At 37.4% G+C, this 72,089-nt stretch overlaps 1 protein-coding gene across 1 annotated transcript; it reads right to left on the bottom strand.

Annotated features, from left to right (window-relative positions):
• Positions 1–23,506: 23,506 nt before the first annotated feature.
• Positions 23,507–65,868, bottom strand: CHIC2 (cysteine rich hydrophobic domain 2). Its single transcript, XM_053578068.1, has 6 exons — positions 65,380–65,868; positions 47,262–47,316; positions 46,967–47,122; positions 28,106–28,162; positions 27,880–27,939; positions 23,507–23,867 (listed from the first exon to the last, which is right to left on the bottom strand). Exons 1-6 carry the CDS (start codon positions 65,496–65,498, stop codon positions 23,817–23,819), a joined length of 498 nt encoding a protein of 165 aa, XP_053434043.1. The 5' UTR covers positions 65,499–65,868; the 3' UTR covers positions 23,507–23,816.
• Positions 65,869–72,089: the final 6,221 nt, after the last annotated feature.

Here is a 72,089-nt window from a genome sequence, read left to right as displayed (position 1 = left end):
GTACCTGTTAGATTTTATATTATTCTTACTTTTTATATATAAAGAAGCTGAACCGGAAGATGTTTTAAAAATGGGCCCATGGTGAAGTCCCAAGACAGGAAGACCGGCAGGTACCCCATCTTCTTAAGCCCACGGTCTGCTTGCTCAGCGGCTACACCGCGCCACCTCCCTGCCATGTGCCCGCCTCAGGGTCTGGAGTAAACATATTGAACTACATCCCCCCATTAACAAGCCACCATCCAGTGCACTCCAGCTTGTTAGGTTCCCTTGGTATACGCGTCAAACTTTGTCATATTGATCTACAATCAAATGTTACTCAGTTTAAATCCCCATTCCAGAAGACAACAAGCACAATAACCAGTCTATTCCCAACCAAAGGGGCTGATTTTCACTCATTTGTCCATTTATTCATTCATTTCCTGAACGCCAACATTCTGAGGCTATATTGTGGATTATTGATTTGCTGGCAGCCAATAAGCCAAATTTCTCTTCTTCTTTGAAGGGAAAAGACCCCACAGTATTCTTGGAACTAAGTCCACAGATGAAAGATGATCTTTTCTTTAACTGCGTCAGAACTAATGCCACCCCGCCCCCACTCTTCCCAGCTTAATTAGAGCCTCTTGCTGCAGCCTGATCCTAGGGCCTCCATCCCATAAAAGTGTGTGAGTTACGTGGATGAGAGCTTGCTAGTTCTGAATAGCCTAGTGCTGGAATTTGGAAGGAATGTGTGTAGTGCTTAATATGAAGATCAATTTGGCTTCAGGGACCATTTTAATTAAATTAATTATCTCTACAAGAAACACTGAGACCTGTTTAAGCCTGAACAATAGGTACTTGTTCTCATCTCTAATAGGAGTCACATTCCTCACAGAGTCTTCTTGGTGAGCAGAGGGCAATATCACCCCAGATCTTTAAGGAGGACTCCCACACCAGCTCCCTCCTTCTCTTTTGTTCTCTCCTCACACAGGGAGAGGGCCCGGCGGGAAATGCACCAAACCCACAAACACCCTCCACCGCGTCCCTGCTTCCCCAGCATGCATGTCCGGCATCTCCACTTAGGGACCTTACCCAGACTGCCTGCCTCACTCTGCGGGCTGCATCTCCAGGGAAAGGATCCTGTCCTAAGTGGCCCTTATTGTTCCCCTGAAGAAACAGGAAATGCCACTTTTACATTACAATTTCCTCCCCTCCACTCTTTCCTCCTAGTGTGTCCTTGTTTTCAAGAACTCTAGCCTTATTTGTTGTTGTTGTTTAATATTGCATACCCTGCTTCATGGCAAAAAGGATTTGATCTGGCTCCTGTGTTCCATCTGTTCTTTTCATAGCTGCAGTGCAAGGCAGTCGTCAGTCAACCCCTGCACCACCTCATCCCACCCCCTGCTCCTCACAGCCAGACATGCCCCTGCAAACTTGTCACCAGGAAAAGGAGTACAGGAGTGTTCTCTTTACCCACGGTGGGTACCTGTGTGGTACTTTAAGGGGGCAATATCCTTTTGCAGAAAATCCTTAATCCCTGGATGGTGAGGCATAATTCCAATTGAAGGTGAGGATGTTTAACTCCTTTGCGAACTGTGCCAAGCCCTCCTTCACGAGCCTTCACTTTTAGACATAGTCTGATCAGTCTAACTCCACTGATTTCTTACCAGAGCTCCAAGTGGCCAGGCTGACCAGAGGGTGTTGGCTTCTGTTCTTTGCTGTGTCTCCCAGTGAGTGACCAGAACAAGGCACATGGCAGAGAGCCCTGAAGGCATCAATACATACATTTACTGGTGAGAGAGGGCTTGGGGTTACTGGAATTAGTGTAAAAGAAGCACCAGAGCTTGTCAAATTAGCTTTAAGAGCTAATACTATGCAACTGGTATCCAAAGGATGGTTAAAGCCCAGGCTACAGGCTAAACAGGTCCCGTCCAGCTTTGACTACCTAAAAATTATTATTTAGCAAGTAGGATCTGAACTACTAGCAGAGATGTCAAATCTTTTTTTCCTCTGCCACACATCAGAAGAATAAGTGTTGTCTTGAGCCACATATTAAATGCTATCAGACACCACAGATAAAGAAAAAAAAACAGTCTTCTCAAAATTAGCATGTACCCGGGCTGCACGCTGTTTACAGCACAGTGGTAATTTCACTATTCGCTGACTATATTGATAAGTAATAATGACATTTTTTTTGGTATATTCTAATTCATTAATAATGGACAAATAACTAAAAAAAAAGAAGATAGGTTTATTTTTACCTTCCATCTTAAAGTTTTCTTATAATTAAAATCTCATGACTAATTGTTAATACCTTTATTTTTGTTTTTTTTCTGAAATGACTCAGCTCCCAACCCATTTGACAAAAACATTTTTGAGTGCATAGCCAAATTCTGAATCATTTCAACATCATTTGCTTATAGATAACACCCAAGTGGGTAGACCAAGTGCAAATGACCAATTTTTCAAGTTTTTCTAATCTTTCTGAAAACGCTATTTTTGTGTGTGTGTGTTTTGGTTTTTCTGTTTTTGGTTTTTTGGGACAGAGTCACACTATGTTACCCTCAATCTAATCTGTTACCACACTCACTTTTGCTGTTGATTTTACTAGGTCTTTGCATCCTTACCTATGGAAGGAGATAGTGGTTGAGTCAGTATTGTTAGGGTACAAAACAAAGGGTTTCTGGCTTGGCGTCCATAGCTCAGTGGTTAGGGCGTTGGCCATATACACTGGGGCTGGTGGGTTCCAACCCGGCCTGGGCCTCCTAAAACAATGACAACTACAACCAAAAAATAGCTGGGCGTTGTGACGGGTGCCTCCTATACTTGGGAGGCTGAGGCAAGAGAATTGCTTAAGCCCAAGAGTTTGAGGTTGCTGTGAGCTGTGACACCATGGCACTCTACCAATGGTGACAAAGTGAGACTCTGTCTCAAAAAAAACAAAACAAAAAAAAAGCATAGGGTTTCCAGAAAGATTAGAAAAACTTGAAAAATTGGCCATTTGCTCTTGGTCTACCCACTTGGGTGTTATCTATAAGCAAATGATGTTGAAATGATTCAGAATTTGGCTATGCACTCAAAAATGTTTTTGCCAAATGGGTTGGGAGCTGGTCATTTCAGAAAAAGAAAACAGAAATAGTCATATAAACTTTTTACTTGGCATACACACATTCATCCATTAGGAAATACATTTGAGGGCGGCACCCATGGCTCAGGGAGTAGGGCGCCGGTCCCATATGCCATAGGTGGCGGGTTCAAACCCAGCCCCGGCCAAAAACCACAAAAAAAAAAAAAAAAAAAAGGAAATACATTTGAAAAATTTAAATCTGCCTTGTACAATTTGGAAAAAGAAAAAGATTATCCTGTGGCTGGAGAGTACTGCACTCTTAGGGGGTATCCTCTACACTCTACTTTGAACACACACAGAAAGGACAGAAATGTTGGTGTTGCTTTCCTTTCCTGTGTCCCTCCCCGTGGGGCAGTCTCTGAGTGGTCTAAAACCATCAACTACCAGAGACTTATGTATTTTCACAGTAGCCTTTGTTTCATCTCTCTTCATATAACATAATACTGTATTACCTTTACCAGCCCCAATAGGGAAGTATATTTGTTCATTTAAGTCAACAGTCAGCAAATACTCAAACGCGTGAGGGATTTTTGTAAGATGACCGTGTCTCTGGTTTTGATTTGGTCCATGTTAACCTGCTGATGAGCTTCCTTGCTGATGTTCATTCAGAGCCCTTATTGTTCCCCTTTTCATTCCCAGAGTTCGGAGACTATGATTTTTAGCAGTGGTTGGTACAGCTGAGAATGACAAAGCTTATCAAAGTGAGGGACAAGGCAGAGAAGCTACGGACACACAGAGTCATGGGAGAAACAAGGCTTACTTCCCAAGGGCCAAAGCTGAGATATAAAACAGTTTTATATTATTTATTCAACAAATATGTAGTGAGCACTTCTCATGTGTCAGGCAATATGCTTGGTGCTGGGAATATAGTGCTGGCCTTGAAGATGGCCAGAGAAGGTCCCCAATTTCCTGGAGCTGATATTCTAGTAGAAGAAATACCAAATGATAAAAAAAAAAAAAAAAAAAAAAAAAAAAGAATTCAGGTAGTGAAAAGCACAATGACAAAAATAAATGGTGTGACAGTGCCAAGGTAGAAGGGCTAATTCAGACTGGGTTGTTGGGAAAGTCTCACTAAGGAAGGGACATTTGTGCTGAGAGCTGAAGCACAGGGGAGCCAGGCATTCTAGATAGAGACAACAATGAACAAAACTCCCAGGGAAGACTGACTTTGCCTTTTTGAGTAACCAAAAACACAATGAGCTGGACCCGGGGTGGGTGAGACACTGGACAGTGGGAAATTATGTCAAAGGTTAGGCAACAGCCAGACTGTCTAGGATGCTTGAAGAACAGTTAAGAGGCTATTGCAATAATTCAGGTAAGAACTGACAGAAGATAATGGAAACTTAAGACAAAAAGTCATAGCAATGGATCTGGAGGGGAAACAATGCATTGAAGGCGGCTACATTTGTAGGTAGAGCATGAGGGTGCGGGCCCTGGAGGAGAAATAACAACTCCTGGATTTTTGTCCTGGATAGGTGAGTGACAGGACAGGTGCTATCTACCCAGATGAGGAGGAATGAAGAAAGAACAGCTTGCATGGGGAGGATGTTAAGAGTGCTATTTTGGCCACTATTTTTTATTCAAGTAGAGAGGAGTCAAGTTGGCATTTGGGTATCTCAATTTATAGCTCAGTGGAAAGGTCAGAGTGGGCAACAGAAATCTGCAGATAGATGGCATCAGTAAAAGAGAAACGCAGAGTCCCGGCCCTGAGCCTGGGAGCTCCTCAAAGAAGAAAGAGCGAGCAGCGGTGTTGCAGCAAGAAGCAGGAGGCTGGGAGGGCAGGCTGCAGAGAAGCGAGGAGACAGGGCGCCTGGAGAGGACGCAACGGCCACAGCATAAAGACTGTGCAGCACCAGAGACGAGAACACTCGTGTGTCGAAGTGAAGGTTTGGTAACGCTGACAAGAGCAGTTTCATGGGATTGGGGTGGGGGGAAGTGTCCCAAAACCCAGTGAGGATCAGTAAAGGTGAGCAGGAAATGTGAGGAAGCTTTTAAGAAACTTTCTGTCCTGGTGTGAGAGAAGTGGCAGAAGGGGATGTGAGGTCAAGGTGGGCTTTATTTTGTTTAAAAATGGAAGGCAAAAGAATGGAAGTAGTAAGAGAAGGCTGGTGCTGGAAAGTTGGAAAGGCAAGTGAAGTTATGACAAAGCAACTGGAGAAATGAGAGAAGTTTCTTGGTGAGGCACTGTGAGATCTGTAGTAATGAAATTAAGTTCATCAACAGCACAGGTTTTAATGTTTTTCTCCACCTGTATTCAGCTGTTAGGTAAGCTGCATTTAAAAGAAATTGGGACTCCCAAATGGCCAGGACCCAGGGAAAGCTGATGAAGGAGTCAATATGATTACAAAGAAGCAATTGCTAACGACAGCCCATGGTAACTTCAATGCCCACTACACGGTTATTAAAGGTTTAAAGAATGACACAGACCTTGAATCAAGCTTTCCCACTTCGGGAACAGCAAGTTACTGAATTTCATATAAGGCAAATGTTTCTTTGCAGAACAGGGATATTATCTCTTAAGTACCAGGAATCCTGTGATGATTTTTTTTTTTTTTTTTTTTGAGACAAGAGTTTTGTTTTGTCACCCAGGCCAGAATATAGTGGTGTCTTCACAGCTCACTGCAACCTCCAACTGCCGGGCTCAAGAGATCCACCTGCTTCAGCCTCCCAAGAACCTGGGACTATAGGTACCTGCCATCATACCCAGCTACTGTTTCTATTTTTAGCAGAGATGGGGGGGTTTCTCTTGCTCAGGCTGGTCTCCCAACTCCTGATCTCAAATGACCCTCTTGCCTCAGCCTCCTAGAGGCCTCCCAGAATGCTAAGACTATATGCATGAGCCACCTTGCCCAGCCTCTTGTGAGGATTTAATTATAACTTTTATATAGTGCCTAAAATATTATCTGGCATTGGATAGCCACTTAAAATAGATTAGTTTCAACTCTCCTTCCCAAGCACAATTTCTTTTCTTTTCCTCATACAGTCACTTCTTTAACACTTAGTGTCAGGCACTGAACTGCGTGCCAGAGATAAACTAACAAGGCTGTTAGGAACAGACTTTTTTTTTTTTTTTTAACAGAGTCTCAGTCACACCCTGGGGCCACGGTGCCCAGCTATTTTTAGAGATGGTATCTCAGTCTTGCTCAAGCTGGTCTTGAACTCCTGAGCTCAAGCAGTCCACCCATTTCGGCCTCCCACAGTGCTGGGATTACAGGTGTGAGCCACTGCACCTAGCCAGGAAACCGACAGTTTACAAATAACTACACTTAATAAATATTTAAATTCAGTTTGATAAACACTAAGAAGGTTGACTAGTGTTAATACTTACATAAAATGAAAATATTGGAAATAGATTTTTTTAACTTTTGTAAAAATGCTCAAAAAATCTGTTGTTAGATGTTTAACATTCTGATGTATCTTTTTAAAGTATGAAAAATAGCAACTCCTGGTAAAAAATGAAAATAAGACAAATCTATTTGCAAAAAAAAGGAGTAAGAAGGAGCTGACCAATAAAGTTGAAACAAATTGTTAGATCAACCTCAAAAATGGACAGAACCGACCATTTATGTTAGGGTCAGAATGCACATAAGAGTTGGACTCAATGCCTAAGGAATATTCCATAGGCTTGAACTTTATGCTAGGAATTGTGTTAAATGATGGGAAAAAGAAAAGCAGCCCTTGACATTTAGGAGTTGGCTTGTTATTGTCAGTGAGGCCTTGGTGTTCTGCTGAATGCCAACAACGTCACAGAGCACCAACGTCAGGCAAGGTCACTCTGTGGACCTGACAGAAAAGACCTCTTCATATCTTGTACAGACAAAAATACAAAGTCACAACACAAAGCACAGGACACCAAACACAGCCGTCTAGCACCTGATACAAGTGACTGCTGCTTCTTCACCAACTGCAGCGTTAGCTTCGCTTTGTTTCCCCCATTTCCTAAATGGAGATCCATCCAAACACCCAAGGATAAAACTATCTACCCCACTTCCTGAGAGAATCCAAACCCAGTGAACACTCTTGCTTTAACCCTTCCCAAATCACCTAACAATCCCTGTGGTGCATGTTATGTAAGGTAATCCTCACAGCTATTTCTTGAAACAGGTGCTATTAAGAAATCCATTATACAACGAGGAAATAGAGGCACAGATCTGTTAAGTAACATTTCCAAGGTCACCCAGCTAGAAAGTAGCAGAACCGAAATTAGAGTCCAGGTTTGACCCAAAAGAGATTTCCTGATAACACTCCTGACAATGATCCAGAACTGCTGGCCTTTCAGTTTAATGAAGAGCTGAAGTTTTCCTGTATCTCCATCCTTCCATCTTACCCACTGCTCGGCCTTACTGCTAAATGGTAAGTTCTTTAATTAAGAAATTTTTACTTCTCTGGGAGGTTGAGGCAGTGGATTGTTTGAGCTCAGGAGTTCAAGATCAGCCTGAGCAAAAGCAGGATCCTGTCTCTAAAACTAGCTGAGTGTTGTGGCACACACCTGTAGTCCCAGCTGCTTGGGAAGCTGAGGCAAGAGGATTGATTAAGCCCAGGAGTTTGCTGTGAGCTGTGACACCAAGACACTCTACACAGGGTGGCAGAGTGAGACTGTCTTTTAAAAAAAAAAAGGAAAGAAAAGAAAGAAATTTTTACTTGTTAGCTTTCAAATTAAAACACGTTAATATTTGACTTGTTAATTTTGGCTTATTTCAAGGCCAGAATGAACCCTGATCAGATCCACTTATACTCAGTATCTGTCAATAGCTTCAGGTTAAAGTTAAAATTTCAGCATGATACACATGTTCCTTCTCCCTTTCTGGTCTTACCTCTTGATGCTTCCCCACAAAGCATTCATTTAACAGATGATTATGTACCAGACCATCTCTTCCCTATTTTCCAGTCATGCAGAACCCCTCAGTTTTTTAACACAACATATTTATATCTGCCTTTGAACATGTGTTAAGCTTGAACTGATGACCTTTGCGACCAAAATTTGTTGCTTTATATCACCTGAACACGCTCATTCCTTGACTACACGTATCATACCATGTTAGTCAATCCTTCCAGCCTTAACTCTGCAGACAGAAGCAGACAGGTATTATTCCCTTTGATACCCTTCACACTTGGCACAACGCCTGAGAGCAGGTCAAGCTTAACACATATTCACTAAACCCTTTCTTCACCAAACAAACTTAGTGTAAGACTTTGCAGAGGAGGCAATTCAAATGTCTCCAATTTCTTTAGTAACAGGTTTCTAGCTGTTACCTGGCACTCAAGATATCTAAGTTGATCATTCAATAAACTCTACATTAGCCATGATGGAGGATAAATTCAGATTGTTTTCCTAAAATCGATTGTGGATCAGAAGATAATAACTAGCATCTTAAAAAATTTCTCACTCAGGAACATAAATTCAATAGGTCTTAAGATAACAGCAGAGTCAAGTCTTAAGCTTTCGTGTGTGTGTAAAGTCTTAATCCGCTATTACAGACCACAGGCTTATACGTGATTTGGAGATATAGCTTCATAATGAATCTTCTTGATAACTAGTAATTACAAACGCTTACAACAAAACTAAACAACGCTAATAACAAAACACTAATACTAAAACAAAACGCCTCGCAATAGAATGATTACTTTGGGGACCAAAATGAAGAGAATAGAAAGTACCTATTACTCTCTTTTGCATCTTCTGAATTTGGAAATGATGCCCCCCCAAAAAATCAATAAAAATATTCTTTAAAGCTAAAGATGTAGCTGGGGAGTAACAATAGCTAGTGTGAGATAATTAAGAGGCAACTTATTGATTTAAATACAATGAACAATCCTATGAAGAAAAATATGTTAAAAGAGCAGCTTTTAAAAGTAGATTTTTAAAACTGAGCTGGATTCCTTTTCTGTTTCAGAAAAAAGGATTAGCTAATCATGTATTTTAAAACTGTTTAAAATAAAATTGGGGACAAAGAAAACACACTTAAAGTGGCATTAAAATGTCAGTAAGTTTTAAAAATGTTCCCTTTTTTTGTTTTTGAGACAAATGTACCTTTGAAAAGCAATTTTATGAGTAAATATACTTGCTGTAATAGTAAATCTTATTTGAATTATATTCGACATTCTCTTATTTCTATAGAATTTGTTCTAAAAAAATTTAACAATTATATCAAGTAGTTTCAAAAATTTCAAAGCCTTAAACCATTTTCTCAAAAAAACATAAAAATAAAACGCAATCTAAATGTTGTTCCCTGGCAGGTTTGTTACTGACTTGCTGTCTCTGGCCAAAGCTTGTGATTATTTAAACACAAAAATTTGCCAAGTGGCTCATGCCTGTAATCCCAGCACTCTGGGAGGCAAAGGTGGGTGGATTGCTTGAGCTCAGAAGTTCGAGATCAGCCTGAGCAAAAGTGAGAACTCATCTCTACTAAAAATAGTAAAACCAGCCCTGCATTTGGTGGATGCCTGCAGTCTCCACTATTTGGGAGGCTGACCAAGAGGATCAGTCGAGCCAAAGAATTTGAGGTTGCTGTGAGCTGTGACGATGCCACAGCACTCTACCCAGGGTAAGAAGGTGAGACTCTTTCTCAAAAAAATAAAAGTTAAAACTAAAAAAAAATAAAATAAAAATCTAGGCTCAGCACCTGTGGCTCAATTGGCTAAGGTGTCAGCCACATACACCTGAACTGGTGGGTTAGAATCCAGCCTGGGCCCGCCAAACAACAATGATGGCTGCAACCAAAAAATAGCCAGGCGTTGTGGCAGGCACCTATAGTCTCAGCTACTTGGGAGGCTGAGGCAGGAGAATCACTTGAGCCCAGGAGTTGGAGGTTGCTGTGAGCTGTGATGCCACGGCATTCTACCCAGGGCGACAGCCTGGCCAAAACTGCAAAAAATAATAAATAAATAAATAATAAAATAAAAACGTGGCTTCTTAAAGTCCTTGTTTTAGGCTATTTAAATATTATGCCAATTGATTTTACACACATAACAGCATACTTTAAACACATTTTAACGTATTATTCCAATATCTGTTTCAATATGGTGAGCTCCTTTACTTCATCTTACTATTTAAATAAAACCATCCTCCAGATGATTTTGAATGATTTATGAATTTCCCTTGTGATCTTGATAAAAATTCATTGCAAAAATGCTATTTTGCTGAGCAAGTCAGAATTTTAACATGGACTTTCTGAAAAGGGAAATAACCAAAATATTATTTGTATTTACCTATTCACATTTGAAAATGTGACATTCAAGAATGATAGCATTTATCAGGAAGATACTGTCAAGAGTGCAGTCATCATTGGTGACTGGAGAAATGAGCTCCCAAGCTTTGTAAGTTTCTAAGAGTGGTCCAGGCATTTAATGAAAGAAAAAGCATGCTCATTAAAAGTGTTTAACAAACATTGTAATAATTCTTTGTACTCAATCTGAAAAATATATATTTTAAAAAGTGTTTAAAACTGTGATTTTTAAAGTATACATTTCATAGTTTATCAAAATATATTAAATGTAAGATTTTTTTTTTAATTGCTAGATTTTCAAAATGCTCAAGGACAGGTCTTAAATGGGGGCCTCTCATCAAAAGCCACTGCCAATAAAAATTTTAGACATTGCAACTTGCTGGCATTGAATAGTTACCACATTTCAAATTTATGTGATGCACAATTTCACTCTCAAAGTATCTTCCTCAATCACGGTCTAAAGCCATAATGTCATTATTACTGATGTGAATAACTTAAAGCATCACCTTCCCTGTCATTTCTCAGGCACGTGTTTGCCAAGTGGACTCCACTGGCAGGCTGGCTAGACATCCTTCAACAGACTTCCTGGTTCCAACGTTTCATTTCATTATGTTTGTCAACTACTAATTTCCTCTACTATACTTTCAAATTGTAACTTTGCAGAATTTCCCAAAATATAAACTGTGTGAAAGAATGGCAACTTGGAGGTGAATGATTCTATCTTAATTTTTAGTGAATTTTCTTTCCAGTGAATTGTTTTTCAGTGAATGTTAATCATCGAATCTTACATTTTTATATTGCCACTCATTTCCAAGGTTAATTTCTGTCCATGTGGAAGCAAAACCAGAATGGCAAGTCTGTGGTTTGCTACACAGCTGAGCAAATGACGGCCAATGTGCCCTTCATTATTCCAAGGCACTTACTACGTTTCTGTGCATAGGTCTATAGATAATACATGTAAACTTCATCGAAATGAATGTCTCTACATACTACACTTAGCTTAGACTTTAAAGTAAAGAGAAATCAATGGTAAAGAAATACAGTATATATTCAGCACTACATTATTCACTTGTTTGCTTGGACAATGCAATGAGAACACACAAGCACAAATTGGTATTTGTGGACCTGCCTCTGTAATTTAAAATGTTAATGAAATGTAAATTTTTTCAGTACAAAATTCATGAATGTCCATTCCTAGGCTGTACTGTATCCAACCTTGTAGGAGTCCTTTTAAAAATTTTATTAGACCCAAAAGTCTTTCATTGTTCCTTTCCCTTCCATCTCATCACCACTAAAGAAAATACATTTGATAACCACTATCGAAATGGTGGCAATAAAACATAAAATAATTTTAATTTAGAAAACAAGCCATGCCATGTATTTTTTGTAATGAAATCAAGTTTTCAAGTTCCAAGCTATTCATCCTGAAGAGAATGTGTTTAATCTGATGTGAAGTTGGCTATCCAGCAGTCTGGTCAGGCTGCAGAATGTTTAACTCAGGGGCTGGTAGGATGCCAGCCATTCAAAATGTTTTCACACGGATGAGCAATAAATAATTAAATGTCTAAGTCACAGTGCTCAGATTGGGCAGTAGACAGAATTAAAACTTCTTCATTTGTGGATACACACACACAGTTTCTGTTGGGTTGGCCCAACAAACTGTCTTTGGTGCTCCAGGCGTAGGTGACAACAGTCTTACCATTACAGAAAGTCAGTCATGATTTTTCTTCTTACGTGGATTTCAAATGATCACTATTAGTTTTTTAAATTGCTAAGCTTGCCAAAAATGAGCATTCTATTTATAGTATTTACTGCAGAAAAGGCCGCACATTTGAAAAGGAGAGGTCACATGTCTGGCGTTTTAGTCCTGGTGCTGTCGGTAACAACCTGTGACCTTAGATAAAAGAATTCCCAGGATTCCTAGGAATGACATTTCATAATGTCATTATAAAATTAGGTTGGCATGGGAAGAAGTCTTATCATAATTGAGAAAAATATTCAAACTACACAGGATCTCTTTCCTTTTCCTCCCAATTCTAGTGCAGGGAAGGAAGAGCCTTCATTAAACAAAACAAAAAACTAAAATCAGAAAACTTCCCAGTGAATTCTAATGCACATTCATTCCCACCAGACACCTCTAGAGTTTCTTCTAGTTCTGAGACTTCATTTATTTTTTGAGAGACTGGGTGGAGGTAGGGATGTCTCACTATGTTGCCAAGGCTGGATGCAAATACATAGGCTCAAGCAAGCAACCCTGCCAAGGAGCTGGCCCTGGAGGGGCATAGCACTGCACCCACCTTCCACCTGCTTTTAGCCCATGGCTAAAAGGCAAGACTGAAAGCTGACAAGACTTTGTTCAAGGCTCTCTTTCCCCACACAATGTAATTGTTTATGATTTTTATAGATTTAAAAACATGTAGCACATTTATTTATAAATGACCTAACTCATCTTTGCTCTAAGCAATATTAGAACACCGGTCAATCAGGACAGAGTGGTTGGTTTTTTACTTTTATGAAATTGCCACACAGCAGGTAGTAAGCATGTTACACACAGAAGATTAAGAACTTGTTTTGCAGAGACCATAAATCTTTGAATACTTCCGGTAAATTTTACATACCTTCAGGAAATAGTAAGAGTTTCTGTAACATGTTTGATATTCAGAGCAATTTAAACTTCAGTTTTAATATGTTAATTCTAACTTAAAAAAATACAAAATTATCAATATGTACTATAGAAATAATTGTTCTCACTACCTTTTACCTATGTTCAAGTCATAGCTTTTTCTCATCCTTAGCCTTTTTTTTTTTTTTTTTTTCCAGTTTTTGGCAGGGGCTGGGTTTGAACCCTCCACCTCCAGTATATGGGGCCGGTGCCCTACTCCTTTGAGCCACAGGCACGGCCATCCTTAGAATTCTTAACTTTAGATTTAGACAACGGAGGACTGGTAACATTAATATAGAAACCACTGGCAAAAAAGAAAAAGAAAATATAAGTTTGCCCCTATATTTTAAGTCTTAAGCTAGAGTTAATTTTTTTTTGCAGACAGTCTAACTTTGTTGCCCTCGGTAGAATGCTGTGGCATCACAGCTCACAGCAACCTCAAACTCTTGGGCTTAAATGATTCTCTTGTCTCAGCCTCCTAAGTAGTTGGGACTACAGGCATCCACCACAACGCCTGGCTATTTTTTAGAGACAGGGTCTCACTCTGGCTCAGGGTGGTCTCAAACCTATGAGCTTAGGCAATCTACCTGTGTCGGCCTCCCAAGTGCTGGGATTATAGGCATAAGCTAAGTTACTTTTAAAAGCTTTAAAAAAATATTACAAGGGGAAAAAAATTGTAAGTATACGTAAATCAAGCTTTGTGATACAAAAAAGATTATTACCACATATGGCTTGGAAATTGGGATTTTATCCATCTAAAGGACAGTGATTGACAAGCACCTTTTGGGGTGAATCTATTAATAAGACACTGTAAATATAGGAATTGAGAATTCCATTTTTCAGATTTTTTATAGAGTTCATATTTCTCAGTGACAGCAGAATGTCTCCACAATTTATGTGTCTTGCCCAGATCATCCAACGTTCAAGGATGGTTTAGACTTCTATTTTGCTAAAGCAATTAACAAATTGTTTGGATAGAAAGTCATTTTTCATCTCCAAACAATGCAGTAAAAATGTGAGATGCTTCTCTTATGATCAATTTTTAATTTTCTCAAATTTTTGTAGCAATTTTTCTTCATGGTTTCTGTATTATTTTTGACATTTCTAATTTAACATAGCTAAAAAATTTTCAGGTTACATAGCTTCAGCATTTTTTGCTTAAGATTTTTTTAAAACATGTTAACACCATGCTGTTTTAACAATGCAGGCCACAAAGGGGGTATGACTGTCCTGTTACGGTATTCTTTAGCACCTGTGTATACTGCAACCTAAGCAAACCAGTGCACGGGTTAAAGACATGACTACTTGGTCTGTCCTTCCACTCATAAACAAGAGTATTTCTGTAAGGAGTCTAGACTATGACACAAAGTAAGGCGCATGTAACTAAAACGAACTTCATTGCACTAGCATCCTTCTCATCTACACAGATAATAGTTGCGCTGGTTCATTCCACAGGACTTCCTTTAAAAAACTTAAGGTCATAAAGCATAGAAGTCTGGCCTCAGTCCTGCTCCAGGAAGAACTCACAAAGAGATCAAGAAGTGACAGACAACCATCTCTTGCCACCTCAGAAGTTTCTCACTTTTTTAATGGTTTTACATTAATCAATGAGGTAATCTACGGTGTACCAGTCCGGGCTTCAAAAGTGGGTGGTCTTTGCAGAGGAAGGCGCGCTCACTCTACCTCTGGCCGGACCAAGTTCCTGCAGCTGGACCCAGGACAGCCAAAGACTGCACTCAGCACATTTCTGCATTTCTCACTTGAGTGCCCTTCTTTAGTTCCCTTTCAACTGCCCACTTTATATTGGCTTCATTACACCACCGCTCCATTTGTAATGTAAATTGGGAAACTCGGGGAAGTTTTTCTTTTGGCCTTGTCCAGGGAAGAATACGGAGAGGTATTCAAAACGTATTAACACAAATCAATGGCACCAATAAAAGCAAAATCTCCTTAGCAACATAATCTTGATTGCAAAAGGAGAACTGAGAGCATTTAGCAGAACAGTGGCCCACATGGAATACGCATTTGTCTGGAAGAATCCAGCACAAAGCCTAAAAGAGAGATTTTGAAAAAATCCAAAATTAACTCACAGGGAACAGTTACTCTTTTTTTTTTCAAAAGTACACAATTGGCTACATTAAATCTATCGTGTGCTTTTGGCTCAGCAACATTGTATCACACCGCTTTGCAAACTGAAATTACAACACCCTGCATGCTTCACATGAGTCACAGGGTGTTTTTTGTTTGTTTTGTTTTGGGGTTTTTTTTTTTCCCTTGGTTGATTTCTTTAGTAAAGCAAACAAAAAAGTCTCAAGAAATATTCATCTCACACACAATGCAAGGAAAATTGAATGGCTATCTAACAATATCTAAAAGTGGCGGTACAAAAGGTTGGGCTATCTTTAAGGCTTTCTGTGATAGATTATAAGACAGCAACTACTGCAAGCAGTAATGACATTTTTGCTTAGGACTCCCATTTGTGAAAAAAGAAACTTAATACACTTCAGAGAACACTCACAGAGTCTTTTTGCAGGGGTATCAGGATAAAAAAATAAAGAGTGAAATTCCAAAAGTTAGTAATTCTTGACAAATTATAATATTGAGATAATTCAAGGAAACAAAAGCAATCCACAAACGCAATTTCAGTTTTTAAATATTTCAGGTAGAAGCAACTGTTGTTTTGTATTTTATTAATAACAAAAACAATCCTGGTGATGGAGGGTCCTTACCGCCTACTGTCAAGAGACATCTAAAGTGAACTGAATTATGGTCAATTTATGATTATATAATCTCTATGTATGTGGAGATAGGTATCTATGTGTGTGTACATGTATGTCAGTATTTTTCCACTTATATGGGTCTATTTTTATAAAGATTTACCCTGAAATCTAGGTTGGCTGAGAAAAATTAAAAAAATAAAAGTCTTTGACAGAATGCAACAGATAAGCTTCAGTTAAACACTGTCAAATGTGTTTCACAGAAATGGTGATTAGAATTATTTCTGCCTTTTGCATCCTGAAAGCTTAAAAACTTAAAATAGGATGATTATTTAAAAGCTGCACTGATTTCAAAATTTAGGGACAACATAAGATTGTTGGAGGAGAAAAGGAAATACAATAAAATGCATTTTCTAAAAATTTTTTCAACTATAACTCCATGATCATATAAAATTTTCTTTATAAAGTCATTGTACACTCCTCTACTTACTCATAGAATGAGCGTTTCTACACTAATATTCATAGTGCCAATTTATTTATTTTATTCGTAGACATCTGTACAGGTCCTATCTACAGATGTGTATGTGTGTGCATAGATACTCATTCATTCGGATGGTCCTTGCAAAAGATATTTGGTCAATTTCCTTTACAGTGATTTAATCTCTAAGTCCAAGACTCTCTTTAACATTCCATCTACATTGACTTAAGAGCTCATTTAATACATCCTTTAGAGATCAAATACTATGAATTATATATTAAAATCGTATGTTGCAATAGGTTCACTTAAAAGCAACAAAGTAAGCAAACGAAAAATTAAAAAAAAAATTCCCTAATTCAAATTAGGTCTCCACTTGTTCAGTAGAAAAACATAGTCAACGAAGACTTTAGTTTTCAAAACGAAATACAGTATAATCAATATGGGACCAAAACCAAGCCACTTTAAATATAATCCACCTACATATTTCTTTATGAAAGCCAAGAAATTTTTATCTAACCAAAAAAAAAAAAAAAAATCTTAAGAAAAACAAACCATGTTTGTTTGGTAATGGCTTTAATTTCTTAATAATGAAAACAAAATTATGTATTTTTTTATTTTTTTGAGACAGAGTCTCACTTTGTCACCCTTGGTAGAGTGCCATGGTGTCATAGCTGACAGCAACATCAAACTCCTGGGCTCAAGCAATTCCTCTCAGCCTCCAGAGTAGCTGGGACTATGGCATCTGCCACAATGCCTGGCTATTTTTTGAGACAAGGTCTTGCTCTTCCTCAGGCTGGTCTCAAACCTGTGAGCTCAGGCAATCCACCCACCTCAGCCTCCCAGTGCTAGGATTACAGGTGTGAGCCACCGTACCCAGCCCCAAAATATGTACTTTTAAAATTCAACTTTATATTGGCTCAGCACCTATAGCTCAAGCAGCTAGGGTGCCAGCCACATACACCAGAGCTGGCAGGTTCGAATCTAGCCCGGGCCTCCCAAACAACAATGACGACTACAACCAAAAAGTAGCTGGGCATTGTGGTGGGTGCCTATAGTCCCAGCTACTTGGGAGGCTGAGGCAAGATAATCGTTTGAGCCCAAGAGTTGGAGGCTGCTGTGAGCTGTGATATTACAGCACTCTACCAAGGGCAACTTGAGACTCTTGTCTAAAAAAAAAAAAAAAAAAAATCAACTTTGTATTTTACCAAAGTATCTTCATTTTTTTTTTTTTTTTAATGAACTAGACTTACTTGAATGTTACTATAATTACTTGAAAGCATAGTTATAGGAAGTCTGCTCTATGGTCTACATAAATGCTCACCAATCACAAAGTTATGATTATTTTACTTGAAACCTATTCAATGTTCATTTAAGGATAGAGGAACAAATACCTAGAATTCTTTATTAATCCTTTATTTGTGGGGTGTTTAAAAATGCTATGCTTAAACTATAAAAGATTAATGGAAGTATGTTTTTTTCAAAGTCGCCTCCCTTCAGGCTATCTTCTCAAAGGATCTGATAGTAGAGAAAACTCCTATCCAGAATATTTTTCCTGTTTTGAAAATAATTTTCCTTCTAATAGGTAAAGAATGTATAGAAGAAAGCATAAAGCTGTGTACAATTCCTGCCCATTATATAACTTCATCCTTGTGAACAAAAAGTGTAGGATCATAATGCAGTCCTTTCTTTCAGCAACCTGCCTTCTTTCACGGCTACCTTGCTTCTGCTGCCACTACTAATTTCACAACACTGGGCTCTTCTGAGAAGGCATAAAGCTCATGGTTTCGACAAATACAAAACTAATTTTAAAAGGCTTTGATATTTGAGTTATAACAAACTCCTGTTCATAAAGACTTCATGGCAATAGAATGAAATTGCTGTAATTACCTAATAAACTCTTACTAGAGGAGGAGGTCTTTGATTTGTTGTAGGAGAGTTTTAATGGGAATAAAAGACATTTCCCCTCTAGAATATTTTAAATCTATATAGTATTTATGCCATGGGAAAGGACTGAAACTAGTTTCATTAATTTAAGAACCAGCAGGAAATACAGTAGGATAGAAACTCTGCAGTTGAGGGACACATTATGTCTCAAAAAAGGAGAACAGACAAAACAGTGATCCACCACTTGTCTTTTCTTTCTTTTTTTTTTTTTTTTTTGAGACAGAGTCTCATGCTGTCACCCTGGGTAGAGTGTCGTGGCGTCATAGCTCACAGCAACAAACTCTTGGGTTCAAGTGGTTTTCTTGCCTCAGCTCCCAAGTAGCTGGGACTACAGGCGCCCGCCACAATGTTGCAGGTGTTGTTGTTGTTTTAGCTGGCCCAGGCGCCTACGTGTATGTGGCCGGCGCCCTGCCCACTGAGCACGGGTGCTGCCCACTTGTCTTCTCTTGAGGGCTGGCTGACACTGTTTTTTTAGATAAAAATCTGACAATAAAGTAATAGATAACTTATGTGTCAAAATTTAAAATGCTGGTGTAGTCAATTCATTGAAGTATTTTTGAGATAAAGAGTTAGGGAAGCAATATACTATTTTTTCATAAAGAGAAAAAAGCAGTCAACTCTCCAATTTGGAGCACCACATTCATGAAGCATATGTAAAGAAAAAAAAAAAACAAGCCCAATTTTGTTTAAGTATTTTCAGATGTAACTATGTTTTTAAAAATCTTATTAGAAACTTTTCTCAAGTATATTTAATGTTTCCCTGATTTCTAAACAAAGCATTATCGTAAGAGTTATACACATATGGAACACACACTCTCTTTTAATTGTAAAACTTGATAACTCTTTTGTGCTGATATTGCAAATAAATTAAAAAAGCCACGCAGTCATTGCTATTAAGTCTCTAGCTACTTACTTTTACATAGGGCTTAACAATATGAAAATACATGATTAAAAAATGGAGTTTCACAACATTATGAAGTCGTCATTGTATCTTCCTGTTTTGAAAATAAAAATGAAATCACAGACTGAGTAACCTGATGATCATGTAAGTAGAACTTTAGAAAGATCAAAATCAAGATTAGTATCCAAAATTTCTGTTTGGATACCAACACCCTGTGTTACTTCAATTTGCCACTGGGAGTGGGGAGCATATTGATCTCTATTATAGAAACAAATAAACAGAATTATGTATGACTAATAATATAAACCATGTTTAGGCTTCTCTTAATTATTACCTAAAGATCTTTGTAAAGTGCAGACAAGATAACTCAAGATTTAAAGACATACCTCAAATTTCAAATTATATAAAAGGTATGTTTCTAAAAACAACATATAGTTAGCTATTCTACTAAGGAAATACTAAGAGCGACTTTATTTCCTTTTAAAAGTAACCATGTAAACACAAACCATTGTGGGATAATAATTTGGTTTAGGATTGGCCTATTCTTTCCTCCCTAAAACTATAATTATAGTTATTAATTATAAATCAGCTTCTTTCAAAAACAATGGTAGAAGAAAGCAGACCCATATCTAATCATTCTTTCATTCCCTTCCCTCTAGAAAATCTGGACCAATAGGGGGTCTAGAGAAGGAAAATCTCAATTGCATCAATGAACCAACTAAGAAATTCCTTTTTAAAACGCAAGTACCACCTTAGCAGAATTAAGGGTGTCAGCCACTCATTGCTACTTAATGTGACTTCACTCTACTTGGTCTTCTAAACACCTAAGAATCCAAAAGAATTAACATTCTTAGTGGGAGCTTTGAGAAAAATAAAAGGCAGTTCTGAACTATGTCCAGGCCTGGGTGAAGAGAACAGAAAAATAGGGAAGAGGGTCCAGAACTAGATGCTAGAGTTCCAATCAAAGATAATTTTAAGCACATTGCCCATCTGATTTTGTAACTATTGACCAACAGCAAATCAAATATTTATAGTGAAACATCATGCAGCTAAAGATTATAATTGTAAAGTGAAATACTTTAAAAACTGCAACAGCATGACTACATACATAATGTTATACTATAAAACTAGCGTAGTTTGAACTTATACAACTGCGGGTCCAACTGCACATACTACTATTTAACACCATTCTTTACAACCTAAGATTGAAATGGAATGTTGTCTATGTTTTTACATAGTTGGCCTGTGTCTACTAATACAAGAAAAAAAACAATTAGAAGCTCTCTATAAATAACATTGAAGAATCACAACATGGGAAAAGTTGTGATTCTTCCTGATTTGAAATTGTTCAGGTATAAAACTAGTTTTTCTAATATGAAAAGGAAAGCGTTGTTTACTATTATTCAATGATTTTACCAAAATTATATGTTTGTATTTTCAATAAATGAAACCCAATTATTAGAGTCTTAATAAAGTGTCTGATGATTGTTTTTATTTTTTCTTTTCTTTTTTTTTTTTATTAAATCATAGCTGTGTATTTTATTATTTTTTTGAGACAGAGTCTCAATCTGTCGCCCTGGCTAGAGTGCTGTGGCGACACAGCTCACAGCAACCTCAAACTCCTGGGCTCAAGCAATCCTCCTGCCTCAACTTCCCCAATAGCTAGACTTACTGGTGGACTACCTGACATGATGCCTGGCTAGTTTTTCTATTTTTGGTAGATATGGGGTCTCACTCTTGCTTAGGCTGGTCTCAAACTCCTGAGCTCAAGTTATTCACTTGCCTGGGCTTCCCAGAATGCTAGGATCACAGGTGTGAGACTCTGTGCCCAGCCTGATGATCATTTTAGATAAGGTGACTCCTTGTGAGGGAGAAGCAATTTACCTTAGAAGCTAAATGTGTCACATCAGTTTTACTATTGTCATTAACTTTTGGAGTATCTATTTTAACCCAGATAGCCAAAGCTATGCAGTAAAATATAATAAGGTTTGCAAAATATATTATTTGAGAAAAGAATGTTTCTGCACAGAAATGGTGACTCATTATAAAATGCCAGCAATGTATAAAAAAGATCGTTAAGTTATTCACTTAGCCCATGCAAAATCTATACAGTAAATTTTCTACCAAGTAATATTTTCCCTTGGTCAGTTTAAAAAGCCGTATGGCTCATGTCCCATAAACTTTAAGTTAGAAAACAGAAGTTTAACAGCAATCATCATTTTAAATATTTCCTGAACTGATGTTCACATAACAGAGGCATCTGTAACATTTCTTTTTTTCTTTTTTTGAGACAGAACCTCAAGCTGTCACCCTGGGTAGAGTGTTGTGGCATCATAGCAACCTCTAACTCCTGGGCTCAAGTGATTCTCTTGCCTCAGCCTTCCAAGTAGCTGGGACTACAGGTGTCCATCACAACACCCAGCTATTTTTTGGTTATAGTTGTCATTGTTGTTTGGGAGGCCCCGGCTGGGTTCGAACCTGCCAGCTCTGGTGTATGTGGCTAGCGCCTTAGCCGCTTGAGCTACAGGCGCCAAGCCAACATTTCTGATTTCTAGTAACATGGGCACTTAAATTCATGAATTAAGGAAAGATAAGCTACTAGAATTATACTGTAGGATACTAATGAAAATCTAACTGTTCAAGGCATAACTGGCTTATGGTAATGCCATATGTTAAGCATTCACGGTTCTTTTCTATATATACACTGGAAATGCACATTTCTAGGGAATCTTTAGGGAACTGACATACCTCCCGATAAAATCAGAAAAACTTTTAAAATCCTATACTTAGTATCATCAGTTGTGAAAATTATCTTACTTTAAAACATTCTTATAGAAATATAGTTTAAAAACTACAATTGACAGAAGACCAATAACAGGATAAAAATTATGCCTAAATAGATAAGTTCTTCTTATAAAGCTGATCAACATGGTACTCTACGGATTTACACACTGTACCAAGAGAACACTGTGTTGTGTAGTGTACACAGTCATTACATTTTTCTGCTCTTTCTGAATCCTGAGGCAGATTGAGTATTGTATTGTATTAAGAATACAATTATTTTTCATACTGAAACCACAGAGGAATACTGGAGTTTTTGGACAGCATTGCTTTTAATTAATTGCACTACTTTAAGTTGGTAGGACATACCCCAGACCACAAGTTAAATAAAGTGAGAAGTATTTGAATTCTTTGTACTTTGAGCTCTTCACAGGTAAAATGATCTTTAATAAACTCAAGTTGTTATTTGGGGGCAACGGAAACAAACCTCAAACAAAAACAAAACAAACAAAAAAACCCAAACATTTTTAAAAGATAGTTCCTAATATCCAATTTAGGATATAGGACATTTAACTATTCAAATTTATATAGAATTATAGTCCTTTGAAGTACAAAGAAATACTTTTAAAAAATACATGTATATGAATTAATGAAACTAGTATTTAAAGATTTAATATAAGGAAAAGAAAGTATTATGTAGTGGTACCAATTCTTAATACAAATTATTAAGCATAGTTTCTATAATTTCAAGTTATTCACATTATTGCTCGATACCACAGTTGTATGTAACAAGTTCTTGACACACATTAAAACCTGTATAATTGCAGTTTTATAAAAACAAAAATTTACATATATGTCATTCACAAATCTAAACAGTTTTAAAATGGAGATTATGTACAACCAAAAGCAGGGGGAAAAAAATCTATGTGTTTATGTGTATATTTAAAAGAAACAAGCTAATCTGATTTAGACTTATATGTCATACTCTTAGTCAACAAAAGGTATACATACATAACTGGACCAAAAGCAAACTAGTGGATAAAAACAGTACTAAATATATCCTCCATTTCTTAGTAACAATCTGCTCTAAATATAATGGGGTATTAAACACCAGTTACTTTTAATTCTAGAACTTTTACTTTCTTTCAAAAACTTTTCAGAAACAGTGGGAGAAATACTTTCTTAGAAATTTTTAAAAGGAATACTTTCATTCTTTTGTATATAAGATCTGATAAACAATAAAAATAACCCAAGTAAGGCCATTATTAATATGATCTAGATCAAAAATACCGATTGTGATGTTAATCTATTTTCTGATCCTGAGCTCTAATAACCATTAGATGCATGCATATCATTCATCAATTTATCTATTCTAATAAAAATAATTTATTCCTGTCTTAGAAATGCTGTCAAAACTTTTTGATAGATCATAAATTTACAGATGTATCTGCTGTAAACAACATAAGGAATTGTATCATAAAAGTTATGTTAGGTTCCAAAAGGCTATAAAGAAAACTTACTATTTTAAAATAATGACTATTTGATGTTTAAAAAGGAAGAAAAAAATAACAAAGAGTGTGCTTGCTATAACAGAATGGATAAGGAAAGCCCTACAAAGGTGTTTTTCTATGTTAAGGAATTTATAGGTAGAGAACTGTGAGTACCTTGGTGATAAAATAAAAAAGGCTGGCCACTTTTTATGCTAAGTTCAAATGTATTTTTTTGATAATACAAAAAAGTAATCTTTGAAAATCAGAATACATAACAGAAAAGAGCACAATAACTTAAGTATTAAACATCTGTATGAAATAACTGTTGCAAAGTTTGACAAAAATGCACACTTAGAACATGCGGTTATTTAAAAAAACAAACAAACAAACAAACAAACAAAAAAACACCACACGATTCTGTAGAACCAATGTTATGTCACCACCAGGAGAGCACCAAGCAAGGCACCATTGGAAAGACAACATACTTGGAAAGTCTCTATAAATAAAGTAAATGCTAATCTGGTCGAAAAATCGGTGTCTTTGGTAAAAATTCTATGAGGATGACCTGTAAAAGGAGAAGAAAAAGTTTTAAAAAGATTTAAACAGATCTTTATCTTAGAACTTGTTATATTCTCTTACTTAAAAAATTTTTGAAAGTTCATTCAACATTTTAAAATTACAATTTTGCATTATATAAAATATTCGTTTATTCATCAATTGAGAATTTTTCTTTTGATTTCTGGACCTTTATCAAATAAACAAAATACCTCAGCTCTATGAAAAGGAAGATAAAAAAGTAATAACCAAAGTCTGAGAAGGCAAGTGGAGGTGGGTGATACAAAGAGTGCCCCTGACACACTGGAGAAGTGAGCATTTGTTAGAACAGGGGACTGACATTTACTGAGAAGTGGCTGCATTTCAGGGGTTTCACGTTACATAGGTTTTCTAAATCCCAATAACTTTTCTATTCAGCAAATTATTATCATCTCCATTTTACAGATAAGGAAATGGATGATCCAAGATATTATATCACCACTCTGGAGTCAGCATTTGAGCAAAAAGCTATTTTAACTCCAAAGCGTTGCCCTTTCTATTAATAATTGCACTATGTAAAAGCAGCTGACCCAGTTATTTTTCTTCAGGCTTCTTCTCTTTTATCAACCCAATTCCATGGTTCTTCTTTAATTTCTAGAGTTCTCACTTTACTGTGACCAGGATATGTAATTTCTAGATAAAGGATATTGGTCCTTTATCTCATAATTTTTTAAAGCTCTTTTCTTCTTAGGTTAGCAAAATTGAAGGTTAAATTTGTCCCAAAGATCTTTTAAGAGAAAATTAGAGGAAAATCAACAAAAACAAAATATAATAACATGGAAATACCTAAGTTGGCCAGAGTTAATTTTTATTGAAAACTTGAACTGTCTTAAATCACAATCAACTCTTTCCCTTGCTCTAATTCTGCATGGCATAGATGTTTACTAAAAAATAATATGATCTGAACAGTTTCCAAGTCTGGTAACCTCCTCATTCTTTTTCAGAAACTGCACCTTTGTATGACCACCCTATAAGCTGTCTGGACCAGACTTTTGATCTGCCTCAGTAAAGAAGGTACTTCTGTCTGTGGCTCAAACACATTCCTGTCCTGCTCTAGTTATTCTGCACTAAACCGTAGGTGCCACATTTGTCACTCTCCTAACCGGTTATTAGCCTATAAAATATTTACTAGCTCCCTGTTAAAATACTTTCTCCCATATAGCTTCTTCAACTGAGCTAGATTTTCCGGTTTCTCAGGTTCCTCATCTATAAAATAAAGGGATTAGACTAGCAGACAAGATTCTTGGCAGCTCTAAAATTTGATGATCAAATGTTTAAAACTACTTAAGGGTCAGCATTCAATGAATACTTCTGTATGTCAAACATGTCCTCATCAAGTGGTCTTTACAATTTCAGTGCCCAGGCATGGGCATCACATTCGCAGTGATGGGCTATCTTTGACTATAAGGGTAGACTTAAGGGCTACCTTTGACTATCCATGTATTTGAGGTTTGTTTTTTTTTAATACAAAGAAATTTTTATTTGTGTTATCTAAGACTCTAAGAAATGATGACATAATAAGGTTAACACAGTTGATGGCAAGACACAAATAGGTTCTTCTAAAAGTTACAGATATTGAGTTGGTTTTTAAAGAACATATACTACAATCTGTTTTCCTTCAGAAGCCACACATAGAAAAGTGGCTATTTTTTCTATCATATCTCATAATATTCAAATTATAATCAAGGAGTATTTTCCTTTAACAAATAAAATTTCTGTAAGTTACAGAAAAGTTGAGGGCAAAAGAGGGATATATGTTAAAAAGACCCAAATTCATTAAATTTTTTTACTAGATTTTTTAGTAGATTTGCTACTTTAACTTCTTGCAATTGGGAATTTCTGACTATTACTCCCACATTCAATAATCTCAAATACAAACGCCTGAAAAAAGTCCAGAAAAACATTTTTCCAAGCAAAAACTATTTTTTTAGGAGACAAGGTCTCACTTACTCTTGAAGTTCCAAGGTCAAGCGATCCTCCCCTCCCACCTTAGCCTCCCAAGGAGCTGGGACTACAGGCATGTCTCATTGCCTAGCAGCTTTTCCCCAGCAATTTAAAACATTTTTGTGTTTACTACTCTTCTGGATATCTTTTATGATGATGTGGAAAATAATATAATGGCTTTAAAGAAATGCTTAATTGACTTTACCTAACAATTGCAATCAGTGTAACTGGCTTATTGTACCCTCAATGAATCCCCAACAATAAAAAAAAAAAGAAAAAGAAAAAAAAGAAATCTTAAAACTTTCAGTATTATGAAAAAAAAAAGAAATGCTTAATTATCGAAAAATTCAAGAAAATTATTTTACAAATCAAGCACATAGTTCAGAATGTTTTAGAAGGTTACTGAATTATTTCGGTTGACAAAAGAATACCATAAAATAAAAATGAATATAAGAAGTACCATTTACACAGGAATGATATTCCTATCGCTCTATCTGTAAAACACAGCATTGGGAATAACTTTTATATTTTCTTCTTCAAAGTAAATCTAGAAACACACACACAAAATTACTGCTTCAACTTTAGGTCTAATGTTTGGGTTTATGAATGTAGCAAATAATTATTTCACAAAATCCCTTAAATCTCCTAAATATCCATCCCTCTCACCAAAATATATTAACTCTTCATAAAAATACAAACTAGTATTTTCATAGGTGAACCCAAAAAACAGGTTACTTGAACACGCTTTCTTTATGATTATAAAGAAGTATCAAGTGTCTTTCTCACCATCATAAATTAACATGTTTGATATAATGGAGAAAGGTAAAATCTACCTTATTCAGTTCATTAAATAGAGCTAGTCTGAGAAAAAAAGACATTTTAAAAGTATCTTTTATGTTCAAGGCTAAAAATGGGATTTGACTATATGATAATTAAAGAACAGGAAAATGCTGACAGAAAAAATTTTTTTTTTTTTTTATTGTTGGGGATTCATTGAGGGTACAATAAGCCAGGTTACACTGATTGCAATTGTTAGGTAAAGTCCTTCTTGCAATCATGTCTTGCCCCCATAAAGTGTGACACACACCACAGAAAAAAAATTTTATGATAATTTCCAAGTATTTAAACACTATTTTAATCAATCTTTTATACACATGCACACAATCTATGATGGCTATATTGTTTCAAAGAATAGACAAGAGTTATACCAGGTACTTCACAAAAGCTCTCACTTTAATCTTCAACAATTAACTCTTCCTTAGATCATTTTTTAAATGTAATAACCTTTCCATATTTAAAATAAAGCACCCAAGGACAAGGGAGAGTAAGTAAAAAATTCATAATTTTCTATAGTACATATTCTGAAATTTTCAAAAGGAGAAAAATTGTTAAAATAAATCAGGAAGTCAGCAAATTAATTCTTACACCGAAAAAAAAACAAACCCTAAAATTCCTTGTATATACATGCCAAATTAGATATCTTTGAAGGAATAAACGGAGGATAATGAACATCTCATCTCCAGCCTACTTTTAAGATAATTTTTATGAAGCAATAATCTAATAACACTTTTAAAAGATTCTTTAAAGGCCATTGGAAGTATGGGCAGTCAAAATCTATAAAGGCTAAAGGTTTCTTAAGCTCCAATGGCTTGGCTGAAAGGTTTTCTTCCATACTTGGAAACTTGATTAGCATTATATAAAAAAGCCATATCTGACTTGCTGCGTAACCAAAGTTGTGGTTATTCTTTGTACAGCATCTAAAATTTCACACTCCATCAACACATTTTCAGGCTATTTTATCTTGGCAATTAATTTATTATTTTTCAGAACACAGTGAAGCCTTGTTTTCAAGTCATTCATAACTTTATAAATCAGTCTTACACATGAAACCATGCATCTGTGAACCGTAGAAAATCCTTGCACTCAGGAGATTAAGCTTCTGACACCTTTGCTGATTAATAATCATGAAAAGAATAAGATCAGAAGCAAAATAAATGACCATTTAATAGAGAAACTCTCAAAACAGCCCTTTAACTTACATATTCCATCATGTTATTCGTTTCACATTTCCTTTTGCTCAGTCTCCAGTGCAAGCACAGCTAGACAAGTAGGAGAGTAAAAGAAGAAAAATGAGCTCTATTTTATTGCAGCACACAGACGATCCCATTTGTCCACCTTTCATATTTTTAGTTCAACAAAAGCATCTGTTTCCATACTGTGCAATTCAGACCCCATAAGTACGAAGCTGCTCCCTGTGGTACTCACCTTGTGGTATAACCTATTGTTTTCCCATTCTAATAACTTCTCAATCGATCTTCGTGTCTGGAAGACAAATGAGAAAAAAGTTTACTCTTGACTGGTTTGAGAAAAACTCGGCAGCTGCTTCTTGTGTGAACAGAGAGAGGTGTAGACAGTGACCGAGTGCAAGACAGTCTGCATCACTATCAATGTTCTAAGCACTCAACAGAAACAGTGCTCTTTTTTGATGAAGATATGGGTTTGTTTTTATAATATTTTTTTCCTAGCCTCTGATACAAAACTATCAAAGTCTGCAAAGCTAATGTTATCTATCAAATGTTATATATTTAAGTCCTCACTTCCTTCAAAAATATTTTTGTTAAATAGTAAAGAAAGTTCCTTAATATGTATTTGAAAACAAAAGTAATGTAATTAATAGTTATCAAAAATCAAACTAATTTGCACATCATACTTAGAAATAATGGTCACATTTAAAAGCCAGCTTACTATTTCAGATAGATTTTCCAAACAGCTAAAACTTTTTTTACACCAACATAAAAGTATCTTTTGATAGTAAAATCAAGCTCTTGATTCAATACTACTGTTTCAGGACTCAACTGAGAAATTTACTTCACTTGACTGGTGCAAGTGCTATGCAGCATGAAATGTTTCTTGCATGGGCGTATGAATAAAGGAGAGGATAATTCACGCTGCCAGGTGTTAGGATGAGACTGACACAGCTGCAGGTGCAAAAATGACAGTGTTGCCACTTTGGATCAACTGCAACTTGGTACAGCTGCACCTTCCCTGAGAGGGAAGGAAAAAATCATCTACTGCTATTAATGTGGCAGAACTTTAAATATTAATAATAAAATATGAAAATGTGCATGTCGAACAAGAATGAACTGTTAGGATTAACCTGGTTTTGAATAGTTTAAAGTTACACAGCAGAATGTTAATATTTATTTAAAGTATCTATTGTAAGCTAGTTACCTTTTAGCATGCTGAACATGCTAAAGACACACCAGTTACATAAGTGCCAGAAATAATTCATAACACCAATGAATTATTACTATTGTTTTATATTTTCCAAGCTATATCATAAAAAGAAATCAGAAAACCAACTACTTCTCTGGGCAGTAATACGCCAATGACTAATTTATTACATTACTTTTTCTGAACAGTCTTTCTGGCAAGAATTTTAAAGGAAAAAAGTGTCCTTGTTAACAATGATCAGCAGACCTCGCTTGTTTCTTTGTAAAGATAGCCTTTTTAGAGGCAGCTCTCCTTTTAAATGAAAATAGGGCAGCAGTTATGGTCACACTTTTTGTTAATTTAGTTGCCAGTCAGCCCCAAATCAAAAGAAAATAAGGCTGCAGAGTGTAATTAACATTCAGTTCAGTCGTTTTGTCCCTTGTCTAGCCCCCAAGCTTTGTTAAAATTGCCATCTGAATGCTGAAGGCTGTAGGGAAATCGATTTGATTCTAATCGCACCATGAAAAGAACATGATCTAACTGCTTTCAGCCCTCCGTAAATCTGTACTAGGTCTTTAGCACAATGCAACTTCCAATTTAAAAAGCACTGAATGTCTCGTCAATGACTTTGTGAAGAAAAAAGAACAAGGAGCAGACATAAAAATTCCAATAGTTGTTTAAGCATTAAAGTTCATTTGCATCACAGCGAACCTGAAAAGGGCTGACCTCTCAAACCGCCTCTCAGGTCTATGAAGTTGTAGCCTTGACAAGCTCACATTGACAGAGCTCATTGACTCTGAAAGGCTACTCTATCAATGGTGAAAAATGGCAATAGGTTCTACTCTGAGCAGGCATCTGCCTGCCCACCCGCTGCTAAACCAGAGGCAAAACTGATTCAAAACCTGAATCCACCTTGTAATCTTCCTTTCTGGGACCTTTTAATAATAGATTAAGATTACTATACAATTTGAGGTTTTACTTTACTGATGGTTGAGGGGGTGATGAAAGAACTAGGGAGTGGGGAATAAGCTTTCCAAGTTTGTTATCTTATATTAATGTATAAAAATTGTACCCAAAAGCTTAACAGTACATTTTTATAAGTACTTATTATTCAAAGGAAAAAATGTAGTTTCCACCATCATTTCATCAGAAATATAACCCAATGTCATCATAAGAGTAGATTTCATTACAATATATACATACAGTTTAAAAACTTACAAACTATTTACTTTAACTTAAATCAACTACCAGTTTTTGAATAAAATATAATTACAAAATATGAATCTTAAATTCCAAAATATTTATATAGGAATCCTAAATTTATTAGAATTTGCCTCTAATTAGGAGTTTATAGTTTGGTATAATACTTGGGTATTACAATATTTAAGAATTCTAAGCCAAACAAATCCTGATTTGCCATATTTTGAATAAGCATCTAAATATAAAATATTTCTACACACTTGACAGTCTAAAGTAAAAGCTGTGAATTAGCACCATCTAATCTTGTTACATAAGACTTCTTTCCTGCTTGACAGGTGAAAAAAAAGCACTTGCACGTGCAGCTTAATTAATCATTGCCCTTGACATCTCAATGATTTACAGTGAGGAGCAGGTGAGAACATACAAAACCAGAAAGGAACCCTTGATTTGAGTGGAACATTTCTAGCACAGTAAGGTGACAAGTATATAGATTCTAACAGTCATTTTTAAAAGGGGAGGGGAGACATTGCCACAAATTACTTGTTAGTAACAACAAAAGCTCGAATTAAATGAAAAAAAAAAAAAACGCTTTAACTAGTGACAATGTTTAATACTCTGCAATTACTTTTAGTTGCAAAATCAAAATATATTTTCAAGATTAAATACAATACCAATTGGCAGATAGTGAAAAAGGAAATGACACTCCAGAATTTACCAAAGCTCTTTAAAAGCTTTTAAACATGAAAATAAGGCATCTTTTAAGAGCAGTCATCAAGAAATAAAAGTTAAGAGTTTATGTCCACAAGACTGTCAGGTAGCTATTACTAATGAAATAAAAAGGTTCAACACTACCAACTCTATACTTACTAACTGGACAAGCAAACCTAATTATACAAAAACCTATTCTTAAATATTTATATTGACCTCCAAATTCAAAATAAGTTAAAGTAAACTAATATGTATCAGGAAAAAACAGTATGTATAGTATCTGTCAACATGAAACACATTACCAACAAAACATCATCTTTCAGTATTCTAAGCCAGTTTCTAAAAATAAGTCATCTTAATTTCCTTAAAAGAATTTAGTGCTTGTGAAAAGCACCAGATTGATAGTCATGGGAACTAAAAATCTTCTATTTAGCTGAAAGAACAGGGGAAAGGGCAGTGCCGGCTTCAGTGCAAGCTTCCCTACAGTGGGCCTTAATCCTTTTCACTGCTCACACCCTGGGGGTGAGAGGACAGGTTAGTGGTTCTTTACCAATGAATCCACAGTTCTTCTGCATAAGATGATCAACAAAAAATCTAATTTTATCATGAATTCTTACTTTTATGTAAAAGGACCAAAACCACCAACTTTCACCATGCAAGAAAAACAACTTTTTTGTGAAAATGATGTCATGTCACTAACCTGGTCTGGAAGCGGATAGCTCCAAGCTTCTGGACTCCCACCCATCTCTCTAGTCAGAGTTCACTTTAAACAACTTTTAAAAAACACCCAAGAAAACCATATTTCTTTATTTCAACACTTCAGTAGCTATGTGAGTTTGGTGCCTAGGTCTAATACAGCCATTCCACTGTGTTAAAGTAAAATTAACAAGAGATTCAAATAATATTTCAATTATTAAATAAATATTAAAGAGACTTAAGTTGTGCATAAGTAGTAGTAACATAACCGTAGAAATTTTGGCTTCTATTTCTATTACTGCAATTAGGATTTCCTGAAAATTCAAATTTGACTTATTATTTTTTCCTAAATACCATAACCTTCTAAGAAATAAATTATTATTCCATATAAACAAATTATGTGCCATTAGACAGAATTAAGTCTTTTAGAGCAGCAAGGACCATTTGGAAAATCCTGAATGTCATCACTCTCCTACTTTATCACCATATTACTTAATAGTACACTCATTACTAATGACTCATTTATTCACAATCATTTGAAAAAGTAGTTTGCCAAAGAAGTGGTTTTTACAGGTTACTAACAGCAGAAATCTCATGAATTTTAGAGTACTTATGGCCAAAGAAAAAATAATAAATGTGGAGACTACAACAACATTTCTCTGAATTTTTCCTACAGAAATAGTATTTAGAACAGTGTTTAGAAATCAATCTTTAGAACAATCTTTAGATGCAAAATATATAAGTAGACTCTCTCGCTAATAACTATGTATAAAAGTTCAGATATTTAAGCCTACAATTATAATTTGAATTGGATTTACTCATAATATCACAGACTGTCAAAGCAAAATTTCAAATGTTCAATTTCTTATTTAAAACCAATTTTTAATTTTAAACTCCTAAATTTCTAATGCATTAAGCTTTTACTAGAATAACTCCTTTAATGTATTCATAATCTTATTTTAAGTATCTTCAAATAAGAATATATATCTTCAGAAATTTAAGCAAAATGAAATTATTAAAAGAAATGTTTTTAGTTATAAGTTATTAAGAGAAAATGATATATAATTTTAAATGAATTATTTTAACATACAAAAATCTTAAAAAGAAAATATTTCTATTTGTTCTGGATTAATATTAAACCTTATATTCCAGTGATGTATACAAAATTAAATAGCCATATCTCAATATTATGATACATGAAAAACCTGGATTCACCATAAGGACTAATTAGAATATGATTCCTCAAAAGGATTTTTAAACAAATGTCCTTTGTATATGTTAAAGCTCTTTTAAAAACTTGTATGTGAACATTAACTTGTAAATAATATGGATATATTAAAACATCCACTGAATTATCATGTACTATTTGTTGAAAGTAGTATTTTTTGCTGGTGATAAGCTAAACAACTGGTAACATTTTGTGTATCAACAATTATCATCTTAACACACTAAGCAGTGACTTATAAGTTCTAATCTTAACAGAATTTCAAGACTTTATGACCTAGGTTAGGGAGCAGTTGTTAACTTGTTTAAGTTACACTATGAATAATGAAAGGTGTGGATGCTCTCTCTCTACAAAAAAAGTTACATACAAATATATAAAATGTTGCACACACAATTTTAAGTGTTATTATCTACTAACCTCAGAAAATATTTCAGAAAATACTGATAAAATTTTAAAGAACTAAAAGTGAGTTTCAATTGACAGCACAAAATTAGAAAAACTGTTCATCACACAAATGAATTTCACTAAAATTAAAGTATTACCATTAGGGATTTTGTTTTATTGGGTTTTTTTTTCCTTTTTTTTTGTAGAGACAGAGTTTCACTTTATGGCCCTCGGTAGAGTGCCATGGCCTCACACAGCTCACAGCAACCTCCAACTCCTGGGCTTAAGTGATTCTTTTGCCTCAGCCTCCGGAGTAGCTGGACTATAGGCGCCCGCCACAACGCCCGGCTATTTTTTGGTTGCAGTTTGGCCGGGGCCGGGTTTGAACCCACCACCCTCGGTATATGGGGCCGGCGCCTTACTGACCTAGCCACAGGCGCAACCCAGGGATTTTGTTTTTAACTACATAATTACAAAAGGAAAAAGCAGTGCTTAGGAACAACAGGTAAAAAAGGGGTTAAATAAATCAACTCCTGATTGATTATAATAGATAATTGAACAAACAAGGAGGGGTAAGGAATCAGAATTTGGAGATTTTCACTTTGGGTCTGACCCCATATTTGCATAAAAACAAGTCTGCACATCAAGCCTAAGAGCAGGCAGTTTGTACTACTTTCACTTTACATTAAGAAAACTAAGGCTTACAGAGGTCAAGAAACTTAAAGCCTCCTTGAAACCAGGGCTTCAACCTTCTTTCCATCATTACTACACAGCAGAAATTAGTAAAGAATTTTTGTAAAGAATAACATTTTATACATATTTTATAAATATTTTACAGATGTGATCTTGAGACAAATTAGGGAATGGTTGAGAGTAATAATTCTTTATACACTGCCCTACCTTTTTTACATCCGAGTACACCAAATTCTGTTAGTTTATACTTGCCTTTTAAATACCTATGAATTTGCGTACTTATCTTTTTTACTTTTATGCCTTTCTCTTGTCTAATGCAGTTGTGTAACTGAATCCACCTTTCTTCCCCCTTTAAAATCTGTTACATCTGTAATTCTAGCACTCTGAGAGACAGGCTAATGCAGGTGGATCCCTTGAGCTCAGGAGTTCAAGACCAGCCTGAGCAAGAGCAAGACTCCTGTCTCTACTAAAAACAAAAAACTTAGGGGGAGGAAAGAAGGGTGGTGGTGGTGTGGTTGTGACAGGCACCTGTAGTCACAGCTACTCCACAGGCTGAGAGGCTGAGGCAGGAGGACTGCTTGAGCCCAGCAGGTTTGAAGTTGCTATGAGCTACCTTGACACTACAGCACTCTAGCTTGGGCAACAGAGTGAGACTCTGTATGCAAATAAATAAATAAATAACATCTTTTAATGGTTTCGTTTCCATTATATTTTATACACATTTGGCCTTAATTTCAAGGCCAATTGTGAATTGTAAAGAAGAATTTTTATAAATAAGAATTTTTTACAGATATTTTATGGATATTATCTAGAGATAAATAACATATACATGTCATCAAGTTATCTAAGCCCTAATCAGGCTCTAAGCCTTGAAAGCCAACTATGATTAGCATGTTCAAGAAGATGGAGTGGAAAGATGGATGACAAGACAGAGAATTTTAAAAAGGAACTGGAATCTATAAAACCATCACGTGGACAATTTAGAATTGAAAGATATAATACATAATATTAAATGTGAGGTCACAGAAGACATGCAAATCTTTCTACAAACTACCACATGAACAAACTGTGCTCTACACCAGGCCATGTGGCTCACGACTATAATCCCAGCACTTTGGGAGGCTACCATGGGATGATCACTTGAGGCCAGGAATTTGAGACCAGCCTGAGCAACATAGAAAGACCCCATGTCTCAAAAAAAATTTAAAAATTAGCGAGGCATGGTGGCCTGGTCCTTATAGTCTCAGCTACTCAGAAGGCTGAGGAAAGAGGATAGCTTGGGCCTGGGCAACAGAGAAATCCTATCTCAAAAAAATAGTGAGTCTGGTTCATATTATAAACCAAGTGTTACTATCATAAATTACACTTAAGTGGGTCTAAAGGTCAAACATCTAACATGACCTGAAAGATTTTCTTAAATATCATTGTGGACCACATGAAATTTAATTTACTAAAATAAATGACATTAGATAACAGTCTAAAAAAATTAGCATTGATTTCTACATCTTCAATCAATAATAGCAGTAACAAGAATATATTTCATTCATCATGCCTTGTTCACTAGAAACTTTTCAGGATTCCACCCTCACTAATATTTCAGTGTGCTCTCAAATTTGTTTTGTTTTATTATCTGCAATATGTTAGAGGTATTTTTATTTAATTCTTCATCCAGATGTTCAATGTCTTTCATTTTATCACTCAGAATTACCAGCTACAAATACTCAAATCTCAAACACAAGGTCAATCAGTTCTGAAAGTTCTGTTAACTTTTAATACTATCTGTATAATACAAATTTCTCTCAAATACAAATATTTTTAAGCTGTCTGTTTATGATTTCCGCCAGGTTCATCTTCCCTTGAAGTTCTTTAAGCCTTCCAAGGCTGTACTCTCACTAAAACAAAACAAAATGAAACAAAACAAAACTCTCCCATTTAGATTCTTAACCCCTACTACACCCTAAGCAGAGTAAATCGTAGTTATGGTGTAACTAAACTTGAAGTTGACACAAAAGATATTCAGAAGTAAACCCAAAGAAACAAGAACTTCAAGTAAAGGAGATACATGATCGTCATAAAGTTGGTATGCAATTTAAATTAGTGTGCAATTTAAAATTGCATACGAACTTCATGGCCATCCTGTATGGTAAAATTGGATTACTACTTATTTGCATGCATACAAAATATTTAAAAAAAGAAAAATTCAAGTTATTTTAGCCAAATTTTCAAAAACTAAGCCACATTTTAAAAATGTGGAGAAGAAAACAACCAACTAAGAAATCTATATGAAAATACTTATAAAAATGTTAGTTCTTTAGATTTGAAACAAGTCAACATTGAGACCTTCTTAAAACTTGGAAACAGAGATAGCTTGTAGACCTACAGAGCCTGATTTTCAAAAATGTATAGATTTTTAAAGCTGGAAAAAGTATCTGAGAGAAGAGTTAGCCTGTCCTTCTCTCAAGTTAAAAAAATAAAAAAATAAAAATAAAAAAGGAAGGGAAGGAGGGGTAAACTCCTCAGGCTTAAAATGGCTTTAGGTGACTCTCAAGGTTACCACCTTCGAACATTCATTTACCATCCTTTATATTTTATCACACTGCTCGTACAGAAAAATGTCAAAAGAATCTTGTTTTGACTAGTAAGGACCATATCTTCTCAAATGTTATGATCTTACTGACTCCAAAATTTTAAAGATTGAAGGATACATTTATTCAACAAATATTTAATGAACACCAAGGAGACACCAGGCATGTGAGAAGCACCGGGGACACAGTCAACACAACAGCCTGAGAAGATTAATACTGAGTGACAGTAACAACAGCCTCTGAGCACTTCCTACAAGCAAAATACTGTATCAAGTATTCTACATACATTTGCTCTAAGCTCTAATTCTTTTTTTTTTTTGGTTCGTTTTTTGTTGTAGAGACAGAGTCTCACTTTATGGCCCTCGGTAGAGTGCCGTGGCATCACACAGCTCACAGCAACCTCCAACTCCTGGGCTTAAGTGATTCTCTTGCCTCAGCCTCCCGGTAGCTGGGACTACCATTTGCTCTAATTCTTAAAACAACACTACACAGAAGGATTTGAGAGTGGTTTGATGTGTCACATTCCAAAGCAGTTGGTTCCAGCACCACAGTACCCCTAGCCACCACATGTTGCAGGCTACTTTCCTATTCCTAAGCAAATGATTTCTCAACATAGGACTAAATATAAATAAAAGCACAACATTGTATGTAGAAACATTCAATATTTAAAATGAATCCATATAGAGAGCACTATTAGAAAGTCACAGAATTCTGGTTATCTTATATAAGAGAATAGAACACTAGAGGTAAGACAACTAAAAGGTTTCAAGAAGTATGTATAGTCTAAAACTTAAAGAGTTCTTCATTCAGAAAGGATAAAGGCTGACAGCACATATAAACACAATCTATAAAGTCACTAAAGTCGGGATATGAGATATATATATATATATATATATTATATATATATATGCCAAATAAGAAAACTGAAACTAACAGTTAACTTAGGATGGAAGCCAAACCAAAACCAAAAACTACTATAATGCAACATACAGGAAAATTACGAAGCTTAATTCTTCAAAAGTGTGCAGACCGAAGACAAATACAAGTAACTGAGATCCACTTACTTGGCACCAACAAGAAAGTATAAATAAAATAAGCTTTTGCAAGGTAAATGTCATAAACTCTATTTAATAAAGATGAAGCATTTTATTCATTTGTAAGCTCCTTAGGCTCTTATGAAGAACCTAATAAGAGACTGATGTTTCTTGTCTTCTAAGCATCGATCACTTTTTTTTTTTTTTGAGACAGAGTCTCAAGCTGTCACCCTGCGTAGAGTGCCATGGCATCATAGCTCACTGCAATTTCCAACTCTTGGGCTCAAGCAATCCTCTTGCCTTGGTTTTTCTATTTTTAGTAAAGACGGGGGTCTCATTTTTGCTCAGGCTGGTCTTGAACTCATGAGCTCAAACAATCCACCCGCCTTGGCCTCCCAGAGGTACTAGGACTACAAGTGTAAGCCACCACAACGAGCTGGCACTGATGACTTTTTAAAATTATCTTGTGTTTATCTGCTTCCTTTGGTCTATCTTTTAAGTCTACAAGAGGATCTATACAGCCTCATCATCTGAAACAATACCAAGCCCACAGTGCTGCTTCAGGAACATCCATTTAACTAATATATGAAATCCAGAGAATGGCAGACTGCACCATAAAGAAATGGTATACTAGTAGACAGAAAATCAAAAATATCAGCAACTTGCCCTAAATGACATTTATGAAACACTCCAACTAATAAGAGAAACTAATATACATTCTTTTCACATGAACATAGATCATTTATCAAGATAGTTCATATTCTAAGTAATAAAACAAGCCTCAATAAATTTAAAAGGATTCAAAACACATAACGTAGGTTATCTGACCACAATGAAATTAAATTAAAAATCAATTAACAGAAAAAAGCACTGGACTATCCTCCTAATGTTTATAAGCTAAATAAAACACTTATAAATAACTCATGGGTCAAAGAAAGGGAATTAAAAAGTAGAATTAATTAAATGAAAATTAAACACAATATATCAAAATTTGTGTGAAACTGTTTACATAGTATTCAGGACAGGAATGTATACCACGTGGATACTACAAAAGAAAAATGGTCTCCAATCAATGACCTCGATTTCTACCTTGAGAAACTGGGGGTTGGGAGAAAATTAAACCCAAATAAAAGAGAAGAAAGGAAACCATAAGACTGGACTGAAACCAATGGAATATTAAACATAAAAATCAATGAAACCAAAAGCTGCTCTTTCAGAAGATTAAAAAAAAAAATTCAATAAACCTCTAACCGGACTGGTAAAATTAAAAAAAAAATAAAAAGAGAGAGAGAGAGAGAAGTGATAAATTAACATTTCAGGAATGAGAGTAAGGATGTGACTAAGAGATTTTACAGATAGTAAAAGAATGCCCATAAATCAACACCTTGAAGTAGACTAATTCCTTGAAAAACAAAAACTATGAAGCTCAACCACAATAAAACAAATCACCTAAAAAGTCCCATATCAACTAAGGAAACTGAATTTGTAGTTTAAAAACTTTCAATAAAGAAAATTCCAGGCCTACATGGTTTTACTGGTGGATTCTTTCAATGTTTAAGAAATAAAAGAAAGAAAGAATACATACCATACTCTGTGCAAAACTCTTCTAGAAAACCTAAGAGGAAAGAATATTTCCCAGTTCATTTTATGAAGCCATCATTACTCTGATGCCAAAATCAGATGAAACAAAACAAAGGCTACAGAAAAATATCCCTCATGAATACAGACACAAAATTTCTGAACAAACTTATAGCCTGTTAAATACAACAAAACATAAAAACAAATATGCACGTGACCAAGTGTGGTTCATTCCAAGAATGCAAAGTTGGTTTAACAACCAAAATTCCAATCAATATAATTTAACGTATTGCTAAATTACAAAGAAAAACCACACAACCATCTCCAAAGAGGAAGAAGAAACATTTTACAAAATCTAACGTTTATTCCTCATATAAATTCTAAGCAAACTAACAAAATAAAACCTTCCTTGCCAGGAATGGCAGCTTACCACTACAATCCCACAATTTGGGAGGCTGAGGTGACAGGATTGCTTGAGCCCAGAAGTTCAAGGCTGCAGTGAGCTGTGACTGGGCCACTGCACTCCAGCCTGAGTGGCAGAGTGAGATACTGTCTCAAAAATAAATAAATAAACAAACAAACTTTCTCAAGCTGATAAAGGCAATCTATATAAACCCTATGATTAACATGATACTTAATGAAATCTGAATGCCTTTCCTCTAACATCAAGAACAAGCCAAAAGTTATGTTCTCACTATTTCTAGTCAACATTTTTCTGGAGATTCTAGCCAGTGTAATAAGGTAAGGAAAAGCAACAAAAAGCATCTATATTAAAAAGGGAAAAAAATACAGTAACACTGTCTTCATGTGCATATGACATGATTGTCTATGAAGAGTGCCTATGAAAACTAATAATTTCATTTTGAATCTGATACAAATCAATAAAAAAAATACTAACAGAAAAGTTTCTGAAAAATCTCCAGATATGTGGAGATAAAACAACGTTTTTTTTGTTTTGGGGGGTTTTTTTTTTGAGACAGAGCCTCAAGCTGTCACCCTGGGTAGAGTGCTGTGGCATCACACTCACAGCAACCTCCAACTCCTGGGCTCAAGCGATTCTTCTGCCTCTGCCTCCCAAGTAGCTGGGACTAAAGGCGCCCGCCACGATGTCTGGCTATTTTTTGGTTGCAGCCCTCGTTGTTTGGCAGGCCCAGGTTGGATTTGAACCTGCCAGCTCAGGTGTTTGTGGCTGGCGCCTTAGCCGCTTGAGCCACAGGCACCAAGCCAAAACAACATATTTCTTAATAATCCTTAAACCGAAGTGGAAATCTCAGGCAAAATTAGAAATATTTTTAATTGTATGAAAATAAAAATATTAGGATGAGCCTGGTGGCTCATGCATGTAATTCTAGCACTCTAGGAGGTGAGGCAGGAAAATTGCTTGAGGCCAAAAGCTCAAGACCAGCATGAACAAGAACAAGGCCTGTCTCTACAAAAATAGAAAAATTAACCAGGAGTGATGGTGTGTATCTATACTGAGCTATTAAGGAGGCGGGGACAGAAGGATCTCAAGAGAGCCCAAGAATCTGAAGTTGCAGCCAGCTGTGATTATGCCACTGCACTCTAGCCCAGGTGGGCAACTCTGTCTCAAAACAAAAACAGGCTGAGTGCGGTGGCTCACTCCTATAATCCTAGCACTATGGGAGGCCAAGGTTTGAATTCCAGACCAACCTGAGCAAGAGTGAGACCCTGCCTCTAAAAAACAGCTAAGTGTTGTGGTGGGTGCCAGTAGTCCCAGTTACTCAGGAGGCTGAGGCAAGGGGATCACTTGAGCCCAAGAGTTTGAGGTTGCTGTGAGCTATGATACTATGGCGCTCTACTGGGGGTAAGAAAGTGAGATGCTGTCTAAAAAAAAAAAAAACTATATAAAATTTGAAGGAAGGATGAGGTCAAAACAGTGTCTTAGAAGGAAATAGTTAGCATTAAAGACTGATATCAGAGGAAAAAGGGCAAATCAATGACTTTCACTTTAACAATAAAAAAGAAGATTAAATTAAATCTAAAGAAAAAGAACAAAAATCAATTAAGGTGAAAACGGGAAAATGGAGAATTTCAAGAAAAAAGCAAGCAATGCCCTCTCCTTACTTCTCTTCAACATTTTACTGGAAGAGAAAATTGTATAGTACTTTGATAACTATATGTTACATTTTTTTGAGACAGAGTCTCAAGACAAGAAGAGAAAAAGAGAAAGAAAAAGAAACAAAAATATATGGATTAGCAATAAAACTGTCACTATTCTCAGGTAACATAGGTATCTCTGTAGAAAAGTCCTATAGTACCCACAAAAAAGGACACAATGCACAAAAATCAACTGTTTTAATTTACTAATAATGAACACTTGAAAAACAAAATTTAAAAAATGCAACTTATAACACCAAACACAAATACTTATGTATAAAGCTAACAAAATGTGATCATAATCTACACGCTATACAGAAAACTACGACACCATTAAAAAAAAGACCTTGGGCGGCGCCTGTGGCTCAGTTGGTAAGGCGCTGGCCCCATATACCGAGGGTGACGGACGGGTTCAAACCCGGCCCCGGCCAAACTGCAACCAAAAAATAGCCGGGCATTGTGGCGGGCGCCTGTGGTCCCAGCTACTCGGGAGGCTGAGGTGGGAGAATTGCTTAAGCCCAGGAGTTGGAGGTTGCTGTGAGCTGTGTGAGGCCACAGCACTCTACCGAGGGCCATAAAGTGAGACTCTGTCCCTACAAAAAAAAAAAAAAAGACCTAAATAAATGAAGAGGTATGTCATGTTCATGGTTTGAAAGACAACATTGTTAAAATGCCAACTCTTCCCAAAACAATCTATAAATTGAATGCAATCCCAACCAAAATCCCAGCATTTTTATAGATACTAACAAGTTGATTCTAAAATTTACACAGAAAGGCAAAGAAATGAAAATTGACAAAACAACACTGAAAAAGGAACACATTTGGAAGACTCACTCTACCTGATGATTTCAAGGCTTACTATAAATCTACAGTAAATAAAATTTTGTGATATTAAGATCAAGATAGGCATATAGATTAACTGAACAGTCCAGAAACAGACCCAACCAAATATTGTCATCTGATTTTTGATATTAAATGTCCGTGTAACAGCAATTCAATGGAGAAAGAGTAGTCTTTTCAACAAATGGTGCTGTAACACCTGAAGTCACATGCAAAAACAAACAAACAAACCAAAAACCTATATCTCACACCTATACAAAAATTAACTCAAAATAGATCATAGACCTATTTAGTAAAATGCAGAAGAGATCATAAGAGAAAATGTTTGTGACCTTGGATTAGGAAAATTCTCAGTTACAACAAAAGCACAATTGATTTTTTATAAAACTGATAAACTAAACTTCATCAAAAGTAAAAACTTTTGCTCTGCCAACTAGGCAAAATACAGACTTGAAAAATATATCTGTACGTATATTTGTACATACTCAGAATTAATTTCAAAACTCAACTAATGTTTAAATAGGTAAACTGTTTCAAACAACACTTTTGACAAAAAAGATGTGCAAATGATAAATAAGCACATGAAAACTTGTGCTCAATATCATTAGTCATGAGGGTAATGCAAATTAAAAACCACAACGAAATGTTACTACTTATCTATTAGAATAACTAAAATTTCTAATCTAATAATACCGAGTCCTGAGTCCTCTCCTACATTGTTGGTTGGAATGTAAAATGGTTCGCCTACAGTAGAAAACAGTTTGGAAGTTTCTTATAAAATTAAGCATACACTTACTTACCATATGACCCAGACATCCAAATGAAAACATATGTTCACCCAAAAATATGTATGTAAATGTTTACAGCAAGCTTTATACAAAATCACCAAAAACTAGAAACAACCCAATGTCCTTCAACTGATAAACCATGATACATCCAAACAATGGATGTGTAAAAAGGAATAAACTATAAATGCATGAGAGAAACTGATGAATCTCAAATGCACTAAGCTAAATGGAAGATGCCAAACTCAAAAGGCTACTTATACTGTAAAATTCCATTTATATAATATTCTAAAAAGACAAAATTGTAGGGATAAACAAAAGAGCTGTGGTTGCCAGGGTTTAAGAGTTGAAGAGGATTTGATACAAAGGGACAACTCAAGAAAATTTCTGAGAAAACTTATATATTCTGATTGAGATGGTGGTTATACAATTCCATACATTTATCAAAAATCATAGAACTGTACACAAAAAAATAAGTTTCATTGTCTATTAAAATATAATTTTTAAAAATAAGGTAATTAATAAAAAAGAGAAAGGTATCTGGAAGTTCTAAGAAAATAAAAATAACACAATAACTAAAAACAAGGTCTCAAGAACAAGATCAGGTCATAAAAAGAGGGCACTAAGCTGGGGATGGGTTTCAAAAGCAAAGCAGAAATCTAGTCATCCAAATCAGTAAGTAACATCAGGAAGATGAAAATGCTGAGCTGCATAAGTGTGCCTTTAGTCCTGAACTGTCTCAGAATCCGAGACAATTCTAACCATATAAAAGGATTCCACATTACAAATATGGAGAAAAGAGAGGTTCACAAGCTGGCAATAAAGCAGTTTTAACATTTTTTTTACACCAGTGCCTCTAAATCCAGGGTTGGAATACCTAAAAAAAATTCTGGGAGTCCATGAAAGGAGTGAAACAAAAATTCATCTTTATTTTTAACCTTCCCTGAAATGTGTTTTATTTCCTTAGGCTATAAATGTATACAATTAAATGCAATAAACAAGACCTATGCTTTTATCACTCATAGAAATCAGATTCTTCCTGTTACATAACATTACCATGAATTTGCTTTTATCTTATTTTGTATGCATTAATAGGACATATATTTGAAATTGTATAGTACTTTGATAACTATATGTTACATTTTTTTGAGACAGAGTCTCACTATGTCGCCCTCGGTAGAATGCCGTGGCATCACAACTCACAGCAACCTCAAACTCTTGGGTTTAAGCGATTCTCTTGCCTCAGCCTCCCAAGTAGCTGGACTACCAGCGCCCACCAAAACACCTGGCTATTTTTTGTTGTAGTTGTCATTGTTTAGCAGGCCCCAGCTGGGTTCAAACTCACCAGCCTTGGTGTATGTGGCTGGCATGGTAACCACTGTGCTATAGGTGCCAAGTCAATCTTACGTATTTTATATTACATTTAAAATATATTTTTTTAAAAAATAGATACAAAACATCATGCTAAGAAAGTATTCATAGACTTCCCTAAACCATCAAAGGGGTTTATGATAAGAAAAAGTTAAAAAATCCCTGCTTTAAATTATTCTGCCCCCATCTTACAAAGCACCTGTTTCTCCAGGGCCTCGAATAATACCCTTTATATGTGTGTGGAGTATAGTTTATATAAGACAGGGAAATAAGCAATTTGCTTTTGTTTACTTAATGATAGAATTCATATAAAATTAAATATACCAAATAAATATTCTACCTAGTCATACATAACACACAGAGATCTTAGACTGAACACCATAGTGCTAACTGAAAAGTACTTCCTGAAACTACAGATGGAACTAGCCTAAAATAATCAATCTTAAGTCCCAAATCAAAAATAAGGTCCTCAAAAAGGACCTTAAGTTGATATTTATGTGTACAAAAGTGTAAGATATTTATGTTTGTTTTCTTTTTTTTTTGTAGAGACAGAGTCTCACTTTATGGCCCTCGGTAGAGTGCCGTGGCCTCACACAGCTCACAGCAACCTCCAACTCCCGGGCTTAAGCGATTCTCTTGCCTCAGCCTCCCGAGTAGCCGGGACTACAGGCGCCCGCCACAACGCCCGGCTATTTTCTGGTTGCAGTTTGGCCGGGGCTGGGTTTGAACCCGCCACCCTCGGTATATGGGGCTGGCGCCTTACCGACTGAGCCACAGGCGCCGCCCTTTATGTTTGTTTTCTAAATACACTGTACATAAACTGCAATATCTTTGTTATTCACTGAAGTTAAAAAAAAAACAAAACCCAGAGGATCGCAAAACAAAAAAGCCAAAGATCAGTGGTTTACATATAATAAAACTCTGTAATTTCTTAGGTTTTTAGCAATTACAAACTAAGTGAGATACAGCAAGTCCTTTAAACAATGGAAACACCCAAATACTAAAGGGAATAAGGGCATCTAAACTACAAGAGCAACAAATTCAACTGTAGATCCAGAGACCGCTGGAGAGGAAAAATATTTTCAATGGTCTAAAGGTGATCTGGGTCGGGCATGGGGGCTCATACCTGTAATCCTAGCACTCTGGGAGGCCAACATGGATGGATTGCCCTGAGCTCATAGGTTTGAGACTAGCCTGAGCCAGAGTGAGACCTCGTGTCTAAAAATAGCCAGGCGTTGCGGCAGGTGCCTGTAGTCCCAGCTACTTGGGAGGCTGAGGCAAGAGAATGGCTTGAGTCCAAGAGTCTGAGGTTGCTGTGAGCTATGATGCCACAGCACTCTACCAGGGGCAACAAACTGAGCTGTCTCAAAAAAAATAAAAATAAAATAAAGATGATCTGATGAGGGGCGGCACCTGTGGCTCAGTCGGTAGGGCGCCGGCCCCATATACCGAGGGTGACGGGTTCAAACCCGGCCCCGGCCGAACTGCAACCAAAAAATAGCCGGACGTTGTGTCCCAGCTACTCGGGAGGCTGAGGCAAGAGAATCGCTTGAGCCCAGGAGTTGGAGGTTGCTGTGAGCTGTGTGAGGCCACGGCACTCTACCGAGGGCCATAAAGTGAGACTCTGTCTCTACAAAAAAAAAAAAAAGATCTGATGAGAACTATGAAAACTAAAGAAATATTCTTGGAAAAAAGTAAATATTCCACATCAGAGAAAATATTACAAAAGTAATTCTATAACAAAGGCATTACCTCCTTCCCATCAATAAAATGAACCAGGTGAAAAATTTTTAGTAGGACTAAACCTCTTAAAACAGAAACCAAGGGATACACATAACTTGCTTTCCCGTATTTCTTATCATTATTTGGTGACAAAACGAAATGTAGCCATATGAAACCATTTAATTTCAACTTAACAGTATGAAATACATATGAATTTTTACACAAATGAATATCACCTTTTTAAAACCTTTCACAAAAATATAATGCAATTTATACTAATTTGACATTTCTACCAGTACCTTGGGAATTTTTTATTATGAACAGTCAAAATTGAGTCTTTAGATTTTTTTTTATTACAGAATCATTATTACAGAAAACTTACAAAATATTTTTAAAAAAGAATGAAAAAGAAAAATACAATTCCCCATAATCTTCCCAACTAGAATTATTGTAACTACTTTATTTCTTCTCTGGTACTATCTTACTTATTAATAATAATGCTATTAATCAACATTTACTAAGCACTCCCTTTGAGCGATTCAGCTTACAGCTTTCCAAGCACTATTTCATTTTATCCTTACAACAATCCTATTCGAATAGTTGATGACTATTTTACAGTTGTGTCAGCTAGGGCTTAAAGAGGTTAGGAAACATGTCTAAGGTCACAGAGATAAGTGGCAGAGCTGAACCCAGCATCCTTGATCATTATACTATACCACTGTCACTGCAACATACAAACAATGTTGTATTCTACAATCTGCTCCTAAATTATAAATAGTTTTTGTATGGCTATTTAATATAACAGCATTTGTATATACAACAATTTTACTTAATCACTCCCCTATTGGATCAGATTATTTGTGTATTATATTCACTATGGTATGATTCATTCGATATAAAAAATAAAAATTAGATAAATGCAAGACTTGCTTGCCTACTTCTAAATTTAAATTGAAATATATAATTCAACTTACTCTTTTACTGAGGCAAATAACTGGCCACATACTGCAACCTAACGTGCAGCAGCAACAAAGGCAGCCACAAAGCAGCCAACGTACATTAACAGGAAGGTTCTTCTTCAGACAACTGTTAACTCTGTTAATGCTGGCTTTAAATTCTTCAGGTGCTACCTAAAGAAAAATTTTCAGAAATAATAACATTGCAATATTAATGTCAATAAACACATCTCATTCACATATTATTTTCTAATTTACTAGGAAAAAGCTTTAGTTTTGAGGCATATAAATGGTATATGAATAATTCACTCACTTTTCCAGTTAATGAAGATGGGAATTCTGATTCAAATTTGTTGCTCAGCCCAAATCTATTTGACAAAAAAAGAGAGTATGTTATTACATGTCATTTCTGCAAAAAATTTAGATCACTTAACTTAATGAAAGATCAAGTAAACAGAAGATTCATAAACAGAGGAATTTTGAGACATACAATGAAAATTTGAGAAACAAAATCATTGTAATAAGTAAATTTATGAAGGGTAGCAATTATTCTAGCAGTTAAATCATAACTTTTGTATAAGAGGTTGATTAACTAGTAATAAACAAAATAATGGTTCATTTAATTTGAGCCTCCACTTACACATTAAAAACTTCAAAGCATATTACTTTACAGGATGGGCTAGCAACTTTTTTCTAGCTTCAAATGTTATTTTGGTGGATATAAGCAATGGCTATGAATTTTAATATGTGACTTTGATATGTACACGAGCAATAATGAAGGAAATGAAGGGAAAGAAAGGAGATAAAGAAGTAAAAAAAGGCTAGGCGCCCACAGTTCAATGAGTAGGGCGCCAGCCACATACACCGACGCTGGTGGGTTTGAGCCTGGCCGGGACCTGCTAAATAACAATGACAACTGCAACCAAAACTAGCCAGGCATTGTAGCAGGTACCTGTAGTCCCAGCTACACAGGAGGCTAAGGCTAGAGAATCACTTAAGCCCAAGAGTTTGAGGTAGCTGTGAGCTGCAATATAAGTAACACTCTGTCTCAAAAAAAAAGTAAAAAAGAAAGTTGGGATTGACAAAGTGCTACCAAGAACTGTCTTAGGTTCCATGCACAATATCTATTTAATTGTCAGTTCATTAGATGATATGAAAGAAAAGGCAGACATCTACTGTTATTTTTATTATCTAAAACACCTTTTCTTGAATCACGTTAAAATATTCCTTAGCTTTAGAACTGATGAAAGATTTAAACTATTTTCAAAGAATGGCAAATATGACAAAATAAAAGATAATAAACTAAAAATCTATTTAGTTTTACCTATTAGAAGTCTACTAGTACTTGGAAAAAAGAACTCATTCGAATCACAAATATTAGGCATTTTCTATATAACACTTCAGAGATCTGGCAAGAAGAAGAGTTTTATAACTTTTTTTTTTAAGAAATCACATATAAGGCCAATGTTATTTTTATATAATTTAAGACAATTTTAAAAGTTCATAGGGCGGCACCTGTGGCTCAGTGAGTAGGGCGCCAGCCCCATATACCAAGAATGGCGGGTTCAAACCAGGCTCCAGCCAAACTGCAGCAAAAAAATAGCCGGGCGTTATGGCGGGCACCTGTAGTCCCAGCTACTCGGGAGGCTGAGGCAAGAGGATCACCTAAGCCCAAGAGCTGGAGGTTGCTGTGAGCTGTGATGCCATATAGCACTCTACTGAGGGTGATAAGGTCAAACTCTGTCTCTAAAAAATAATAATAAGAAGTTGTTCATATAATGCTGGGCAAAGTGTTGAAAGAGGAACTCCAACTTTACACCTTAACGAAAATAGTCTTGAAACAGTTGTTTTACTCATATCCCACATACTTCCATTTCCCTATTTCCTCATTCCTACAATCTACAGCCATAACTCAAAGTGTAAACCACTCCAATCTATTACCCTGCATTTCTGTCTTCACCCACTTCAGACTTTCCCTTTTCTGATAAATCCTTCCCCCTTTCAAACCTTCCTTTGAAATTCCTAATTTGTAGTTTTGCTGCTACTGAGAAATTTCCTTATATTTTCCTTAAAAAAAAAAAAACAGGCTCAGTGCCTGTGGTTCAAGCAGCTAAGGCACCAGCCACGTACACCTGAGCTGGTGGGTTCGAATCCTGCCCGGGCCTGCCAAACAACAATGACGGCTTCAGCCAAAAAATAGCCGGGCATTATGGCGGGCACCTGTGGTCCCAGCTACTTGGGAGGCTGAGGCAAGAGAATCGCTTAAGCCCAAGAGTTGGAGGTTGCTGTGAGCTGTGATGCCACCGCACTCTACCCAGGGCAACAGCTTGAAGCTCTGTCTCAAAAAAAAAAAAAAACCCAAAAAACAAACTTAATAAATACAATCATGTGCCATGTGATGACATTTTGGTCAACAACGGTGACAATGGTCCCATAAGGTCCCGTGTATAATAGTATCTATCTCTTTTCCTTTCTCAGTGTCCTGAAAGAGTCTGTATTTATTATACCTTTTCTATGTTTAGATATGTATAGATACACAAATCCCTCTATGTTACAACTGCTTTTCTTTTTTTTTTTTTGTAGAGACAGAGTCTCACTGTACCGCCCTCAGGTAGAGTGCCGTGGCATCACACGGCTCACAGCAACCTCTAACTCTTGGGCTTACGTGATTCTCCTGCCTCAGCCTCCCGAGCAGCTGGGACTACAGGCGCCCGCCACAACGCCCGGCTATTTTTTTTTGTTGCAGTTTGGCCGGGGCTGGGTTTGAACCCGCCACCCTCGGCATATGGGGCCGGCGCCCTACTCACTGAGCCACAGGCACTGCCCTCAACTGCTTTTCAGTATAGTAACATGCTGCACAGGTTTGTAGCCTAGAAGCCAAAGGTCATCCCATATAGCCTAGGTGTGTAGTAAGCTACACCATCTAGCTTTGTGTTAAGTTCACTCTATGATATGCACAAAGTGACAATATCACCTAAGCATGTATTTCTCAGAACATATCCCTGTGGTTAAGCATCACATATCTATATACATCTCCGCTTTAACCAAAAACCCTGCTGAAATACCACTCTTTCCTTAGAAATCCTCAACTCTAGCTCATTCCTTACCTTATATATTGTGAGGAAATTTACCTACAACTAATTCAGCAGCTCAGTTATACTCAGGATTTTGTCATCACGAGGGACTGTATTACCCCTGAAACTGTAAAATTCTCCTGTTACCACTACCGTCAATCATTTCTTCCATCCTTACCAAGCTTTTTTTTTTGTCTCTGGGCATAACTCACTGCTTACCACCCCTTTGCAGCTCCCTTCATTTCCTTCCTTATCTGCCAGAACTACCTAGTCAATTATTTTGACCATACTTCAACACACTTTATCATCTCTAGAGTGTCCCTTGTCAATCCAGTTTCAATTAAACTATTTACTTTCTTCACAGAGTTACTGGAGAAAAATCACACTATTATTAATATATTATTTCTGACCTCAGTAAATGTTACTACAGCAATCTTCACTCATTCCTGATCAGTTCCCATCTTCCATGCTCAGTGGTTGTTCTTTTTATGTGCTCAACTTTTCCTCATCTCTCACATTTTTTGCAGATAACCACAGTCATTAACTCCAACAAGAAAAAAAAAAGTATCACTGAACATAAATTGCTTTGCCTTTTCATCCCTTTTTTTTTAGATTTACTTATGTCTTCAGTATCTTTACCAGCTTTCTCAAAGAGGAAAACTTCCCAGAGCTAACCACTTGCTCCTCATTCCATCTTCCCTACTTCCTCTGCCATCAACTTCTGTTCAGGCTCCTCATACACAGCCTATAAACCTTAAGTCTGTTCAGCCTAAGACTCTTTCTTCTTCCTCAACGAATGATGGTATCTATCTCTTTACCTTCCTCAACCAATGTCCTGAAAGAGTCCTTTACATTCACTACCTTTACCTTACCTTATTTTCCAAGCTATCACAATCCATGCTTTTATCCATACTTCTTTACTAATGAGACTGCTCTCAACCGAGTAGGTGAAAACAGCTCTTTCAGTAAGTCCTCTTTCAAACAGCACTCCCTAGCAAAGAGCTTGAGCATCACAATCTTACTTGGCACAGGCCACAGAAATACCTCCTTTGCTACATCTTCTATCCCTACTAAAGCCTTCCCTTTTTAAAATCTAGGCCAACTTAAGCAATCAGAGAGGTAAAGTTTTACCAAGACCATCTTATTTTATTAAATGGATTTATTTTTTATTTTTATTTATTTTTTTTTTTTGTGGTTTTTGGCCGGGGCTGGGTTTGAACCTGCCACCTCCGGCATATGGGACCGGCGCCCTACTCTTTGAGCCACAGGCGCCGCCCTATTAAATGGATTTAAAAAGCCACATTTCATGTTTGTTAAAATGTCACCGCAAAATATCACCTTTAATGATTTTGATTTGACATAAACTGCTACGTTTTGATACCTTAGTTCTGGCCCTTATTTATTTACTTTTTTTAAGTTTGGTAGGAGACAGGGATTGTTAGAATGAAAATGAGATGTTTTAGTTTAAGCTGACAGCATTATAAAAAGTCTTCTTATCTATAATGCTCCTACAAGTTTGTACAAAAGTTTTTAAATGTGATAAAAATAATTCACTTTATTCTACAAAGGCCAAATTTCATCCCATAAAATAATAATTTGATGTGCCTGAAAGAAAAGCAAGGATCCCTCTGATGGATAGGAAGCTGAACTCCTTTCAGACTCTAATAACCAAATGTTCTATTAATCCAAAAAGCTGGAAGTAGCACTTACTAATTTAAAAAAATATATATGATTCAATTCAAATCTATCAAGACTCACAAATAAAATTAACTTTTAAAATATTTCATGTTGGCAAGAAAGTCATATCCTATCAGTGGAACTATAAATTGTTACAATCATCCCAGAAATCAATTTGGCACTGAAAGTATTTATAATTTTGTCACTGTGATTTTTCTTTTATAAATACAATGTAACCTAAAAAATACCCTAAAATATAGATAAAAATTTAACCACAAACGTTCACTGAAACTTTACTTGCAAAAATACTTATTCACAACAGAATAGGAAGGGTGAGTCTCAATATAGCAAAATATTAGACAACTACACAAAAATCTGCAAACTAATAACACAAAAAATGTATATTGTTAAGTAAAAAAGAAAATCCAAAACCACGAACCCAATTGTAAAGAAAAAGAATCTTGGGCGGCGCCTGTGGCTCAGTCGGTAAGGCGCCGGCCCCATATACCCAGGGTGGCGGGTTCAAACCCGGCCCCGGCTGAATCGCAACCAAAAAAAAAAAAAAATAGCCGGGCGTTGTGGCAGGCGCCTGTAGTCCCAGCTACTCGGGAGACTGAGGCAAGAGAATCACTTAAGCCCAGGAGTTGGAGGTGGCTGTGAGCTGTGTGATGCCACCGCACTCTACCCAGGGCCATAAAGTGAGACTCTGTCTCTACAAAAAAAAAAAAAAAAGAAAAAAAAAAAGAAAAAGAATCTTAAAATAGATAGAATTGGGCGGCGCCTATGGCTCAGTGAGTAGGGCGCCGGCCCCATATGCCGAGGGTGGCGGGTTCAAACCCAGCCCAAGCCAAACTGCAACAACAAAACACATAGCCGGGCGTTGTGGCGGGCACCTGTAGTCCCAGCTGCTCGGGAAGCTGAGGCAAGAGAATCGTGTAAGCCCAAGAGTTAGAGGTTGCTGTGAGCCGTGTGACTCCACGGCACTCTAGCCGAGGGCGGTACAGTGAGACTCTGTCTCTACAAAAAAAAAATAGATAGAATCTTCAAGAGTATTATCAGATAGTATATGAAAAGTGTCTTAAAAAATTGGGTTGGCACCCGTAGCTCAGTGAGTAGGGCACTGGCCACATACCCTGAAGCTGGCAGGTTGAAGCCTGGCCTGGGCCTGCTAAACGACGACAGCTGCAACCAAAAAAACAGTCGGGCATTGTAGCAGGCGCCTATAGTCCCAGCTACTGGGGAGGCTGAGGCAAGAGAATCACTTAATCCCAAGAGTTTGAGGTTGCTGTGAACTGTGACACCACAGCACTCTACCAAGGGCAACATAGCGAGACTCTTGTCTCAAAAAAAAAAAAAAATTATCCTACGCTTAGACCTGATAATTCTACTTATAGAAATTGATCAGTAGGAAACAGTTACAGTAGCACAGATATATTAGTGAATAATCAAGTTGTCTTTAATATTATTTTGGGGAGAACATATTGAAGACATTTTGTTTCATTTGTTGTTTTTTTAAAAATATCATTTTTCAGTAATAGTTATTAAATAAATGCTTTAAAAGCATTCTATAATATACAATACCATAAATCTTTTCTATTTGAATCTTTTATTTGGTACTAACTAGGTATTTTATCATAAGTAAACAGGAAGGTTTAGGTTCACTAAGTTTTCTGGAATGTATTTCAATCTTTTCCATTGTTCAAGACAATATAACTCCAAGTCCTTTTTAATTCAGTTTTTAATTCTTCTGTGTTCCTAGTATCTCCTCATACAAATATCTCCTACAACTCACACTTGCACTGCCATTTTGAATTAAGATATGTTCTGAACTCATGGGGAATTTTGCCTTTTAACTACAGAACTGCAAGAATCATGCTTCTTCAACTTGTTTTACCCTTAGCCAAAAATATTTGTTCAATGTTTATTTTCCTAACTTAAGAGTTTTAGTGCTATTTTTAGCAGCAAAAGTTTTAAAATGGAAAGCTTATAATTATATCCATTAATTGTAATACACCAATCTGAAAAGACATGTAGTACTATACAGCTCAAAACCAAGTACACTGGAGAAAATAGCCATTACTCTGAATCACTAACTAGGAGCTCCCTACACCCTGGCTAATTGGACTACAAATGGACATCTGCTTTAAGAACAGCTAATCCCCAAGCTGACTAGCAGCATATGGGATAGCAGGACCCAACAGTCCTACTCAACTTAGACAACATAAGTCAGTCAGATCTCTCCTGAGGTATTTGAACATAAGACACTAGTTAGCAATAATGATAAGAGGTGAACGACAAGACATAGCCTTGACATAGTGAAACCTAGACATAGTGAAGTCATGAATAATTTTAAATCAAGAATAAGCTGAAGCCAATAGTAACCAGAAACTATGAAACTGTCACACAAGTAACAATGGGCCAGAACAGGGAGGGCCTTCCAGGATGCTGAAAGAGATAAGGAGCTTTGGGGAGGCTTGACACAGAAAAGAGACATGATCTGATTTCTGTTTAAAAGGGTTACTATGGCAAATATACCAACTGGGGGAGAGGGGGCAAAGGTGAAAACGGAGAAGAAAAGTATTAAGTGTGACGCAGAAGACTGGCAACTTACACCACGGGTGGAGGTAGCAAAAAGCGGTCAGATTTCAAAGACAGAGCCAGTGGATGTCTGTACAGAATGGATGCAGTGAAATGGAAACAGGGAAATCAAGGATGTACCAAAAATTTTTGTTCTAAAAATCAAAATGCTAGATCTGCCATCAACTGAAAATGGGCAAGCTGCAGCTGATACTAATTTGAGGGGAAGATGATGAGTTCAGTTTGGGATATTTTCTATTCTGAGACACTCAACCTGTACAAACTTAAAGATTCAGAAAATTTTATCTTCCTATAAACACAACAAGACCTATGAATATATGAACTAGAAACTTTAAACTCAAACTGAACACATGGGTTATGCACAAGACAAATGAAGACAGCACTTATTTCTTAATGCTGAACTTGATGCTCAATGGAATCAGATTTTTGATTCTTGGAGATAAAGTCATAACTATGGAAGAAATTAACAGATTTTATGTATATAAATCATACTTTAAATTTACCTGGTTGCCTCAATACATGTCTGGATATCAAGGTAGCTCAAGAAGGAAGAGACAGAACTCAAAGTATACTCTTGTCTACTCAAAAGATACAGAGCCCCTGGAGTTGGAAACATACAGAGGGTGCAAATAAAAAGTATACACATCTTAAGAAAGGAAAATATTGTGTTAAAATTGTAATTCTCTAATATGTACTGATAATAAAAGAAGAATCCAAGTCACATTTGACTTTTCCAATTACAAGAGGTGCTCAAAGTGGTTACTATCAACCTCTAGACACTTATGATTATGGAGAACTACTTACTGCCTGAGCAACACTGACCACAGTGTCCGCTTGTATCACCGCACATACCCTTTCAATTTCTTCCCAAAGTTCCACTAGCGCAGTTGGTTTTGTATGGTACACCACATCCTTTAAGATCCCCCACAGGTAGAAGTCAAGGGGATCTCCTTAAGTCAGGACAATGTGAGGGAAGCACAAACGCATCTCTTCACCCTACCCAATGGCAAATTCTCATCTCTCACATCTCAGTGCATGTAATAATTTGGGATGAAAACTTCCTATTTTGCTGTTTTAAGAATGCGTTGTATGCTTGTTCTGATAATTCCTGTCTCATGTCCACATTGTTTGGCAGACTTCTGTAAGAGTATGTAAACTGTTCCAACACCAAAGCAGAAGCAGGACTTGTTGCTGTGCGAGGAGGCCTCCCGGATCTTCCCTTGGGCACATCACATACAGCAGCAAGTTGTCTCAACCTTACCACAAATGCATGCAACTGACAGGCACATTGGAGGTTCCAAGGCACACTCATGCCACCATTATCGCTGTACTTCCCTAGCATTCTCCAATTTCAAACAACAATCACGCTTCTGTCATTTTCTTTGGTTGTCCTTCCTGTCGCATGGTGACGCTAGCATTCATTCAATTAATGCCATCTTTTCAGCAAATGTCATATTATACATCACTACCATAATTCAACTTTGAAAAGTAATACATGAGCACAACGATGCTAAATTGTGTTCATTTAAGAAAAATTGCTTAAAATATATATACATATTTTTGGCACCCCCAGTATGTATCTCAGAATAAGCCTAAAAATTTTAACCTGTGACCACATTCTGAATAATGTTTGGGTTCATCCAGCTCCGTGAAACTATAATCTCAGTCATGAAACTGGTAAAATCAAAGATTTAATTGTTTAAATCATGTATTAAATTCACTCTATCATAAACCTTACCCCTATACAAAGTCTTATAATAGTCTAACATTAACATTTTACCAATTTTCAATTAACTATCACACGTTATTAAACAGTGAAACTTATGTAAATGTATATTTAATAAAATTCATGGTAGCAATTAAGTTTTTTTTTAAGGGATAGTCTCACTCTGTCCCCCAGGCTAGACTACAGTGTTAAGGTCATAACTGACTGCAGCCTTGACTTCCTGGGTTCCAGCAATCCTCACATCTTAGCCTCCCAAGTAGCTATATTAACTAACTTCTGATAATATAAGAAGTCAACTGATCTAACTCAACATCTTTAAATTATCTTTATCAGACTAAGGAGAAAAAAGTTTGTTTTTGCTTTTTTTTTTTGAGACAGAGTTTCACTTTGTTGCCCTGGGTAGAGTACCATGGCATCATACCTCACGGCAACCTCCAACTCCTGGGCTTAGGTGATTCTCTTGCCTCAGCCTCCCGAATACCTGGGACTACAGGCACTTGCCACAATGCCCAGATATTCTTTGTTGCAGTTTGGCTGGGGCAGGGTTCAAACCCACCACCCTCAGTATATGGGGCCAGCACCCTACCCACTGAGCCACAAGCACTGCCCAAGAAAAAAAAAAAATCTATATATCTGATTTATTCATATATTAGAACATTTTCACACTTATATAAAGCTTATGAGCACAACGATGCTAAATTGTGTTCATTTAAGAAAAATATATGGTTGACTTGGTTTATAATACAGACTATCAAAAAATATCAATTTGAGGTAACATTTATAATTGAATAGTTTAGAAAAGGCAGAGAAAGAAGGCTGGGTACATAGGAGTTCCTCCACTGAACTAACCAAGGACTCCATTGTAATTGCAATGCAAGATCAAAGAGAACAAAACAAGGAGCTTTGCAGGAAGCTCTGAAATATAGAGTACGTTTACTTCTTATCAAAACAACGAAGGTTGCCCCAAAGTCCAACCAACACTACCATAAATAAACTTCATTGACTAAATGATAGAACAGAAAAAAGGCTTAAGAAAAACAAAATTATATGTCAGGGACCTTTTGAAAATATTTTTGCACTCATGGACCCAATTCAGTTTTTTTATTAAATCATAATTTTGTACATTGATGCATTTATGGGGTTCAGCGTACTGCTTTGATATACAATGTGAAATGCTTACATTGAACTAAGTAACACATCCATCACAATTATACTCATTTCTTACTAGTTCTGAAATGTACCGTTGTATCATACACATCAGGTGAGGTCCCCCCAAATGCCCTCCCTCTTCCCATATCCCCCTCCCCACCCCACCCCCCGCCTCCCTTTCCTGCTCTCTCCTCTTCCCTTATACTTTCTGGACTATAGTTGTGTTTTGCCATTCATATGAATGTGTAGGTGATTATATATTGATTTCATAGTAGTATTGAGCACAATGGATACTTTTCTTCCCATTCTTCAGGTACTTTACTAAGAAGAATATGTTCCAGATCCATCCAGGTAAACATAAAAGATGTGAAGTCTCCATCGTTTTATGGCCGCATAGTATTCCATGGTGTACATATACAATTTGTTAATCCATTCATGGGGTTGATGGGTACTTGGGCTGTTTCCATGTCTCCAATTCAGTTTTAAATATAAGATTTTAAAAAGTGTAATAAAAGCACATTAGATTGGGCGGCGCCTGTGGCTCAGTCGGTAGGGCGCCGGCCCCATATACCGAGGGTGGCGGGTTCAAACTCGGCCCCGGCCAAACTGCAACCAAAAAAAAATAGCCGGGCGTTGTGGCGGGCGCCTGTAGTCCCAGCTGCTCGGGAGGCTGAGGCAAGAGAATCGCTTAAGCCCAGGAGTTGGAGGTTGCTGTGAGCTGTGTGAGGCCACGGCACTCTACCGAGGGCCAGAAAGTGAGACTCTGTCTCTACAAAAAAAAAAAAAAAAGGGGAGGAACCCTCGGTTTGGGAGGTCTCCCCACAAAAAAAAAAAAAAGCACGTTAGATTTTCCTTAAATCTAATGATCCATCTAATGATTAGAGCTGTCAAACGTTGCCTTATCTTGTAGCTAAAGGGCATCACTTTCTGAAGCGCCTCACTTCAAAATCCATTATCTTGTTTTAGAAAGCCCCTCTCTACTTGTGGCACATGCTGCTCTGGTGGCAACTAGCTGCCCTCCCATAGAAAAACAGAAAGTGCAAGTATGCCATCAAGATGGTCCCTAGTCGACAATAAGGACAACCACAGTTACCTGACCTCACAAAGCCATAACAAAAAACAAACCATACAAACACAAAGGGGGAAAAGGACAGCAAAAGTGGCCATTGTTATGTTGTTCTGCATATCATAGGACAGTTGTGAAAGCTGATGGTTTATAGCCAGAACTGTAAATAATTCCTTTATCCAACACCCTAGGCTCAAGCCACTGCCAGGTCTTACCTAGAATGCTTTTTCTACTTTCTGGCCTCTACTGAGCTCTCCAACCTCATTTCAAGTCACTTTATTTACTATATATTAGTCATAATCCAGAAGCATCCTTTCAGTTCCCCAAGCCTTGGAAACACTCTGCTGTTATCCAGATCTGGGGGTACTCTTCAAAGAACTGTTTTCATTCTGACTAAATATTACTTTCCTCAGAAAGGTTCTCCCTAATCATATTATTTTTAATCATAGCACCCTACCAAGTCTCCTCCATCAATATTTTCTCACATATAATTTATTAGCTGTAAACTTAAGGACAGGAATGTGTGTTTCATTCACAACTCTATTCCCAGGTATACTAGCATAATACATGGCATAAAATGAGCATTTAATAAATACTTATTAAATAAACAAATCCCTCAATAAGACATCTGATAGTTCAAAGATTAAGCAGAAAGTACTGAGCAAACAAAACAGCATAAACCGACTAAAATTCAAGCACCTATAATCAATACAGAATGAACTTCCCTTACTTTATACATAGTTCTAATTAGGTTAGTCACTTCATTTAGCTGATCAATTACAATGAGAGACAAAAGTAAATAGAAAGGAACAGCCCACACATGTGAAATTCAAAAAAAGAGGACTTTTAGAGAAAGTTCTCAAACCCCACATACCAAAGGCTTCTAAGGGATCACCATATACCAATCTGGTAATAGCTGCTTTTGATTAAATGATTCATCTAGTCTAGATAACCCTGATTTATGCTCAGGATTGTTTGAAAGCTGAAAAGCATATATCACATTTTAAGTCGATTTCCAACAAAATGGTAAAGATTAACCACATAATGTGCATGCAGGAATCAACATTAAAATAAGAGGTAAGTAATAATTTGCTGAATGCCCATTATGGGTCCACGTCATTAAATTATTTTTGACTTTCATACCTAACCTCTGCAGTAGATGTTATCCTTCTTTGCAGATTAGAAAACTGAAGTTGAGAAAGATTAATTTGCTTATGGTCACAATCAGAAAGTATATGAGAACTGAAACTCATCTGCTTAACATCAAGGCCACACTTTTCCCCACAGTACTATTCATTACTTTCTAAATATGTCTGATACGAGAATCCACTAAGCTTTTGTTAAAAATAAAAATTCTTAGACTTCCTCTAAAGATTCTGGTTGGGTCAAAAGTCATCAAAAAATCTTACACAGAAGATACTAGAGTGAGGATATTTAAGAGCATTTGTTGCTACATGCTATATTTAAAACTTAATTTTATTGAGAATGAACTCTTACATAGTTTTATAGTAGCCACACATAGCCATGTAAGATTTAAAAGATTCTCTTTGAGTACATAGCTGTTATAGTCCTGGGCCTTCGACCTGTTTACATTATGAACTCAAGTTGGAATTGAAGAGTAGCTCTTAAATTACTCTGTAGAGTAATATTATTTAAAGCTATGCTATTATTTAGAATACTATTTAATTATTTACCATCATAAATAATTACATATAATTTACCATTCACTATTTAGTCCCTGTATTTCACTTAGCTAGTCACATAAAATTTTAAGTACTAGTTAATTTCATATCTCTTGGTGGACAAAATTGAACATTGAACTCTTTGGATTGAAACATCATGTACACTGTCACATTCAAATATAGTAAAACTTTGAAATCTCAACTCATAACTGCATTTCTCACTTCTTCAGGAAAATCTATCCATTTAGAAGTTTTAGTAGTTGGTCCAGGTATAGTACTTAGCATTTTTTTTCCTTGATATTAAAGACATGTTAAAGCTATAATCAAATTAATGTCTTCTCAAATTATAAGGAATAAGAAAAACCTCTTGGAGGGGAAAAAGTCAACCTTCATTTAAAAATTTCCTCACAATTACCAAATTTCCTTTAAAAAAAAAAAAAAGAGGAGCCATTTATCTGTTCAATGTCGTAAGTGTTCTATTACAGAATAGTGTTTGACTTTATTAGGAGATGCAGAAAGGGAAGAAAATCGATTCCTTTGGCAATTCTGCAAGATCTAAAGATGTATGCAATTACCTATTTATTCAGAGAATATGTTAGAACCTATAATATTCCAGATACCATATTAAACAATAGAGAAATAAAGACCAATAAACACCATCCCTTCCCTTAAGAACAATCCCCAAAACAAATTTTCAAAAATCTCAAAACAAAAAGTTTAATCTTTAAAAATGGAATGTATCTACTATGCAGGGTGGCAGAAAAAGGTAGGAATTATGAAATTTTTAAAAAACTGGGTTTTTTAAAATTTTTTCAAGCTGTCACCCTGGGTAGAGTGCCAGGGCATCATCATAGCTCACAGCAACCTCCAAACTCTTGGGCTCAAGTGATCCTCTCCCCTCAGTTTTTTCTATTTTTAGTAGAGACAGGGTCTTGCTTTTTGCTCAGGCTGGTCTCCAAAACTTGTGAGATCAAGCAATCCACTCACCTTGGTCTCCCAGAGTGCTAGGATTAGCACCTGGCCTAAAAAACTGTTTAACTGAAGGGATTCTATAATTTGGAGAAATCAAGTACAGATCTCTCAGTGCTGACCACAGCATCTAGAAGCAGGCTTGAGATACAAGTTTCAAGACAGATGAGCTTTTTTTAACTCTACCATATGAAAGGTCAATAAACATTTCTTGTGATGTCCTATAGGCAAAAATCATACTATGTATTGTTCCCCAAGTCACATTTCTAAATCTTCAATTTTCCACAGCATACCTGATTTAAAAACAAGCAAAGACTGGTGTCCCATAGCCATTGATAAAAACTGGTGTTGAAGGATGAAGAATTATTTGTGGAGATGGTAAAAAGATTATACCTCAGAAAAGAGTACAGAAAGTGACAGCAATTTAGTGAAATTAGAAAAATAATGGCATTAGAAACAAACCTCAGCAAAATAACTTGTCTGCATGACAAGACCTAAATTAGAAGTCAAGATTACACATACTATAGCAAGTCCCACATTTGATTCTGATATATAAGGGGTATGAAATGAGATGGGAACAAATAATGTCAGATAAAATGGCAGATTAGCCATGAAATACTGGTCTAAAATAACTTGCACAAATTTATTCTAAGGGATAATGAATGCCATAATTTTAAAATATTAGTGAATATGGCTGACACCACCTAATAAATCCATCACTATTTTCCTCACTTTCATTCTATGAGAAGTCACCACACCCAAAAAAGGAAATCCACTTTTTTTTTTTTTTTTGGTTTTTGGCCGGGGCTAGGTTTGAACCCGCCACCTCCAGCATATGGGACCGGCGCCCTACTCCTTGAGCCACAGGTGTCGCCCAGGAAATCCACTTTTAATTGAATTGTTAGCTTAAGCTCTTTAAGTTACATATAAATATTATACAATAACATGAACTTAGCGTTTCCCTTCCTTCCTTCTAATATCACTTTTCCTCAAAATATGCTTCTGTACAAGATTTTTCCATATTGCTACATGCACAATGAAAGAAAATATAATTCCTAGCCAGAAGAATGTCAAGACAGAATACTGATCATGAGAGAAGTACAAAGTATAAGTCTGATTTGGGGGTCAATATGAAAACATTTTTATTAAAGACCACTTTACAGCCTCTGATTATGCTCTGTCTTTAACCTAAAAAATATAAGGCAATTTGGCTTGGCACCTGTAGCTCAGTGGTTAGGGCGCTAGCCATATACACTGGGGCTGGTAGGTTCGAAATGGGACCGGGCCTGCTAAACAACAATGACAACAACCACAACAAAAATAGCCGGGCGTTGTGCCACGCGCCTATAGTCCCAGCTATTTGGGAGGCTGAGGCAAGAGAATGGCTTAAGCCCAAGAGTTCGAGGTTGCTGTGAGTTGTGACACCACAGCACTCTACCAAGGGCGACATAGTGAGACTCTGACCGAAAAAAAAAGAAAAAAAACCTAAAACAATAGGCCAGATGTGGTGGCTCACTCCTATAATCCTAGCACTCCGTGAGGCTGAAGCCGGTGGATTGCTTGGCTCAGGAATACAAGACCAACCTGAGCAAAAGTGAGACCCCCATCTCTACTTAAAAAAAAAGTAACTTACTTCCTCACATCACAAAGACATGCCAATCATGTCACATGAAAATAATTTTTCAAATAAAGACTAATACTGTATTATATTACAGTAGAAAAATAGAAATATTCAACTGCTAAATCCTACTTAAAAGTTAAATCTGTAACAAACCTATGGATAGATCTGTATGTCCTTCCAGATTGACCTGCATTACAAATGATTCCATCCACACTATCATTTACTAGCAAACTAGTAAGGGAAGATTGCTTTGATTTGTTCCTTAGTTTAAAAAAATAAATTAAAAAAAAAAGGGGGGTTGGGGTGATAAGTTTAGCCAGCCTCGCTACAAATAATGTTTTAATAGTTCTCCCAATTTATGTTTAAAGGCAAGAAAACAGGAACAGTTATAGCAATATACAAGCACCAATTCCAAAAACCTTTATAGGTGCTAAATGGGCTACTCATTGGCATAGTATGCCTAAAAACTATGCAGGACAGTCATGTAAACAAAGTTTTTTGTATTACCATACCTATGTCACCACAAAACAGGCTTAAGTGTTTAATGAAAAGAGATCCTTATTCTCATTTAAATACTTCACAAAGTTAAGCACATACAAGTTATCCAGAACTGGAAAAATAAGACTGAAGTGCATCATTATTAGGTTTGAAAATGGCAGTTCTGATTTCTTTGTCCTGTTTTACACTTATGTTTCTCTAAGTGGAAAACTGTATCTGATGAAAATAATTAACAAAGGCTAATATTTACTGAGCACATTACCAAACACTGTGATGAACTATTTCTATGTATTATCTTATATAATCTTTAATAATCTTAAAAGATCCTTATGTTTAACTATCTGCATCTGAACTGAAGGGGCATAAATTAATAATTTACCCAAGAAGTAGCTGAGATAGTTTTGACCCTAGAGCCTATAAGCTCTTCTGAAAGGAGAGAGAAGTGGAGGAAGATCACAGAAATATTAACTCCCAGCACAGAAAAGCATACTGTTTACAGGTGACAGACAGTCCCATTCTTATCTTCTGCAAGAGTGATTGTCAACCCTGGCTAAACATTAGAATCACCTGTGGAATTTTTTTTAAACTATCATGCCTGGATACGTGGCCTTCAATTAACCTGGAGTAGGGCCAGGGTATTTTTTTTTAAAGACTCCCAAGTGATTCTAATAGGCACCTATGCTAGAAAACCACTAATAATTCTTTCTCACCCTCTCTAAGTAGACAACTACAATCAAATTCACTGATCACCTATCTGGTTCTGAGTATTTTGCCTATTACATTTTCTGTTTATCCAACAAAGTATGTAGCTTTTCTTCTCTTTCAAGTGAGCAAACTGCACCTTTTAAATAACAATATTTTGCCAACTTTTCTGTGACATGAGGAATGCAGTGGGAAAGGTAGATAGACAGCATTAAAAAAGTCTGGAAATCCTTTGGCTTACCACAACCTAAAAAGCTACTAAGAGTCAAACTAAAAATTAAATGGTGGGTTATGAGGCTAAAAAAGTTCTATGTGTTAAACATTACGTATCTGTTACTTAGTTATATTAATTAAACTAGCAGTGACACTTAGAAACTTATTGTGGTGATAAATTCCATTGTCTTGTCATGGTGCTGTGACAGCAATTATGCAGTACTTAACTTACCCTGTTAAGTAACCTGAATATAAACTAACAGGTGCTAAATAAATCAAAGCACCACATAAGGATACCCAAACAACAGAATGTCTGGTGATAACACGTACTGAGAAATGCAAGGATTTTGCTGACAATCTTATTACATGAGAATACTGTTTCACTAAGTTAATCACAGCACATCCCACTCATCCTATACCAAAATATAATGAAAACTGTTCCAGACACTTCTAGCCTTTTTAGTTTAATGAAAAGTACAGAGATAATCTGACAAGTACACACGTTTGCTTTATGATTTGAACAAGCGATCTAAAATGGAAGAGTATCAAGACTTACAATTTGTCCGAAACTCTGGACTCCTCAGACAAACATTACAAAACTTCCTGCTTCCGGACAGCTCATAATTTGCTTCAAGTCTTCACATTCCTTTATTAGTCACGACCTTGCAGAAAGCTTTCATTCCTTATTGTTTGAATAATACCGGACTTTTAGTATTGCTAGTCAGACTTACAGGAATCCTTACCAAATTAAGAGGACATCCTAGAGTTCATGTCCCAAGGAAGGACTCAGCTTACAGGGAACCGTGAGTAACGTGAGCAAAGTGTGTGAGCCTTACGATGTTTAATATACATATAATTCTTACTGCATATCTCAAATTTATGTTCATCTGTATGTTTTTATCATATACAATCACTGGACTTGCACTGGTCCCACAGAAATGAACTCCTCCTAAAAACTGGTTAAGACCTGTAGGTCACTGGGAAACACACAGACACACGACAGTGAACCTCGGTATCGACTGTCACCGGCGTCTTTCAAGGCCCAAGATCTGGCCTCTGGGCCATATGTCACTAGGCTCAAAGGCCAGATCTGGGCCGTGACAACGCCACGGGGTAACGGGGCAAGAAAACAAGAGCGAGGCCGCGCATGCACTCCTGAACGTCCAGCGAGGCCCCAAGAGCAGACCCTACGGGAAAACCCGCCCTGCCGGGATCCGTCGCATCGCGCGGGCCTCGAGGGCCTGCTAAAGGGGTGTGTGGAGGAGGAAGGACGGTGTCTGTCCCCACTCGGAGACCTAAACAAACGAAAATAAAGCCAGTTCGCACTTCCTGGTGGCCTACTCTTCCGAAGGGCCCGACCCCAGACGGACACCAGGGAGAAGGGGCTCCCGAGGGCAGCGGGGCCGCCGCGGCCCCGCCCCGCCCGCCCGCCCGCCCGCCCGGCCCCGGGCCTTACACGGTGACGTGACCGGAGCCGCGGACCACCACCGGGTCCGGCGAGTACTTGAGCAGCTGCTCCTCCAGGGCCCGCTCCTCGTCCTCCTCCTCCTCATAGATCTCGTCGAAATCCGCCATCCTGGGCCTCCGAGCCCCCGTGCCCGAAGGGGCCTGACTCCAGGGGCCGGCGCCGGAGGACGGGCTGGCGAGGCGGCGGAGGCTGAGAGGAGGCTGCGCCGCCGGCTCGGAGGCCGCGGAGTTCGCTCTGGGCTGTCTCCGCTCCGGCTACAGGGAAGATGGGGTCCGGGCAGTCTCCGCCACCGCCGCCGCCATTACCATCAGCAATAACAACAACACAATGTCAACATCCGCCCAAGGGGCCGACACCTCCACCAGCGCCGCCGCCGCCGCGGTAGCAACTCAGGGAACCACAGCAACAGCCGGAGCCACCCGCAGCGGGAGCAGCCGGCTACGGCATCGCGAGACTTCCCGGGAGCGCGGGCGGGCGGGCGTGGGCGCGTGGGCGCTCAGGCTGCGGGAGCGCGCGCGCGCACGAGCGGCCTGGCGCGCTCCCCGGCCGCCGCCGCTCTTCGACCTCTACCCGCCGGCGCTGGGGGTGCGCGTTCCCGCCGCTGCGGCCCCGCCCTCCAGCTCCCGGGTCGCGGACCGCAAAGGCGGCTGCTGGGCAGACTGGAGGCCGTGACCCCGACTCGGAGAGCAGGGCTCCGAGTGTCCAGTGGGACATACAGTTCCCCAAAGTGGTGTCTAACCCAAACAAACAACTGAAAATCAAAGCCCTGGTTGGAATAGAAAATTGTTCCTGCGTGTGACTGCCAGTTTAATAACAAAATCTCGCTTTTCGCCTCTTCTTAACTCTGATGAGAACCAGAGCCTGGACATCCCCAATTTGTGGAGCCCGGCAGAGACATTGTGAACATTTTTGTCCACAAAACTACACGGTTTTCCAAAACACCTCCCAGTACAACCATCATGTCCTTGTATCCCTTTAAATGTAGTCCAATATGTGAGGCCAACAATGCTGATTTTTTTTTTCTTACAAGAAAACCCACTGTAGTCTTGCTATGAAGCAAAACTGGTAAATTCTCCAGATTCCATATTACAAGATGCGGTTTCCTGCCCCAACTCCCTCACCAAACATCCTCAGTTTTCTTCCCTTAAAACCTCAGGGAATCTCAGGGACAACTAGTTCGTCCCACAAAGAAAGAGAAGGAGAAAAGGAAGGAAGGAACAAGGAAGGGAACAAAAGGGAAGAAGGGAAAAGTTGGATAAGTTCTGCTCACCTACCTACTAAAGGCTGAAAGGTCACTTTGGGTACTTGGTTTCATCATCAAGAACCTATCTAGGCATACAAATGGTACAGGGACAAGAATGGGCCCCTAGGACAGTCCTAATAATGAGGACATTCTGGAGGGGGGAAAGGGATAGACCTCCTGCACCCAGGGCCAATCACACTATTCTCCAAGTGCAGGGCTCAGTTCCTGGCAGTTCACTTTAGCTGGGTCATTGTTGATATAGACAGTGCAGAGGAGGACCGTGAGGACGGTGAGAAATGCCAAACAATGTCTGATTGGAATTGATGGAAGAAAGTGAGCATGGATAGTCAAGGAAAGATGAAGGAAAAACACTATACGGGTGTCAGACTTACTGTACACTTCCCCAGAGAATATTTATCCATTAAAAAAATATTTACTGGCTGGGTGCAGTGCCTTACACCTGTAATCCTAGCACTCTGGGTGGCCGAGGCAGGTGGATTGCCTGAGCTCACAGGTTCTAGGCCAGCCTGAGCAAAGAGCAAGACCTTGTCTCTAAAAATAAAAATAAACAGCCAGGCATTGTTGCGGGCACCTGTAGTCCCAGCTACTTGGGAGGCTGAGGCAAGAGAATCTCTTGAACCCAAGAGTTTGAGGTTGCCGTGAGCTATAACATCGAGACACTCTACTGAGGATGACAAAGTGAGACTCAAAAATATATATATTTTACTGAGCTCCCACTATGTGGCAGGTACTGGGCAAGTGTGTGTGTGTGTGTGTGAGGTACAGTCTCTGCCTTCTAGTAGCATATCTAACATTAAATCAGGCCATTGTATTCTCATCAGGTACTCACAGAGTGCTAACCCAGCACACAAGAGGCAGTTTTGTGTGGTGGTTAACAGAGGGTTCTGGAACCTGACTTTGAATTTTGGGTCTCCCACCTGCTACATGACCCTCCTCCTCTTACTATGTGACCTTCAGCAAGACACTTAACCTCTGTGTTCCTCATATGTGAAAGGAGAATAATAATAGTACCTACCCCACTGGGCTGCACACAGATTAAATGGGTTAATAGCTGTGAAGTGCTTTTAAGAGGGCCCAGCCCGCAGTGAACAGGGAGTGATCCCTAAGGACCCATCCAGCTCATCATCTGTGTGAGGATCACCATAATTTTTTGCATTATGTAATTTTTTACTGTTTATGAAGCTAATGCACAATATATCATTTAATATTTACCCAAAAACCTGTGAGGTAAGCAAGGAGGGTATAATTTATTCCTTAGTTTCAGAGATACTATGTAGCTTTCTCATGGCCACATGACTACTTACTGCTTCTAACTCAGTGGACTGGGTGGGCAGAGTTCCTGAATTTCCTTCTTGGCAGGAACCAGAAGGCCCGTGGCTACACTCAGTTCAAGGAGCAGCTGCAAACAGGAAGGCAGAGAAGGGAGCAAGAGAAAGTAAGGTCAGCGTGTCTGGGCACAGCCCACTCCTGGTGTGCTATGGCTGAGAATTCACCTTTTATACAGACAAGACAAAGGGCTAGTGCCCCATAGCATGTAAGTCATTGTTTTGCTGACAGCTTCCCAAGGGCAGGGGAAGGCATACACAACTCCTGAAGCCTCTAGCACCTTCCAGAGTCCCTGCTTCAAATAAGAAGCTCAATATATGTTATCTGAACTAGCTATATTGTTACGAGTGCTACTTCCAGAACATCATGAGTTAATCAGGCTTCAGAGGACTCCCAGAACCTCACCCTTCCTTATCTTACCTCTAGTTCTATGTGGGAGAAATGTTCTTATTCTAAGATCTGTTTAACAGAGAGACCTTTGTAACTCCCACTGCCTGGGTATAAGGTAGGGGCTGCTTTTTTTTTTTCTTCTTCTTCTTCTTCTTTTTCCTGTTCTGAAAAACAGAAAAAGAGGCCAGAAAAAGGGTGTGGGACCTAGGCACAAGGCCAAGAGGGTGAAGGAAGATCAATCAAATATCTCCCTTATAAGAGTTGACATCATAATTCCAAACCCACCCCCAACCTACCAGGGTCCAGCTTTCTGTCAAAGTCCTTCCTACAGTTTGTTACTACCTACCTGAGTGGCCTTAGGCAGTTCCAACTTTGTAAGTTTCCTTTCCATGGGATTATCTAAGAATTGCATGACATAATGCTTGTGCTATGGACTGAGTTGTGTCCCCCCACCAAAACTCCTGTCAAATGCATATATTAAGGCCCTGACCCTCAGTATGATGGTATTTGGAGACTGAGCCTTTGGGATGTAATTAGTTTGAGTTGAAATCGTGAGGCTGGGGCTCTCATAGTAGAAATAGTGCCCTTATAAGTAAGCTACCAGACATCTTGCTCTTTCCCTCCACCATGTGAGGGCACAGCAAGATGACCATCTTCAGGGGCCTCACCAGGAGCCAAATCAGCCAACACCTTAATTGTGGACTTTCTAGCCTCTAGAACTATGAGAAATAAATTTCTATTCTTTAAGCCACCATCTACAATGGACTGAATGTTTATGAGGTCTGACAATTAAGTTTGTGAATTCATCCTAGAAAAAGTGCTACATACCTCATTGCTGAATATCACTATAGACACTTTCAAAGTATTCCCCTTAGGAAGCTAGGACCTAGTCCACCCTTCAAAGCATTTTGAAACTCTTTTATTGGACTGACCATTAGAGCTGCTGTCGTATTACCTTTGATGTCCTGAATATCATCAAAATGTCTCCTTTCCAATATTTTCTTTATCTTCAAGTAAAGAAAAAAGTAATTGAGAGCCAAGTAAGGTAAATAGGGAGAGTGTTCCAGTTACTCTTTACTGATTACAAATTCCCCCACAGATAGTGCTGTATAAACAGGTGCATTGTCATGATGGAAGAGCCATGAGTTGTTGGCCAAGATTTTCAGTTCAGATTTTCCTAACGGTTTCTCTATCAATGTTTACTTGGTCTGCTATGCTTCTCCCTGTTAACTAATGATTTTGATGTACAAGTTGATGAACTTTTGTAATATTTTTGTCAATTCTGCTTGTCACTGGCCTCCCTGACCTCTCTTCATCAGTGATGCTTTCTCTCCCTTCAGAAAAATGTTTGATTCATCTGTACACTGCCATTTTCTTCAGGCACTATCCCCTTAAACTTGGACTAACATGTCCTTGATTTCACTTCCATTCTTGCTAAATTTAACAAGAAATTTAACATTAGTTTATTGCTCTAATTCAACCTCTAACATCTTGCTACAGCACACAAAAATGCACAACAATAATGAACATCACTCAGCAAGATGCCATGACACAGTGACACAAACACACTGTGATAAACAAAAGTTATGGCATTTTACCAAGTTGTTTGTATAGTGCTGCCAATGTAAGCACATACTGGCAAATTCATGAACTTAATTGTCAGTGCTCATATAACCCCAGATTTTTATGCTGAAATACTAGCCCCCAAGATGATGGTATTAGGAGGTGGGACCTTTGGGAGGTGATTAGGTCATAAGTACTGAATCCTCATGAATTGAGTTATTGCCCTTATAAAAGAGGCCCCAAAGAGCTTGTTTTATTAACTATGTCAGTACACAGCAAGAAGACAGGCATCTGTGCATAAGGAAGTGCACTCTCCCCAGACACCAAACCTCCAGCCCCTCGACCTCAGACTTCCTAGTTTCCAAAACAGTGAGAAACAGATGCTTGTTGTTTATAAGCCACACAGCTTATGATATTTTGTTACAGCAGTCTGAACAGACTTAAGACACAGTCTGTGGTATGTTATATGGCAGCCCACGGTAAGAGAGCACACAGATGTGTTTCTCTCATTTGTTCACACATTTATTCGAGAAACGAATGTGCATTGAATGATTTCCATGTGCCACACACTATGCCAAGAAGCAGGGATTTACTAATAATGCAGTAAACAAAACACAGTTGCTGCCTTCACAAGCATAAAGTCTACTAGGAAAGACTGACATACAATTATAAAAAGTAAGTAACTATTAAAATTGTGATCAGTCCTAAGGACCAGGCGAGTAATAAGCAAATCTAACTTAGTCTGAGAAATCAGGATCTCTTCTCTGGGAAATGACATTTAACCCAATGAACAAAGGAAAGAGAAAGTTCCAGACAGTGGAAATAGCATGTTTAAAGCATGTTTAAAGTAAAAAAAGAGCAGAGTCTAAAGAAGGTACAAACTCAAGCCAGTATGGTTGGATCATAGTGAGGAAGGCAAAGCTGGACTTGAGATGGGGTCCAGACAGGTTGATGGAAACTTGATGGCCTTTGCACAAAGTCTGGAATTCATGCTAAAAGTAAAGGACACAAAGGTGTGAAGCCATGCGCTATCACTATCAGATGTGCATTTGAAAATCCCCAAATGGGAGACCAATAATCTGGCCTACCTGCATGCATTGTCACCCCCACCCCATTTTATAAATCATATCCCCAGGTGATTGGGTTAAGATGGCGGTATCCCCAACTGCAAGAATGGGAATGTGACCTGATGTTAGATGACTATCACAGCAGGGCCAAAAGAAGGAGGTACTAGCTCTTTCTTCCTGACCCTGGATATCATAAGAAACAGTATAAAGACAAAGAAGAATAGCTGATCAAACTATTAATTTTGGAAGCTTTAGGTATTTTTTTTAGTAGAGTCAGGGTCTTAATCTGTCACCCAGTCTGGAATTCCTAGGCTCGAGCGATCCTCTCTCACCTCAGTCCTCCAAGTAGCTGGGACTACAGGTACACACCTTTGCACTCAGCTAATTTTTTAAATTTTTTGTAGAGACAGGATTTAACTATGTTGCCTAGACTGGTCTCAAACTATTGACCTCAAATGATATTCCTGCCTTGGCCTCCCAAAGTGCTAGACATATAGGTGCAATCCACAGTGCCTAGTCTAGATGTTACTTGTTGTGTGTGTGTGTGTGTGTGTGTGTACATATTTTTGTATGCTTGTTTTTTTGTTTTGTTTTGTTTTTGCAGTTTTTTGGCCAGGGCCAGGATCGAACCCACCACCTCCAGTATATGGGGCCGGCGCCCTACTCCTTTGAGCCACAGGTGCCACCCTGTGTGTTTGTTTTTTTTTGTGCATCGGTGTGTAAAACTTTAGTAAGGTATATACTTAATTAAGTTGTTTTCCTTATGTCTCTATAGCATTGCTACAATGCTTAACTTACACAATCACTTGAAACATGACTTTTAAGATAGTGGGCTTTAGGTGGGGTGCAGTGGCTCACACCTATAAACCCAGCACTCTGGAAAGCTAAGGCAGGTGGACTGCTAGAGCTCATGAGCTCCAAATCAGCCTTCGCAAGAGACCCTGTCTCTACCAAAAGCAGAAAAAATATCCAGGCATTGTGGCAGGCACCTGTAATGTCAGTTGCTTGGGATGCTGAGGCCAGAGGATCACTTGAGCCTGAGAGTTTGAGGTTGCTGTGAGCTACGACGCCATTGTACTCTACTGAGG

This window comes from Nycticebus coucang, chromosome 23 (assembly GCF_027406575.1).
Source record: "Nycticebus coucang isolate mNycCou1 chromosome 23, mNycCou1.pri, whole genome shotgun sequence".
NCBI classification, from domain to species: domain Eukaryota; kingdom Metazoa; phylum Chordata; class Mammalia; order Primates; family Lorisidae; genus Nycticebus; species Nycticebus coucang.
The sequence above is the reverse complement of the archived record's forward strand: the minus strand, read 5'-3'. Positions and strand labels throughout refer to the sequence as shown.

Excerpts from the sequence above, each read along its gene's own strand:
- CHIC2 (XM_053578068.1), bottom strand. The coding sequence starts at position 65,498 with ATGGCGGATTTCGACGAGATCTATGAGGAGGAGGAGGACGAGGAGCGG. Across the intron at positions 27,940-28,105 it reads ACAATAGGTTATACCACAAG|CTGTGCTTGCACTGGAGACT; the intron begins GTGAGTACCACA and ends CTACTTGTCTAG. Across the intron at positions 23,868-27,879 it reads CGAATAACATGATGGAATAT|GTCATCCTCATAGAATTTTT; the intron begins GTAAGTTAAAGG and ends CTCCTTTTACAG.